The 72,089-nt window shown below is 41.9% G+C and overlaps 1 pseudogene; it reads right to left on the bottom strand.

Annotated features, from left to right (window-relative positions):
* Positions 1 to 39,644: 39,644 nt before the first annotated feature.
* On the bottom strand, positions 39,645 to 50,985 carry LOC112604504 (annotated as a pseudogene).
* Positions 50,986 to 72,089: the final 21,104 nt, after the last annotated feature.

Here is a 72,089-nt window from a genome sequence, read left to right as displayed (position 1 = left end):
TCTGTGTGTGTGTAGCTCTGTGCAATTTTATCACATGGTAGCTTTGTATAACCACCAGTGCAATGAAGATACAGAATTATTGCATCACCACAAGACTCCCTTGTGCTACCCCTTTATATCCATGTCTACTGTACCCCCCCGACCCTACTACATCTCTAATTCTTGGCAACCACTCCATCTCTATAATTATGTTATTTCATAAATGTTTTATAAATGGAATCATGCAGTATGTATCCTTTTGCAAATGGCTTTTTTCCTTGAGCATAATTTCCTTGAGATTTATCCAAGTTGTTGCATGTGTCAATAGCTCTTTCCTTTTTAAGTTGAATTCTATGGTATAATGTACCACAGTTTGTTTTACCAACCACCCATTGAAGGACATTTGTGTGGTTTCCCATTTGGGGCTATTAATAAAGCTGTTGTGAACATTACTGTACAAGTTTCTGAGTGAACATAAGTTTTCTTTCTCTGGGATAAATGCCCAAGGAGAAGAATTGCTGAGTTGCATGGTAGTTGCATGTTTAGTTTCTTAAGCCACTGCCAAACTATTTTCCAGAATGATTGTATAGTCTTACATTTCCATTAACAATATATGAATGATTCAATTTCTCCAAAACTTTGCCAGCATTTGAAGTTATTACTATTTTTTATTTTAGACATCTGAGAGGTATAACTCATTGTCATTTAAAATTGCATTTCTCTAATGCCTAATGATGACGAACATTTTTTCATGTGCTTATCATCTGTACATCCTCTTCAAAAATGTCTGTTCATGTCTTTTTCCCATTTTCTAAATGGATTGTTAGTTTTTTAATGTTCAATTTTGAGAGTTCTTTATATATTCTAGATACAAGTCCTCTGTCAGATACACAATTTGCAAATGTCTTCCCAGTCTGTCATTTGCCTTTTTATCCTCTTAATATGGTCTTTTGCAAAGCAAAAAGTTTTAAATTTCAATGAGGTTCAATTTATCAATATTTTATTTTCTGGACTATGCTTTTGGTGTCAAGTCTCTAAACCTTTTGTCTACTCTAAGTTCACAAGGATTTCCGCTTATTTTTTTCCAGAAATTGTATAGTTCAGTGTTTCACATTTAAGTCCATGATCCATTTTGAGTTAATTTTGCATAAGGTGTGAGATTTTGGTTGACATCCGGTTTTTTGCCTATGGATATCCAATTGCCCCAGCACTATTTACTGAAGGCTATTCCTCCTCCATTGAATTGCTTCGGCTCCTTTGTCAACAATTAACTGGGTATATTTGTGTGGATTTGTTTGAGTTCCCTATTCTGTGGCATTGATTCATGTGTTTAGCCTTCTGTAAACACCACACTGCCTTGATTATTAGAACTATATAATAAACCTTAACATTAAAAGAATAATTTCTCCCACTTTCTTCTTTTTTCTCAAATTTATTCTGGCTATAATAGTGCCTCTCCTTTTTCATGTGAATTTTAGCAGGCTTTAATAGAAATAACATTATACCTATAGATCAATTTAGAGAGAACTGACATCTTTACTATGTTGAGTCTTCTCATCTGTGACATGTCTCTGCAAATATTTAGGTCTTTCATTTCTTTCATCAGCATTTTGTCATTTTCAGTATACAGATCTTACACATATTTTGTGCCTAAGTATTTCTCTTTTTGCAGCATTTGTAAATAGCTTTTTTAAATTTTAGTTCATTGTCAGTATATAGCAATGCAATTGAGTTTTGTGTGTTGATCTTGTATCCTTCAACGTTGTTAAACTCATTTATTTCTAGAAGTTTTTTCATAGATTTGGGTGGATTTTTCTATATACACAATTATGTTATCTGAAAATAGAAGAAATGTACAAGCAGGTCTTGGATACCCTTCACCTAGCCCCGACGCCGCCATTCCAATGTTAACTTCTTGCTGAACTATTGTACTACAGTGCAATATCAAACCCAGGAAACTGACACAACACAAATCATAGAGTTTATTCAGATTTCACCAGTTACACCTGCATTGTGTCTGTGTGTGTGCCTGTGTGTGTGTGTCTGTGTGTGTGTAGAGGCAATTTTCTCTCTTCTTTTCCAGTCTGAATGCCTTTTCTTTCTTTTTCTTGCCTTGTTACAGTGGCTAGAAGTACTAGTACTATGTTAAGTAAGACTAGCGAGTGCAGACATTCTTGCTTTGTTCCCAGTCTCAGGGAAAGCATTTAGTTCTTCACCATTAAATACAATGTTAGCTGCATTTTTTCTAGAAGCTTTTTATGAGCTTGAGGAAGTTCTCATCTATTCATAATGCATTGAGAGTCTTTGTTATAAATAGGAATAAAATTGTGTTAAATTTGTTTTCTGCCCCAAGTGACATTATCAATGATGCTGGAATGGTAAATTATGTTGATTCATTTTTAAATATTGAATCAGCCTTGTATACCTGAAATAAATCCCACTTGGTCATAGTCTATTATTGTTTTTAATCATTGCTGGATTTGATTTGCTAAAATTATATTGAATATTTTTGCATTTAAGTTTCTGAGAGATAATAGTCTATAGTTTTCTTTTTTTCTGTTGTGTTTGCCTGGTTTTGGAACAACAGTAATACTCACCTCATAAAATTAGTTGAATGATATTTCCCCCTCTTCTATTTTCTGTGGGAGACTGTATAAAATTGGTATTAATTTTTCCTTGAACATTTGATAAAAATCCTCTAGTAAAATCCTTCCATCTAGGCCTGGAAATTTTTTTCAGTAGCTATTTAATTACAAATTTAATTTTTAAATAGTTATACAACTATTTGTTACCCATTTAATCTTGGCTGAGTTTCAGTAACTTGTGGTTTTTAAGGAATTGGTCTATTTCTTCTAAGTTTCTCATTTCTGAGCACAAATTTGTTCATAATATTCCCCTATTATCCCTTCAACAGCTACAGGATCTGTTGTGATAGCCTTTGTTTCATGCCTGATATTGGTTATTTGTATATTTTCTTTTTTAATCTCTGTCAATCTTGCTTGAGATTTATCAATTTCATTAATTTCTTTTGAATAACTAGTTTTTTGTTTCATTACTTTTTGTATTGTTTTCCAGTTTTCAGTGTTACTGACTTCTGTTCTTTATTATTTCATTCCTTCGATTTGCTTTGGGCTTGTTTTGCTCTTCTTTTTCCAGTTTCTTGGGATGAGAACTTAGGTTATTGATTTGAAATCTTTTATCTTTTTTACATAAGTAGTTGGTGTTATAAATTTTCCTCTCAACACTGCATCTCACAAATATTGATTATGTTTTTTTTCATTTTTATTTGGTTGTATTTTTGTTTTATTTCCTTTAAGGTTTCTTCTTTGATCTACAGATTCCCATTGTCTTTCCACTATCAATTTCTAGTTTGATTTCATTATGCTCCAAGAATATGTTCTGTACGATTTCAATCCTTTAAAACATTTTAGCTGGTTTTATGATCCAGGATATAGTCTTGGTGACTGTTTTGTGGGTACTTCAAAAGAATGCAGATTCTACTCCTCTTGGGTGAAGTATTCTATAAATGTCAGTTTGATCCTATTGTTTGACGATATTTTTCAATTCTACTGTATCCTTGCTGATCTTCTGTCTACTAGTTCTATCAACTGCTAAAAGCGAAATGTTGAAGTCCCCAACTATTCAATATCCTCTTCCCCATCTATCATCCCAATCCCACTGTCCACCCAAGGATCTAATACTTTGCCTTTTGGAAGCCAACCCCTTTAAAGGGTTTTAAGTAGGGAAGCCACTCCCTTAAGGATTATTGGCACTTTACACCAAGGCCCTGAGCACAGGTGAGATGTGGTAAAACCCAAGGCTGAGACTTGCTGAAGGTAGGTGCCAGAAGAGACACAGCCACACATCAAAGTCAGTCCAGGAGACAGCAGATGAGTCAATCAAGCAAAGCCAAAATTAATTCCAACCAGTAGGCTGGGAGAGGCCAAGAGCCAAATAGAGTAGCCAAAAGCCAGAGTCTCAATCAGCAATGAAGTCAGAAAGCAGCCAAGAAGCTCAAGAAGTGTCAGGATCCAGGACCTGGGAGGACATGTGAGGGTGTTATTTAATTTTATCTGATCCTTGATGGCCTAGCACTCCTATGATAGGGTCAAGGAACACCTTCTGGGCCATACTGTTATTCACCTTAAAGGTGTTCGTAACTTCTAACACAACCCAAAAGATTGCTATTGGGATGATTTCTGTCATAGCAACAAAACAGCGAGGAAGATATTTTTGAGGTATATTTTCTGAATATTCTAAAATCACTCTAAATGAGTCTCATCTGACATCTCATTAGCCCTGGTCAGGAGCAGAAATGCCTGTTGAAGCGTCATTAGGCAAGGTGATGTCTAGGGGCAGTGATTTTAGGAAAAGGGGGTAAGACTTCCACAACTTCAACTGATAAGCAATATGTCTAATAACCCACAAACTACTTATCCCAGATTTCTAAGAGGCAGAAGGTGCCATTTAGATGCACCTTCATGATTAACCCACCCCTACCTTATGGTATTCAATTGGGGATAGCTCTGAAATTATACTGACAATATTCTTTTTTAATTTTTATTTTAGATGCAAGGAATACATATACAGGTTTGTTGCATGGGTATCTTGGATAATGCTGAGGTTTGGGGTATGAATGACCCTGCCACCCAAGTAGTGAGCATAGTAGATAGGTAGTTTTTAACCCTTGCCTCCCCTCTCTCCCTCCCTCCTTTTGGAGTCCCCAGTGACTACTGTTCCCATCATCTATAATGATGCTGACAATGTTCTCATGACAACCCAGTTCAAGGCCCTGCCCCTGTCCTGCAAGCATGAGGTTTGTCCTTAAATCCACAAAGGCACTCTGCCTGCGGTCTGGCCCAGAGCAGTGCCCTCAAAGTGATGTGACAGACCTGGAAGCAGAGGCCCTCAGGAGGTGCCGAGAGCTATACCTCTTTGCTCAGAAATGAGAGACAACAGCTTCATGTACTTCACAATCAACCAAAGTCAATCCCTTGCAGACCTCCACAGGACACCACCCATTGTCCTATCCCAGGCAATGAGAAAGTTGCTGGCCTCACAAGATTTTTCTCTCCAAGGTTTCAGAATTCCCCAAGATCAGGCATGCAGGTGTGCAGCTGTAAAAGAAGTTCCAGGGTACCTTAGCAATCCTTCACATGCCACTGGTGCCAGTCTAATAGGTATCCAGAAAAAGATGAAACAGAATGCACCCTTAGGAGATTACCGATTTATTTTATCACGTATTTTAAATGAGGCACAAAGTCTACACGAAAATAAAGTGGAACCAGGGCAACTGCAGAAAGTCCCGATCTCATGGCAAGTGAAAGTCTAAGTACACTGAGCCGGATCACTGTCTCATCAGACCAAGACACTATGTGGTGGTGATGTGCTGCTACAGTTCAGTACTGGACCCCAACAATAAAGCCGGGACTGTAATTACTATAATGACCTCCCACTGCTATTGTGTCTTTAATTAAGTCTTTATCGGTAGGCATTTGCCACTTAAACCTAACTCACTATAACTACGGCAGCGTATCATCTACATTTTCACAAAGAATTACTGAATCATATTTCTGTCACAAAGATGAAAGGGAATATTTCAGTTCAAGTGCCATTTGCAGACAAGCTGCATAAAGAAAAATCAAGCTGTCTTTTCGCAGCACTTTCTGACAAGCGAAACTCAACCGAGAGATGCTCGGGGGTTTGTGTATGTGTGTTTTGGCTGCGCTGGGTTTCTTTTTACCACAACTCCACTTCCTTTCTACACAAACTACGGGGAAAGAAAGACACCAAATGAATAACACACTTGATTACATAAAATTTATTGAGGTAGAAAGGGGCTGAGACCCTCCTGTGAGGCCCAGAGATGCTGAGGGTGCTGTCCCCTCACACTGAGGGTGACAGGCCAGGCCAGACCCACAGCTTACACCTCGCAGCTACGGGCTCTTCCCGCTCCATGGCAAGGCAGCCCGGGCAGCTGAAAAAGCCTGTTTTACCCAACGAGGCACACTAGAAGTACCCTGGGCCTGGAGAGACCACATTCCAAGTTCAAGTTTCCAGTCATAATCACTTCCTTACGTTAGCATGAAAGCCAGGGCTCAGATGGCTTTTTGGCAGAGCCCAGCTCAGCAAGCCAGACAGCCCTCTGTCAGGAAAAGCCGCCCCAATTCCAGGCCTCCTAAAGGGTGTCAGCCGGGAGCCTCTCCCTGCAGCGCTTGCCCCTTGAGGACGGAAGCATGAGCATCCCGCTCCAGTCCTCACTCCTCTGAGATGACTTGGTCCACCTAGGATCCAGGGAAAGCCCCCACCCCATGCCCAACCCCCAACCCCTGGGGCCAGCGAGTATGAGCCTCACTGGCCTGCACCCAGCGGCCGGGCCGTGGTGCCAGCCTTTGGGCTCTTGCACATCACCAAAAAGCCCTTTTGGCTTTAAAACCTGCTCCTCCAAAACGCATAAATCCCTTCAGAACTGGGGAAGGGCCTGTGCATTGCATGGGTAAGATCTGGGGGTAGAGGGTGCTGTGAGGCCCCCCGAAGGAGAGGAAGGGGTGAGGGAGTCGGGAGAAGAGTCTGGATCTGCTCTGGGGTCAGCACGGCACTGGGTATCCCGTGGTGGGACCCAGTGACTGAGCAGCCTGCAGCTCTGCTTTCCTGCCAACTTTCTGCCTGCTTATTTTAGGGGTGCGAACTCCAGCAGGGAAAACCTGATGCTGCCACCAATTTCCACCTTTTTTCAGTGTCATCTTTGGCCACAACTGCTCCCTGCTTCCTTTCGGTTCTAATTTCATTTTTAACAACATAAAGGTTTTGCCTGGGCACAGAGGAACTGAAAATGAGAGCCAAACGGAGAGTGGAGAAGGAAGTATGCTTCCTGGGGGGCGCCCCAGGGGAAATTTTATTCAATTTTCTCCCACATATTTGCACCCACTGGGGAGCATCTCAGGTTTTCCCACCTTGGCAGGGACACTTGCCTGGAAGGCGCGACCCAGCTTAGGTGTGGCCACTGCTGCTGGCTTGTTTCTACAACTGCACTGCTGAAGTCAAGGAGTCAAGCCTGCAAAATCCAGCAAACAATTTCATGTTCAGAGAAGAAATCGAAGCTGCCCTCATCCCTGAGTTCAGCAATAATTTCAGGATGCTTAATGAATGTTTGTTTCCACCTATTGAACAAAAGTAGCCCTTTAGCCTAGAATCTACACACTTCCGATGACATAGGTGAGACCAGGAAGCTGGATTTGGTGTTTGAATACTTTCAGGCATGGCACCTTGCTGGCCATTTGTCCTTGTTCTATTAAGAGCTCTTCTCAGTAGAGATATGTGTCTTCATATCTTCAGTCCTTTTTGCTTTGCCTCAGTCCTCTTTGCTTTGCTTTTCCCTCCTTGGCTGGCCATTGTGCCAGTGTTGCCACTATCGGTTAGTTCTCTCCGGGGTCTGCGCACAGCCAGGATGCATCTTGGCCAGTGTCAGTGGGAAAATGGGGCTCTGAGCACAGTGAGCCTGTGTTTATGAAGATCACTGCCACTGCTACTGCTGCAAGTGGACTTCTCATGAAAGTCCACACCTGGGCTCCCAGCCCTCCTTGATTGAGTCTGCAGCTCTCACAGAGCGCTTAGCCCATCGACTGTTTCTGCTAATGCTCTCAGCTGCTACCTTTTCCGCTGACGAAGGACCCAGCCGAGTGATGAAAGATATAAGCCAGAATCCACTCTATGCTTCATCAGACAAATGCTTGGCTTTCTGGGGGCCAACACACCTTCTACTGACTGACATGTTTCTAGGTTCTTTACCACGCCCTGCTGCGGTACACATTAGGATGTTTCTCTGGGTAAATGCCAAGGTTCTCCCTGGAGGGGAAAAGAAATGTCAGAAACACCGCTCCTATTAAACAATCTGAAATTATCACATACCTAAAAAACATATTATCTAGAAAGAATCTCTCCTAGCCATGATTTTCAACAGAGAGGTAATTCCCACCCCCCATAACATGCAGCTGAGCCCATAGCATGTCACAAATATTTGTTGAATATAAATGAATGATGCATGCATAGATGAATAAATGATTTTTCCCCTAGTGACATACCTGATTTCCTTCCCTGTTCCCTTGCTTGCTTTATTCTCAAGCATCTGGTTGCCATTGACTTATAAGAAGCCATGTTTTATTTTCTACATGGAAGATGATGGGAACAGTGCAGGAGATAAGAGAACTAATATACATTACTATGAAAGAAAAATAAGAACAGGAAAACTGAGAAAAAGCAGGGGTATGTTTATCTTAGAATACCTGTTCTCAACCTTGTCTGTGCATGAGAATCTCCTGAGGAGCTTTAAAAAGTACTGACGCCGGCCAGGCACAATGGCTCACATGTAATCCCAGCACCTTGGGAGGTCAAGGTGGGAGGATCACATGAGGTCAGGAGTTTGAGACCCGCCTGGTCAACGTGGTGAAACCCTGTCTCTACTGAAAATACAAAAATTAGCCAAGTTTGGTGGCAGGTGCCTGTAATTCCAGCTACTTGGGAGGCTGAGACAGGAGAATCGTTTGAACCCAGGAGGCAGAGGTTGCAGTGAGCCGACATCATGCCATTGCACTCCAGCCTGGGCAACAAGAGCAAAACTCCATCTCAAAAAAAAAAAAAAAGAAGAAGTACTGATGCCTAAGTCCTACCCCCAGAGGTCCTGACTTAATTAATATGGGGTGTGTTCTAGCCATTGGGATTTTTCCAAGTGTCCCAGGTGATTAAGCTGTACAGCCAAGTTTGGGAAACACTGGTTTATAAAATGTCTGCCCTAAAAGACTGGATGCCGGCTAGAGGAGAACAGCAAACTTGGCTCTGAGCCTCTTAGCAGCCAAAGTGAAAAGAAAAAAACATAATCCATTGCATGATCCACAGTGTTCATGGGATAAAATCAAACCCCAGTTGTTTAGAAACAGTCAACCCTGAGACAGACAGTAAGAGATTGGCTGGGGGTCCTCATGAAGAAGACATGGAATGAACCAAGCAGCAGCATCTTCAACAGTGTCCCTATAGTATTCAATCAAGGAATATTTATTAAGCACCCACTATGAGGTCAACTCTGTTCCAGATAAACAGACAGACTTAAAACCTGTGGTGTGTGTCCAACATAGCATGTCTAGTAGGTGGTGGAGCTAAGATTCAAAACACAGGATTATCAGACTCAAGTCCATGCTCACTCCATTATAAAGTAGCATGGTACTACCTGGGAGTAAATATAATAAGTTTTGGATGACTTGTTGTTACAATATGCTTTAATATGAGATAATAGCATCATTTCAGCCACCATTCTTAAAACAAATCTTCAAGAAGTTAGAACCACATGATTCCAGCTCTACTTAAACTACAGATGCATTTATCCTTTCTCCCAGCAGAGGTGTTCCTACAGGCATACCAGTAAACATAGGACATACAACCCAGGATGTTCATTGTAGCATTATGTCTAATAGCAAAAGACTAGAAACCATGCAATGGGGTACTGGTTGAATAAACTATGATATATCCATGCTATAGCATAATATACATCTATGAAACATAAAGAAGACAGTCTGGGCAACATGGCAAGATCTTGTCTCTACAAAAAAAAAATTTTTTTTAATTAGCCAGTCACGGTGGTGTACCCCTGTGGTCCCAGATACTCTGGAGGCTGAGGCAGGAGGATCGCTTGAGCCCAGGAGGTGGTGGCTGCAGACAGCCATGTTCGCTCATTGTCATGGGTGACAGAATGAGACCCTATCTCAAAAAAGAATGATAATTTTTAAATGTTTAAAGATAAGGAACATCTTTGTGTTCTGACACTATGAATGAAAAAAAAAACCAAGACAATGTTCAGGCCAGTGTATATATAATAGGATGCTTTTTGGGTAAGGAAGGAAGAAAAATAATAATATATATAATAAATTTGCTTTTGTTTGCATAAAAAGCACCAGAAGAAACACTAAGAATCTAAGGACAATGGTCAGGGTAGAGGTGAGCACGATGAATAAGGACAGGACAGAACAGATTCCGAGCACACATATCCTTATATTGTTTAAGTCTTCAAACATGTCAAAGTATTCCCCATTCAAGAAGAGAAAATAAATAATGAAAAAGGGAACTGGATGAGGGCTGAAGTCCCTCAACTAGTAAGTGGTAGAGCTGAAATTTGAACCCAAGTCTATCTGTTCCCAAGTCCATAGTCTTGACACCATAGTGGTCACCTCCGCCAAAACTTAGGGAAGAAACTCACCAGGTGTTAGCCAGCTTGGGAGGCTGAATTGGCTGCAGAGGGCCCTGCTCCCACTCTCAGAGTTCCTCCAAAGGAGTTCAGGATCTAGGGGTTTCAAAGCACCATTGCAATCAGGTATGTTTGTTTGTTTGTTTTTTAATCTCCATCAAAGAATAGGGCAGCAGTAACCAACCAGTCCGGGTAGAAAGCCATGTGCTCTGGGTTCACTCTAACAAAGACAAGTTGGGTACATTTAAATTTACAGCCATTTGTAATCCAAGCATTTAGAACTCATCTGTTTAGGGTGAGTTGTGGGCTATAAACCCTCCTGGTAACAAATAACAATACATGCCAAACACATTATACCTGTCGACTTGGTTTATGGCTGTGTCTTGGCTTATATTAAGGAAAGGGCTGCTTCTGTCAATACAAAGATGCTGTTCTACACTGAAGAGAAATTTCAAACAAAATCTAGAACTTTACAGCCTGTCTGCTCTGATTTGGAATGGTATGTAATTTTTTACCCTCAGCTTCTTTTCTCAAGTTTGAAATCATCCCAAAGTTGCCTGAGAAGATACTTAGAAGAATTATTTTTGACATCTCAGGCACAGATGGTAGAGCTGCCCCCGAGATGACACAGCTGATCAGAAAGTGTTTATGCAAAATTTCCCCATTGCCCACCATGTTGGAGAAGCAGGTTCAGAGACAAAGGGTGGCACCACTGACCTGGACAGTGTAGAAACTCTTCCTAAGTTGTTGGTCCCTGCCTGACAGGGGATTTTGCCTAAGCTGAACTGATCTCCTTTTTCTCTTGGAGGGTAGGAAAGACGGATCAATTTCCCTCCTTTCTCTTGAACCCAAGCCAGCCATGCTTGCTTTGCTTCCAAGAAAGTAACACGAACTGCCTGAGGTTTGCGGTTTTTCCAGGTCTGGATGGGGAATAAAGAATTATTCTATAAAAGGGGCCCAGATTGACAATACATTGAATTTTAAATTCAAATGCGTAGAGCCAGAGTCTATTTGATATAAGATGATTAAATGAGAGACTATTGTCGGCAGTCTTAGATTCCTCCCTTTCTGTCTTTATTCCCCCTTCTCTTCTCTTGGTAACCTAGTAATATCTACGTCAGTTTGACTAGCTTGGGCACCTACTAGGTCCTTAGTCCATGGTGCTAGAAATAAGATGGTAGTGGAAATTAGGGGGAAAAAAATCTAAAAAGATCACTCCAACAAAATACGGTGAACACTACAATAGAGGTGTTCAGACTGTGCTTTGAGAGCATAGATAGGGGGCTCTGGGAAGATCAGGGAAGGCTTCCTAGAGGAGGTGACGTTTGAGCCCTATTTTTAAGGTTATATTAGGAGTTAGCCAAACACTGGCTTCAAGTTCAAGACTCTGCACTTCAAAATGCCACCAGAACCAGCAGCTTTAGCCTATTCTCAGTCTCAAGCAAAATGTCCTATCATGTAAATTTACCTGCCATTTTCAGAAACCATTGCTGTTTTCAAAGAACTAACTTTGTTTTAGTATTCTTGTATTCAAACGATTTTAGGTAAAGTGTTTCCAACTGTTGGCAGCTACTATACAGCACTTCATTTTCAACAAGTTCTTAACTCCCTTAACCCACCTAGGCTGAAAGTACTTCTGCTAGGGGAACTTAACTAGCATACCTGCATCCCCCATCCCATTATTTGGCCTATCTACCAAATAATCTGGTGGAATACATTTAAGCAGACCCACGGAAGCCATTAAATATCACTTTTAAAATGGGGTTCTATAAAAGTCAACCTACAGATGTTTGTTTCCTCACCTCACCATGCACCCCCCACCCACCATTCCGAAGCACACACACACACAAGTCTCCCTTTTAACTTCCCTTTTGATGTCTTTTTGTCCTGATCCATGCCTAAAGAAGAGCCAAAGTACAATGCAGAAGGGGGCAGACCCTCATCTGTAAACTGTGTCCTGCTGTCCCAACTGAGAGCAGCTGGAACCCCTCACTCTTCACAGCTCTCTAGGCATCATCTGCAGTAGCCCCAGCCCATATAGTAACAAAAGCTGCTATTTTGTGACTGTCTTTGCCGTGTCAGGTGCTGCATTAAGCACCTGGTCTGCATTAGGCCATTTCATTCTCGCAACATCTCTATAACCTTATCGGAGAAACCTAGTAATAATCTGTTCAAGGGCAAGTTAACAGCAGGTAGGTATGTGATATTTGAATACAGAGTCTGGCTCTTGGACCCATACGGCAGATACATCTTAACCACTTGTCATGATGAAGAATAGAGTCTTCAGGGCCCCAGACCAGAGTGTGAATCTCAGCTCTGCCATTTACTTAGGCGAAATGACACTAGGCAAGTTATTCATTCTCTCCAAGCTTCAGTGCCTTCATCTGCAAAATGGGATGAGTAATAGAACCACTTCATATGATTATGGAGGGATAAATGATGCTGTCTTGCATGTATAGAACTTGGCATGGGGCCTAGTAGTTTGCAGGTATTCAAACATGTTAGCTATTGCTATTACTACATATTTACAAATCTGTCTATCGCCCCACACACCATCTCATTAACCATGTCATCGAGGCCAGGGATCAAGTTTATTAATATCTTTCTCCCCAGGTGCCCAACTGAATGCCTTGGAAATGTTTGTTGAATGGATGGTTCAACAGCACTGGTTTTCTCCACTATTTCAAATGATCAAGCATGGCCCTCCTCTATTTTGACGCACAATATCCTCTTCTTGCTAAATTCTACTCCTTAACATTCAGAAATTAATTATCAAGTACCTAAAGAGATCATTCTCGAATTCTTAAATTAGAAGAGTTGTATGGTATTTTTTTTTTCTTGTCTCTAGAAAATGAGTGAAAGTCGGCCTCCCTTCCCTCTCCCAAATCTTCTTGGACTCTCAGAAGGAGAGACCTGGCATTTCAGGAAGGCCTCACTTTCACAAGTAGAGGGATGGAACTTGCAAAATAAACAATACCCAGGTTGGGACAGGGGTGGATTTTCACTTTACAAAGAGATTTCTACTTTCTTGAAATTTCAGTGGTCTCTTCAAACTTCACTTTCTCCTAGAGAACTTCAGGAAAAATTTAGCTCCCCTGAAATACTTCGGGAGTGCATTCCTTTTGTAAAATGAGGCACACTCCTGTTGAACCCAGTTTGTTTCCCACAGCACTTTCTGGGCTCTCAGAAACTCCTGTAACACTGTCCACCACACAACCTACACGTCTTTGCCCCATCTGAAGAGCGCATTCCTCCTGCTATCCACACCAAGCACAGCCCCAGCCGACATCAACTACCTGCCACCAAAATCTCCCTCCCACCCCTCCCTGTGACTGGACCCACTAGGCCATCAGCAAGCATCCTGCTCAGTCAAGTATGTTAGTTTCCAAGGACTGCTGTAAGAAAGCACCACAAACTAGGTCGGGCACAGTGTCTCATTCCTGTAATCCCAGAACTTTGGGAGACTGAAGTGGGCAGATCATTTGCAGTCAGGAGTTTGAGACCAGCCTGGCCAACATGGCAAAAACCTGTCTCTACTAAAAATACAAAAAATTAGCTGGGCATGGTAGTACGCGCCTGTAATCCCAGCTACTCGGAAGGCTGAGGCAGGAGAATCACTTGAACCCGGGAGGTGGAGGTTGCAGTGAGCCCAGACTACACCACTGCACTCCAGCCTGGGCAACAGAGCAAGACTCTCTCAAAAAAAAAAAAAAAAAAAAGACCACAAACCACAAACTAGGTGGCTTAAAATAGCAGAAGTGTATACTCTCCAAATCCTAAAGGCTAGAAGTTCAAACTCAAGGTGTTGCCCGGGCCATGCCTCCTCTGAAGGCTCTAGGGGAGAATCCTCCCTTGCCTCCTCCAGGTTCTAGTGGTTGCCAGCAAACTTTGTCATTCCTTGGCTTATAGATGCTTCACTCCTAGTGCTGCTGCTGTCTCCAAATAGCCTGATTCCTTCTAAGCCTACGTCTGTGGCCTAATGTCCTTCTTCTTATAAGGATATCAGTCATATTGAAGTTAAGGTTCACCTTAATCCAATATGATCTCATCTTAACTTGATTATATCTGCAGTAGCCCTATTTCCAAATAAGGTCACATTTACAGGTTCCAGCATGAATTTGGGGAGGACACTATTTCAACCCATTGCAAAAAGAGATCAGTATGAGTACAGAGACTCAGCATCGACCTATGGGGTATGACATAGAGGGTTTCAGGAAGAAAATCTTTCTCCCCTTCCATAAAGAAATGTGCTATAGCGCCTAAATCCCACCATTAAAGAGACTTCTCTTTGGCTCTCGATGCCCTTTTTAGTGCCAAATAAAATAAAAGCAAAACCTGTAATAATCCAAATGCTGTCTGGAGGAATGACATTCATAAATCACTATCATATCATGCTTGAGTGGTCATCAGTCCCTTTTTGAGCATGACAGCTAGCAGAAGTGAGGTTCTGTTCGAATGGAGCCTGAAATCTGTGACTAGAATGAAGCAGGTAGCATAGGAAACCTAGGTAATAAGGTACCACAGGTAGACATGCCTTAGTGCCCGCTTTGGTAACCTACCATATCCCAGGGAGCCCAGAGCCAGACTAGGCACTATGAGGGGGCAGGAGGGAGCAGAGTGCATGTGTACTCCAGTTAATATTTACTGAGCACCTACTGTATGCCAGGGACCATGCTTGGTGTTTCCACACACATTATCTCTTTATAGCAACCTCATGATGAAAAACATACCGTCTCCCAATTCACAGATGAGAAAACTAAGCCTCAGGGGAGTTACGTGGCTTGGAAAAGGTTGGGAAATTAGCAGTAATTACCAAGTTCAAGTTCAGATACTGACATATTTTCCCACGTCACAGAGAAGAGGCAACAGAATCCAAGGTTTCCAGTCCCACTTCTGCTGGAAGCCAGTCCAGCCTGAAGCTCTCTTGCTATACATTCGAGTTCGCTCTTCTTAACTTCTGGTTTTAAATCTGCAGCCATTTTCTACTGCATTTCCAATGTGCCTCTGTATGTATCTTGGAGAGAGAAAAAAAGAGAATATATGGGTCAATATAAGCAGACTCTTAAAAGCGTATACTTTATCATTGTAATAATCATAATATATTTTACTTTACAGCCACTCATAACTGAAGCCTCTGGGCACCCTAACAAAAACAGCTAAAAGAGAAAAAGAAATTATATTAAACAAAGGAAATACGACTATAAAACCCCAATAGCCAGGGAACTAAATGAACAACATAAAACCTCCAAACAACAAAACTACAGTGAAACCAAGAGGGGGAAAAAACCTTTTCACGAGCTTTACCCTGAAGAATTCTATGCTGTGAGATCACATCTGTTTAAAGCACCATAATTTATCGATATGACATCAAACCAGGAACCAGCCATTGTAAACCTTTCCCGCAGAAACTCTCAGAAAACTAACCAGGTGGTCGGTGGGGGGGTCTGTAGCACATAGCTGGGGCAACAATGGCTTTAAAATTTTATGTTCAAATACATCTATGTGAAGTTCCAAATCTTGGTACTGAGATGCAAAAATGAGTTCATTCCATGGGTAAACAGAATTTACAAACAGGGCTTTTTTAACAATATTCTTTTTTTCTGAGATAGTCCATCCATGATTACTCGCTGATGACTTCTCAAACTGCTGCTAAATGGACCATTTTCAAGAACGGGTCCTCTTTAGAACTAGCCACTGAGTCTCAAATACTATGAAAGGCTTTGGGGAGGATAAAAGCTCTTTCATTTATAAAGTAGCTGAGTTACTCAGCCTATCCTCCCATTCTGATGTTGCAGCCATTTCACAAACAGAAATTCCTGTTGACCCACGATACCACCATAAACCTTTGTTTAGGAACCACTGTGACTGCCATATTCATGTTTGTGAGGGCAATATTTCCCCTAAGCAATTGCTTCCCACATCCCTCCTACATGCTTTCCTGTTAAATATGGGAAGCAGATCCTGCTGGGGAAAAAAATCTTTAAAAGATTTGCAAGGTTACAATAGCACAAGCGTTTAGAAAACTACCTGGTTAGCAAAATGAAAGAAAATATTTAAAATGCTGAAAGACAACCCCTGCCTGTATGTAAAATGTTGTTCAAAGTGTTCATCCTCAAGTACTTTCTAGGTCAGTATAGATCTGGCCCCAGGAATTAGGACACTCGTGGCAGAAATGTGGACCTCAAGCCCAATGTAGCTTCAAGAGTAAAGCAGGTGAGAAAATAGTGCAGAGAGGAGAAAGAAGGCAGTATGGCAAGGAAAACTGACGATATAGGGGGAGCCAGGCATGCAGGAAAGTCAGCCCAGCCTGGGGTCTCACCCACGCTCTAATGCTTAGTAGCTAGAACACCTTGGATAAGTCACTTAACCTTCCTGGCCCCTGTTTTATCATCTCTGAAATGAAGAGAAAGTGCTAAGCAAACTCTGCTCTTTTTATTTTATGGAAGCCCATGCAGTTCTTCAGAGGAATGACCATCTCTCCATAGAACAACATGGCCAGCTCTCAGACACAGCATTCAGTTAAAAGAGCAAGCCATGGAATGACACACTGGGTAATACCATTCACATTTGGGAAAAAGAACCCACCCTGACAACTCTGGATGATTTCTACAGGCCCCTGGCTGTATGTGTAAGGGTACACAAAACTGTAGACTGAGGCACACAGGCCAAGGCACAAGGGTGGACTCTTCTGGAAGCAGGTTTAAACTAGGTCAGGGCAAGTGAAGAGACTATATTTATATATTGCTTGTGCAAGAGAGAAGAAAACTTTTATGTGGTCAGTGAAAACATCATCTAGCTTGTTTCAGGAATAAATACAGTAATTCTAGAAAAGTCTCCGCAGTCAATAAATGAGAGCTGGGGTTACAATGAGGCCAAAACTTGGAGAACCCCTGGGTTCAGGATGATGTAAATACGCTACCTTACTAAGCTGGGCTCAAAACCTACTTGAAATGGACCTTGTAAAGCATGATATGAAAAATGGAGTTGCAGCTGAGATTGGGGGAGCCCTGGGTGGGAGGAAAGCCTGGGGGTGTCCCCTCTGTCCCAGTATGTCAATCACAGGGCCTCTTGGTGAGCCATGCACTATGCACCTGCCAGGCATGGGACACACACTCTCATCAACACCCCAAACCAGTTACTGGGAGCACTAATATGATTGATGGTACCTCTCCCCCGCCCCCATATTGACCAAGGCAGAGAACTTCTGGTTCTTCTCACTTGGAACTGCCCAGGTGGAGACATGTTGATCTGGAAGAGTTCAGAGCCAGGATCCAGACTTCCCATTGCCCTCTTCATTTTGATGAGCTCTGGAGCATTGCTCGATTTAAGCAAAAAGAGCTTCCATGGGCCTTCCTGGAAATACCACAAAGACATTTCTTTTTTATACACCAGAGGTAAAGGTATCACTAGCACACAAGCAGGAGAAAATGAAATGACCTCTGGGAGCCTGCAATTGTCTAGTGCTCAAAATGTCCCTCCTTACTTTAGATATAGACTGGGAGTCAAAGCAAAATTGTATTTAAATGTACGTTAACTATTTTATTTAGATGGGCCAATCACAGCAGGAAGACTACAGAAGATGACTGGGGACATCACTTGGAATCTGCACCAAAATGATTACGTTTTCTTCAATGAGCAACTGGAAAAATATACATTCAACCACATAAATAAAGTAGACATTAATCCAGAATCCATGTTCCATTTCTAGCAAAGGCTGTCAAACTCTGAAATACAAGAATATCAGGAGGAGAGGCAAATTTCCCCTCCTTTGTTCATTCCATTTTGCATAAGTCAAATCCCAGATAAAGCCTCTTGCTGGGAGGAGGTGCAAATAGGTGGGCAGAGAGGCTGATGGCCTGTGTGGCTACTAGCTTACCTGCTCCAGAAGTCAGACTCCACCCACAAAGCTTATTTTAAAAGAAACAAATGTAGGTTTTAACCAACTTAAGTATCAGTTCGCTTGGAGGGGAGGGGGATTATGTTGCAATTTTTTTCCATTTTGCCTGTGTAATAAAACAGTCCCTGTTCAATCTGGTGCACATCCTTTTAAAAAGTTTGAGTTCAATGTATGGGTATGTGGGTGGCGGGTGGTGGGGGTGTTAAATCAACTTTGGGTTTAGCAAATTAATGCAGGTTTGCCTGATTCTGGTGTATGGATCAGTTCCAGATCTGTTTTTAAGCACTAAGCTACTGAAGGATTATTATTTTTTGAATTTGTATTCCTTCTTAATCCCCTAATCCTTTCCGGAGAAATGTCCAGATTGTCAGGCCAACACATGAAAAAACCTCAGTGAAGCAGCAAGAAAAAAATATAAAACAATAGATAAATAACCATGGGATATATTGTTCAGCTTTTGTTGAGCTTGAAATGTGCCAAGTTGGAAATACGAGAGAGAGGTTTGTGATATTCCACTGGAACATATTGTCACTGTTATAACCAGCCCACGTTCACCGGAGCTGCCAATTATTCCCCAGCCACCATTTTTTTCCTTTAGATTGATCTCCTGCTTGAGGCTGTTTCACACCCATGACTCTGAAGCTTCCCTAGTGGCATGTTGGCTAATTAAGAGCAAAATCCATCTCTTGATGAAATAATGCTGCCACTGAAAAGGAATTCTACATTTTTTTTAATTCTTAATCAGGCTGGAAGGAGTAGTATTCTAACACTTGTATTAAGCATAGGAAAAAAAGGTCTATAGCTAGCAATTAGCAATGATGAAAAGGACAGCGATTTAAAGCATGTTGCAGTGACATTTTTATCAAATTAAATGAGTTTGCTAGGCCCACCAGCTGCATATGCTTATTGTCATTTACTGTTTGGACAGCAACACATCAGCCACTGAGTATCAGGAGGTGCCGAATTTAATAAGTCATTTTGACACTGGTGTGAAACGAACAGATCAGCATTCTGAGGAATGTGTTCACACTCTGAACAGACAGGCAGACATTCTAAGCATGTGAGGTGACACCAATCAACAGGAAGAAATGATGAAAGCCAGGCTAGGGAGCAGGCAATGGTGGTAGTGGTGACAATGGCAGGCGCGGAAACACACCACTGAGAAAAGAAAAAGATACGCACATGCACACATCGAACCTACCATTTCCTGGTTTAGCTACACAGAGCATCTGAAGGGGCAAAGACTTTTCAGAAACACTGGGACGTGTATCCATTCTAGATCCCGGACGTTTTCATGTATAATTTAAAAACCTACCCAGTTTTCTTAAAACCACCACTAAGAGAAGCTGATAAATCTTCAGCTTCTGTTGTTGTTTTTGCTCCCTCATGTTTGAAACATGGCAAAAGAAACCAACAAAAAAAAACTCTCTGCATGCTGGGAAAACAAATTTTCGTTCACCCTTTCTACCTAATATGTTTGCCCTAAACTGATTGCCTAGCTAGGATAAGAGGAGCTGGTATCACTTGGTTTTGATTTACAGTGAGGGAGGGTATATGTTGCTTTCAAAACTCTTGCTTGGAACGTGAGATGTGGAATGACATTCCGATAATCCCAGAAGCTATTTATGTCAAGGGTGAGATCTGATACCAACGTCTTAACCATGTACCTGGCATCAAAGTTAAAACACACCAGATAGTCGATTGCCAATTACCTCTTAAAACCTGCAGGTGTAATTTACAGCCTAACAAAGGTGACTAGTAATTAGTTCATGGCTTCAGAAGTTTCTAATGCCATCTAGTGGAAATGGTAAATCTGATCACTTCTGCATCAAAGGAGAGCCTCAAATTCCAGATAATATGTCATTACGTTGCTTCATATTGAGAAAAACTTTGTGCCAGAGTCCAATCTCAAACGTATCTCAAAAAAAATTGCTACAGTGCTTTCATAACACTAGAATACATTGCCTTGGGAAATAAGACTTGCCCAGAATACCCTTGGATGCCTGCCCACTGCAAATGAAATCATTATTAGCACCAGGCCACCACTGCCATGCCCGTAAGATCATTTTCTTCATCACTCTTCTCTTTCTTGTCTTCCAGACCCTAGAATCCAGAGATGGGTTCTTTGGTCAATTTTTAAAAATCATTTTGCAAGTCTAGTGGGTTCCATAAAACCTGAAATATCTTTTGAAGTAAATTTTGCACTGATTTTAATCTAGAAAGTAGTTAAGGAAAGCTAAATACATGTTGATAGTTTAATACTGGAAGCTACTTAACTTTCAGCAGAATATTCATAGATTTTCCTCCAGTGAAATTCTGTAGTGATATTCTGAGCAAGGACAGCATTGGAGACTTTCTGCCTCCTTTCAAGATGGTCACCAAGCAGCTTTAGCCATGGAGCTATGACATGAGAATCAAATGGTGCCTCACATAATTGCAAACACAAAAATACTCCACATTTTATTTTGCATAGGAAGATGGGCAGGTGAACAGTCTCTGTTCACTTTTGCATATGTCACTCTCCTCTGTATCCACACTCAAAGGCAGTCCTCACTAGGAGTATGGTTATGGGAAGAGAAATTACTGTGCAGGGAATCTGGAACTGAGTTCCAGTGCAAATTAATGTGAAACTCAGAGCTACTCATTTCGCCTCTCCCCACTCAGTTTCCTTATCCATCAAATAAGGAAGTTAAATACAATATCAACTCAGAAGTCTTTTCTTCTCTAAAATCCTGTGGTTTAGAATTTCAAGTCCAAAATTCAGATCTTCTGTTTCATTGTAATACTTGTATTTAAAAGTACTAACTTCATTGTAGTTATTTCACTTAAAATAATAATGTTTATTAAAATGAGCTTTATTATTTCTTTTATTTATATTATCTTTATTTTAATTATTTGTGTTAAAATTATTGTATTAGCCCACTGTTTGGACTGCCATTGATTTTAAAAGCAACTTATTGGCAAGAGGAGAGGGCTACAGTTTTTTGGTAATTTTAGACGGAGTTTTGCTGTTGTCGCCCAGGCTGGAGTGCAATGGCACAATCTCGGCTCACTGCAACCTCTGCCTCCCGGGCTCAAGCGATTCTCCTGCCTCAGCCTCCCTAGTAGCTGAGATTACAGGTGCCTGCCACCACACTCAGCTAATTTTTGCATTTTTAGTAGAGACGGGGTTTCACTATGTTGGCCAGGCTGGTCTCGAACTCCTGACCCCAGGCAATCCACCTGCCTCAGCCTCCCAAAATGCTGGGATTACAGGAGTGAGCCACCGTGCCTGGCTGGAGTTTTAAAGAGTTAAAAATAGAAAATATGGTATACCTTTCCTATATATGCCCATTTAGTGTTGCTATGTTGGATAAAATATATTTTATTTTAGTATATTTGTAAAATAAAGAACTTTTTCAGTTGGAAAGAAATATATAGTCTTGCCACACATAAAGTCTTAAAAAAAAAAAAAAGAAGATAAATCACTTGTAGCTCTAACATCCAAAGACTTGTCTTGTTCATTTAACACGACAGTGTACCCCCTCAATCTTCTCCTCATGTGTAATATTCACATAATTTTATCATATGGCATAGGTAAAATTGTACATGCTGATTTTCATAATAGCGTTCATTTTTGTGACAAGAAATATACAGTTTATTATAAATATACAAATACACAAAGAAATTAAAATCACCCAGAATCTCATGACTCAGATATCCTCATTTACTATTTTATTTCTTTAAACTTTTTTTCATGCATAATTTAACATGGTTAAGATTATATTACGTATTCTGATTTTAAGTACAATTAACCCAAGAAGAGTCATTCACAATTCCTAGTTGGAAGATGTTATAAAGAGGTTTTAATCACAGATTATATCTGCCACTGGTAGGTTGTTCATTTTTCATAATTACAAAAAACCCCATATACTCAGGTCATTCAAAATGAGTTCTAAGAAGCATAAAATTATTACTCAAGTTCTTTGTCAATGCAATTTTTTTGTATTGCTGAATAAAAATCAGTTTCAATGGAGGGATAAAAAGAATACTTTCTGGGTTTAGTAATTCTGCAAACACAATACCCTGTCATTTAAATATTGCAGGCCCTTTTTTTGTACTAGAAAAGAAGTAGGTTGTATTGTTTTAAGTAGAAGGTGATTCCATCTGACCCATGAGGTAAGGAATATTACCCAAAAAAAAGTATCTCCTGATTCTGAAAAAATAGCAAAACCCAACAATAACAACTAATGGAAAATAGCAAAAACCAACAACAACAACTAATGGAAGGGTTATAGACCCTAGCTTTTTTTGCCCCTGGGTTATAAATCCATTTGAAAATACCTAATATAATTAGATTTTTTATTATGGAATCTAAACAGAATAAAAAGCTGTTTGTAAATCTTTTTACATCATGGTTTCCAAGTCCTTAATCCTTCAATTGGCTGGAGTAAAACTTTGAGTAATTTTTCCAGTTGTGTACAGCTTGGCATATTGCAGAATTTTTAATATTGTCTTCACAAATTAACGCAATTCTTGGGTTGTGACGTCCCCAATTTTTTTTTTTTTTTTTTTTTTTTTTTTTTGGTGTTTTCTCTTTTTGCCCAGGCTGCAGTGCAGTGGCCAGATCTCCGCCCACTGAAAGCTCCGCCTCCCGGGTTCGCGCAATTCTCCTGCCTCAGCCTCTCGGGCAGCTGGGACTACAGGCGCCCGCCACCTCGCCCGGCTTATGTTTTTGTATTTTTAGTAGAGACGGGGTTTCACCGTGTGAGCCAGGATAGTCTCGATCTCCTGACCTCGTGATCCGCCCGTCTCGGCCTCCCAAAGTGCTGGGATTACAGGCTTGAGCCACCCAATTCTTGATCTTCAAAACTCTGTAGGTGGGCATCAGCTTCTTTAGTTCTCTAGGGGGAACTCTGAGGCCAGCCTGATTTTTGTTCCTTTGTAGACTAATTTTGAACCCAGATGCTTAAAGAGCTTTCTTTAGCCTCATAATTCAAAAGACACAGGAGGAGTCTAAGGGTAGACCTCTTTTCTTGGACCATATCAGGACCTCTGTGAGTCCTTTCCATCTACATTCAAGACTTTCTTTGCCTCAGGAAACTTTCTGCTTACTACATCTCTGACGGCCCCTTTTGTGCAACATGGAGGGTGAGCTCTTCCTCAACAGCACCAATGGTCATGTTTGCTCTTCTCATTCCTCTGGCCTCCATCTCTACCCTACCCCACATCGTTTTAATCTTTATCTTATTTCCCTCCATATCCAAGAAAAGTTTTATTTTGTAGTATCTGTGCACCACCCTGCATAACTTCATTACAAATTTCTAACCTCCCACTCATTTCTAACTTCCATACACTCCATTATTTCATATTTTTTAATTCATTCTACATTGTTTTGTTTTTACATCAACACTACCGCCTTTTTTTAGGTAGTACAAATGTAAACATCCCTAATTGAAAAGATGTTCTTATTTCCCCCAATTTTTCCTTTATAAGAAGAAAAATTTGATCCAAGCATGGTGGCTCAAACCTGTAATCCCAGCATTTTGGGAGGCAGAGGCAGGAGGATTGCTTGAGTTCAGGAGTTCAAAACCAGCCTGGGTAACAAAGTAAGACCCTGTCTGTATATTAAAAAATAATAAAACAAGAAAAAATAGTATGTAGAAAGAGTCTTCATCCACACATAACAGATGTTAATAGTTTATCATATTTGATTCTGATCTTTCTTAGACACATAAAATATCACAGATGAAGTTCAAGCCTCTATAATCCTCCAGTGTATTTGTTTTCATGCTGCTGACAAAGACATACCCACGGCTGGGCAATTCACAAAAGAAAGAGGTTTATTGGACTTACAGTTCCACATGGCTGGAGAGGCCTCACAATCATGGCAGAAGCTGAAAGGCACATCTCACATGACGGCAGACAAGAGAAGGGAGCTTGTTCAGGGGAACTCCCCTTTATAAAACCATCAGATCTCGTGAGACATATTCAATCTCACGAGAATAATATGGGAAAGTCCCACCCCCATAATTCAATCACCTCCCATTGGGTTCCTCCCACAACACGTGGAAATTGTGGGAGTTACAATTCAAGATGAGATTTGAGTGGGGACATACCCAAACCATATCACCCAGATATAATTATTTTGAGGTTATTGTGTATCTAGTCATAGTTTCATACTTTTACTACTTATACATGGATTTATAAATAAATAACAGTGGGCTGTTTATTAAATTTCTATATGCAGTATCATATTGAAAATGGTATCATTTTACCACATTTGTTTTCTCTCAATATTACGTTCTGTGGAAAGGCCACATTTAGATGTTCCAGCTGACAGCCTCAGCTGAGGCATCACCCTACAGCCAGACTCCACCACCAGACATAAGAGTGCATGAGTCTCTTATACAATCCCACCCCTATTCCTTGAGCTGCTCCAGCTGATGCCAACTAGAGCAGAAACAAGCTGTACACATGGATTTCTGCCCAAATTGCAGATTTGCAGGCAAAGTAAGTGATGCCATAGTTTTAAGCCATTAAGTTTTGTGGTAATTTGTTATACAGCCACAGCAATGTGAATGGCTTCTTCCTGTTCCCTGTCCTGGTTCTTCCCCTTCCTTACCTGTTCTCCTGAGAGCACTGTCTCAATAAATTATTTGCATATGAATTCAAGAGACCCAGGCAGAGTTATGGGATAGTCCACATGAACAGAGAAATTCACAACTTCTCTTAAAAGCTCTGTTTTCATTAAAACTGTATTCTTCTGCAAATCAAAGCCACAATGAGATACCATCTCACATCAGTTAGAATGGCGATCATTAAAAAGTCAGGAAACAACAGGTGCTGAAGAGGATGTGGAGAAATAGGAACACTTTTACACTGTTGGTGGGACTATAAACTAGTTCAACCATTGTGGAAAACTGTGTGGCGATTCCTCAAGGATCTAGAACTAGAAATACCATTTGACCCAGCCATCCCATTACTGGGCATCTACCCAAAGGATTATAAATCATGCTGCTATAAAGACACATGCACACATATGTTTATTGTGGCACTATTCACAATAGCAAAGACTTGGAACCAACCCAAATATCTATCAATGACAGACTGGATTAAGAAAATGTGGTACATATACACATGGAATACTATGCAGCCATAAAAAAGGATGAGTTCATGTCCTTTGTAGGGACAAGAATGAAGCTGGAAATCATCATTCTGAACAAACTATTGCAAGGACAGAAAACCAAACACCGCACGTTCTCACTCATAGGTGGGAACTGAAAAATGAGAACACTTGGACACAGGGTGGGGAACATCACACACCAGGGCCTGTCATGGAGTGGGGAGAGGGAGGAGGGATAGCATTAGGAGATATGCCTAATGTAAATGACGAGTTAATGGGTGCAGCACACCAACATGGCACATGTACACATATGTAACAAACCTGCATGTTGTGCACATGTACCCTAGAACTTAAAGTATAATAATAAATTTTTTAAAGATCTTAATAAAAATAAATAAATAAATAAATAACTATTCTTCTGTGGTATCAGTCATTGGGCAAAATAAGCAACTGAACTAAAACGAAAACGTGGCAAGAAGGAAGAAATATGCTCTCTGAATTCTCCTCTGAGTCAGAGAACCAAGAAGCACCCAGAATCACTGTTAATAACAGAATTATTTTGTAGAGAGTCCCATCTTGTAAAGGCAGTGCTTAAAACTTTCGCCTTAATAATCCTGAAAGAATCCCTAGGAGATTTTTCATCTCCCTCTCTCTGGTAGGAAAAAAAAAGAGCAAATCCCATTGCCCTCCTAATGTTTGCTCTCTAGAGAAATCACTGGGGTTCCTGTGAACAGGTGTCCTGCCAAACAGCTGGATACCAAGAGCAGGGAAGAGAGTGAGTATTAGTTCTGAGTCTCTAGTTCCACCCCTTGGAGGAAGAGCCTCTGCCAACAAATAGTTTATGGGGCAATAGAATTTCATTTGCTGATGAATGTTGCTCCTCATAGTGATCTGAGCATTTCTTAGAAAATGACCTTCTCTTTACCCCCGGTGCTTGACTCTAGTCCAGTGACCTCAAGACAGCAACAAACAGCTGATATGCTTTATGGCAGGTATTTCACATACTAGGTCTTTGGAATGGATATCTCCTTCTGAAGTCTATTCTGCAGCCACTCCAGCATGGTGCATATTTCCAAGTGATTTTGACCTTGGCTAGCTCCAGTTTTAGAGTTCCCCTCAATGGTATCACTATCCAGGACTGCAAGTTCACAGACAAACCAACATCCTACGGCAATAGTCACATAATTACAGGCTTCTTTTAGTCTTCTACCAGGTCCCTTGGAAATAATTCAAAAATAATGAGCATACTTGGAGCACTGTGAAATAAGCCTTAGAGAATTTTCTAGGATGGGATGTATTTAAATTATTCTCCATCTTGGGGCTTTATTTGCATTACAAAATTCCTCCCACCTCCACCATGGAGGGCAGTTTGTCTTTCCCAGGCTTTATGTTTCCCCAACCATCTGGAAAATGAAGCTAACCTAGGAGACACTGGAGCCCTTCACAAAAGGCTGCTCTATTTCCCTCCTAAACTCACCTTGGCCACTGTCTCATGCCCAGGAGAAAGCCTTACGCTGAGTCTGCCAAGAAGCTGAGCCTCTCCTGGTGTTCTTCCAATAGCAGTGTAACAGCACCCGTGGAAAACAAGGTCTCAGGTCATCACCAGGGTTGCAAACTCCTGTGGCTCAGGAAAGTCCATCTGTCCTGTGCCTTCAATGGCCAAGAAAGAGAAGAAAATATTTGTATCCCATGCAGTTGTGAGGCCCTCTGACGCAGATTCCAGAAAGCTGTATGGAAGGTCACTCCCAGAATGGCAATCACTTCATTTGGCCCATCCCCATAAGATACCTTTAAATTCTAGCAAACCTAAAGATGTCTTTAGAGCTTTGGCATTTGGCTTTTCATTTGTTTTTATTTTAACCTTTTTTTTTTTAACCTTTGCCTATGTTTCCCAGGATCAGTTAATTTAATCTGCAATAAACTGAAGTACCATAAAATTCATGGCAGAGTTCAGCCTTAGGGGTCAAGCAACCTAGATTTCAAGCCCCAGCTGGTTCTGTATCTTAATTTCTATTTTTGTGACCTTGGAGAAGTTATGTCAACTCTCTAAGCTTCCATTTTCTTTTCTCAAAAAAAAAAAGTATAATTCTCTATAGAGTAATTGTGAACATTTCAGGAAACACTGCATGTAAAATACTAAGTTTAACACCTGACACCAAGTATGGATTCAGCTAATATTATCTATGTGAAGACAAATCCTATGAAACTCCATTTCATCCACTCATGCTCTATCTGGAATATTCAGGACCAGGACTCTTCTAAAAACAAGGGGGATAATCTTGTAGCATGTGGTGAAACCCCATTTCAAAGGCACTAAAGTAGGTATTACACACACACACACACACACACACACACACACAAATAGAATAATCTGGATGATCTCTTGCAAGCACTAAACCTAAGAGAGAATAGGTTCCAGGCCAACACACATTTTCTGCAAAATTGAAGATCCACCCCACAATATGTACTATGTTGTTTAGACCTGGAAGCTTCTTTATGCTAGAGACCTCATTTGGGGACTCTTATGCAAATGGGATGGACAGGGTTTTGAATTGTATTATTAGTTGTTGGAGATTCTTTCTGCAAAGTTGTCCAGAAATACAGAGATTTTTTTTATTATGAAAAACTTCAAAGATACGCAAAAGTAGACAAAATAGTATAATAAACCCCTATGTTCTCTTTATTCAGATTCTACAACTATGAATTCGTGGACAATTTTGTTTCACCTAGACCCCCAACCACTCTCCCCAATCCTATTATTTCAAAGCCCATCCCCAAAATTATTTCATTTCATCCATCAATATTTTCTATGTGATTCTCAAAGGATTCACATTTGTAAGATCTAACTATATATCACTATCACACTTAAAAGCTTAATATCAATTCTTTAATATCAAATGTCCAGCTAATGTTTAAATTTCTAATTTGTCTAATAAATGTCATACTACTTTAACCGTGTATTTGTTTCAATAAGAATCCAAATAATGCCTATACATTTCAACTGATTTATTTCTTTTCTGTCTTTTTTCCATCTATAGATCTTCCTCAATATTTTCCCTTGCAACTTATTTGTTAAAGAAACCAAACTGTTCTGAGTATCCCAGAGTCTGGATTTTCCAAAAAGCCTGCTAAAGGGTTCTTAACTTTTCATAGTTAACCTCTAAACAGGAGGAGGGATAGAGAAGCTGAAGAAGCTATTAATCTGCTGGTGAGAACATTTTTATACTTTTCCTAAAGGCTGCTGATGCAATCGACAAGATCACTGTCATGTCAGTTTCAGGCTGCAGTCAGGAAGCCCAAGATTTGTTATGCCCCCAGGTCTTCCCCTATGTTCCTTCTAATGAAGACATCACAGGCACAAGCGCTCTGTGTACCTCATTATCACACACTGTTTTTCTTGAGACCCTGCTCCCTTCTCTCTCCCTGACATAGGCATGGGTCTGTGCAGTGGAACTAAGGGGATGACGATGTGGGTTTAGCAGCAAAAGGCAACAGGTGGGAGAATGAAAGGGTGAAGAAATAGGTAGATGAAGCCAAAAGCAGGGGAGTCCAGGATTATGGATGGATAGGATGAGCAGACAGGGTATAACAGGGGTGTCACAGCAAAGGTGGTGGCTCTGCCGTGATCACTGAGTCTCATGCCTGGTGATAAGGAATTAGGCCACTTGGGCTGGGAATACATATGACCTTTTCCTCTGCCGTGAACACAACCTCTGCTACCTCAAACTAAAATCCTGTAAACAACTCATCCATTGTAGGAGATGCATTATGACTTGAGTTGTTATGACAGATTAGATCTGGTTATGCAGTTATGGCAGTCCGTGCTAGGAAAGCTGTTAGCCTGATGGCTACTTTATTCTTCCCACACAGAACCCTGCAGTGAGAACTGTTCCCCTTTTATATACAATAGTAAGATTCTAGAGCCTTCCCCTATGCTATAAAGGATCACATAAAAACAGCAATACCTTGCTGACAGAGAAATAATATAAAGCAGAGGTATATTTTCATAAAATAAAATGTTGATGCAATTCATGGACATTGAAGGTATACAGTCAGCCCTCCATATTCATGAGTTCTGCATCTGTGCATTCAACCAATCAAGGCTCAAAAAAAATTCAAGAAAAATAATTGTTTAAAATATAAACTGTAAAATAATATAGTATAATAGCTATATATACAGCATTTACATTGTACTAGGTATTCTAAATAACCTAGAGATGATTTAAAGTAAACAGGAAGATGTTTGTACATAGGCTACATGCAAATACTATGCCATTTTATGTTGGGGAGTTAAGCACATACAGATTTTGGTATCTGCAGGGATCCTGGGACCAATTGCCCAAGGATACCGAGGAACAATCATCCTGTATCTTCTCCTTTTTATTCTCTTTTGTTCTCATAATAAGCTTTGAAAATTAACAAATTTTTTTTCTCATGTAAAAATCCCTCATGAGAAAATAAAATTCCCTTCATGACACTAAACCCCTTCATGAGAAAAAAAAAAAAACAAAAAAACTGATGATCTCCACTTCTGGCAATGGTGGCAATGCTTGTTAAATGCTTACCTTCCCACTGAAAACAACTAGAACACCCGGACTAGATACTTTTTAAAATGTATTTGTTGGCTTCAGAGACCTACCAAGCTGAGGAAGACCTGAGGAGCCACATTCCTGGAGAGAAAACTGCAGAGAATTGAGTCCAATATTCATCACTGCTTTTGCCCTGTTGGTGTTCACAGGTTTCAAAGCAATAGCTAAAAGGTTGAAAGCCTGAGCAGAAAGTGGCAGCTGAAAGACTAGACAGAGCATTGACAGTCTCAGGTGGGGAGGGAAGCAAAAATTGGAGTTCCGAGATCACCAAAGAGAAGGTGCCCTGGTAACCACATTATGCTTTCAGTTGGGACTCCCACTGGCTATACCCTAGGCATAATGTTGAACAAAAATTAATCCGACCTCACAAAATCTGAAGCCTACCTTCAAATCATCTCAATCCCAGGTCTGATCAAGGTGATCTGTCCCTGGGTTAACTTCATGCCAGACACAAAACAGGTCCTCTGGAAAAATGTAACATCATACGTAACTTCAAATTAGCTCTACAGTTCTTATATGCATGTCTAAGCATGCTAGGAGATGAGATCAAATAACCAAAAACCAACAGAAAAGAATAGACAGTAGAAACAGACTAACACAAAATCAAGACATTTGAGTTTCACAGATTATAAAGTAATTGAGATTAATTTGTTCAAGATATTATATGATGAAATGGAAAATATCAAACTGTAAACTTTTTAAAAAGGATCAAGTATAAATGCTAGAACAGAAAAATACAACAATTGGAATTAAAAATTCAAGAGTGGGGCTTAGCAGCAGTTAAAAAGATAATGGTTATATGGAAGATAGGCCAGAAGAAAATAGCCAGGCTGTGGGAAATCCAAATCTTAATAAACACAGTAAAATTTTGAAGGTCAAAGAAAAAGAGAAAATCCTAAAAGCAGATGGGACAGCGGTGGAGGGACACATTACCTTTAATAGAGTGACAATAAGACTGACAGCTGAATTCCCAACAGAAATAACTGAAGCTTGCTGGACATGTCCCCAGATGACATCAGTGACCAATTCTTACTTTCTTTTTTCGCTTACAATTCTCTAGAATAACTATAGAATATGCTGGGAATGCAATGGCCTGAGATAAGGAAGAACTAGCCAGAACAGCCTGGGCTCTGTTCCAGTCCCTCCTGGAACAAGATCTCCTGCAACACTGTAGCACAGTGAGTCCAGTTTCCTCTGGTATAAAACCCAAAGTGGAACACATTTTCAGGGACCCTCAGCTGTGGTGAAAAGTGGGATAAATCCATCCTCCCTGGGCAGATTTCCTGAGCCTTAGGGAACCAGCTCATCATGAATCCTAGGTTTCTATTGTCCTCTGCTGCCTATCTATGAGTTAAAAAGTTGCTTCACTTAATTTCTTGTGTTACCAGACTCATGCAAGTGAATTGCAACTAGTGCAGTGTTTAGAGTCCTTCCTTGAGATTGAAACCAGTACATAGTGAACATGCTTCACAAAGCCAGGAGACAATGGAATGATGCTTGCAAACTGCTGAAAAAAAGAACAGCTGAGCTTCCACTTCCAATATGGTAAAGTAGCTGCTACCATACCCAGATTTCCCACATATCACAACTATAAACTCTGGACAAAATTAGAAAAAATAAAAGCCTGATGACATTGGAAAGTGAACAAACACAGGTAAATTGTGAAAGAAAGTAGACACTTGGAAAAAAGGAACAGCACAGGGTGAGTTGCCCATTTTTACAGCATTTTGCCTGAGTGTAGGCCAAAGTCAGTGCTGTACACTGTGGTTCTGATAGAACTCCAACAGCAAACCTCTACCGCACTGGCTTGAAAAAAGCAGAAGACAGAGTTCACGATAATCAGCCACTGGAAGGGAGAGGGAAGTCTCAGAAAGGATACAGTCAGAAAGAATGACCACAATTTATGTGTTTAAACAGCCCAAATCTCTGGCTAACACCCAAAGCACAAAACCACAAGGCAGATTCTAGCTAAGAATATGAGCTTTGAATACCTGTGGGACGATATCAAAATGTCCAACATACATATAACTGGATCCCAGAAGAAGAAGAAGAGACAATAGGACATAAAAAATGAAGAAATAATTTCCAATTTTTTCCAAATTTAGTGACACACATAAATTTACAGACTCAAAAAACTCAGTGATTCATGAGCAGAACATACACACATAAAATGACATCAATATCATCGGACTCAAACTGCTGAATACCAAAGATAAAGAGAAAATCTTGATAACAACCAGAGAAAAGAATACAAAACGCACGGCTAAACAATGATTCAAAATATCACGACCTTCTCACTTGAAACTAAGATACCAGAGACATTGGTAAAACACTGAAAGTGCTGGAATACAAAGCTATCAACCAAGAATTCTACATCCAGAGAAAATAAACTTCAAGAATCAAGGCAATATAATGTCATTTTCAGAGGAAAGGAAATAATTGCCAGCCTGGAAGTCTATACTGGTGAAAATATCACTAAAGAGTGAAATAAAGATGTTTTAAGATAAAGAAACATTGAAATAATGTATTGCCAGTAGATCTGTACCAAAGGAAATTCTAAAGCGGGTTCTTTGAGAAGATGAAAAGGATCTCAAATGGAGCTTAGAAATGCAGAAAGAATTAAGAGCCACAGAAAAGGTATGTGGGTAAACATAAAAGAATTTATAATGTAAAAACTATAATAATCATGTCAAGGGAGTTAAAATATACACAGAAAAAATATAAATGACAATAGTAATACAAATCAGAAGTCAAATGAAGTTAAAGTGTTCTAAGGTCTTTGAATTGCTTGGGTGGAGGTAAAAGTACTGTTTTACATGTAGCGTAATCTAACCCGTGCCAGTCAGACCTCCCCTTCAAGACTTAGGGACTTATTCCCTCAGCTGTCACCTCTCCTTATGAGTTGCCATCAGCTGAAAAGGGCCATCTTGCCCAGTGACATGCCTCCTTCCCGAGGCAGCCTACATCCAATAACTGCTTAATGTGTGGATATAAAAGCCTGGCCCCTCACCCAAACTCAAGACAATGCTGAAAAGCCATCCCCACTTCCAAGGTTCCCTGGAGAGCGCTTTAGTCTTTCATTCTAATTGCAGCAAAACCCAACTTCTCCCTTTAACAAACCTGCTTCCTTTCCTTCCCTTCCATTGGTGTTAAGCCAAGAACATTTCCCCAGTAAACCTTCTGAACAATAACTACACCTCAAAGTCTGTCTCCTGGGAGACCCAACCTGTAACATTACATTCGACTTTCAAAAGTCTAGGAGCTATGTTTAAATTCTAGGATAACCTCTAAAAGAGTACAAAAACAAAATGTAAGATTAGCAAACTAAAAGAGGGGAAAATCGAATAATAAAAAATAATCCAGGCTGGGTGTGGTGGTTCACGCCTGTAATCCCAGCACTTTGGGAGACTGAGGTGGGTGGATCACTTGAGGCCAGGAGTTCAAGACCAGCCTGGCCAACATGGCAAAACCCCGTCTCTACTAAAAATATAAAAATTAGCAAGGCATGGGTGGTACATGCCTGTAATTCCAGCTACTTGGGAGGCCAAGGCACAAGAATTGCTTAAATCTGAGAAGACAAGGTTTCACTGAGCTGAGATCATTCCACTGCACTCCAGCCTGGGCAACAGAACAGAGACTCTGTCTCAAAAATAACAATCATCACCATCATCATCATCCAAAAGAAGGCAAGAAAGGAGACAAAAGGGAACATAGAACAGGTAGGAAAGAAATGAATTAACCAGATGACTGTTAAACTTATGAAAAGACAACCAGTAATAATCAAGAAAATGCAAATTAAAGCAATACAATTATTCATCCAATAGATTTGGAAAGATTTAAAGAATGATACCATCCAGCACTGGCAAGGATTCCAGATTACGGACTCTTTCACATATTGCTAGTGGGAATGTAAACTGTTACCACCATTTGCAAAAGCAACTTGGTAATAGATATTTAAATTAAATATTCATTGACCCTTTGTAGCAGAAACTAACTATTCAAAAAAATTGTTTCCTCTTGTTCTGGGCACACCTACACTACATTTTCCAGATTCTTCTGTAGGAGACAACTGAGTCCTAGCTCAGTTATGACACTACATTCACTTGTCAAAGGTAGCAAGCTCCTGTGGCCTGAACCCCGGAGTGATTATGTGTAGCAGAGACCTCTGAGTACCTGGAACTAATGTGGACTATTTTACTTTTATTATGTTTGAAAGATGATATATTCTAGGGTCTATTTGTTACAGCAGTTAGCTTACTGTAACCTATATATCCTTTGACCCAACAATATTACTTGTAGGCATCTGTCTTTAGAGGCAAAATTATGGAATACATAAGACCCTTTGTGTAAGGAAACATATGACCAGAGCAACCTGAATGTTCATTAGTAAGAGAAAAGAGTTGCATCAGTTATAATACATCCATACTAAGGAATATTATGCAGCTATTAGGAGTTATCTCTGTGCCTACTGACCTGGAGAGACTACCATAATGGTTAAGGGGGAAAAAAACCAACCTGATACAAATGCTTAATATAATTTATTTTGTAAGAAAAGAGAAACTGACCCCAAAAAAATGGCATATACATGTGTGCATATATTTGCATGAGGATGGAGAAAGGTATGCAAAAATGTGAATCAAGTTTTTAACATTAATTATCTCAGTGATGTAAGAATGAGCAAATACAGGCTATGGGGAAGAAAAAAAGAATAACAGAATGGAAGCCTATCTCAGTGTAATATTGAAGACAAATGTAGAATATAAAATTGAATCATTAAATATTAAATCAAATATGTAAAAATTAAATATATATGTATGTAGAGAAGGATGAGAAGGTAATACCAACTTATATAAAATTCACTTTTGTCTTAAATGTTAATATTTTAATGTTACTTTTATAATTTTAAAAAAATTGAAAAAAAAAAAAGGAACAGGCTTAACCCCTACCTGGATTGGGCTTTTTATGCCACATAGTGACCATTTTTCTAAACTGACCAGCCTGGATTTGAGACTATGTAGTGGCGTTGGGGTTGTGTCAGTGTCTTGTCGAGCCCAAAAGTCCACAAGCACTATGAGGGTGGAGTTTTCCCCGAAAAAAAAAAAAAAAGTCCCCATAGTCAGTCCTCCCAGGTAGAGTTCAAATCTGGAATAGGAAATGAAGGTGCAAGAGGCAAGTCTTAGACTAGAATAACTTATTAAACTTTAATGTTCTTACAAATTGCCTAGAAGCCTTATTAAAATACAGATTATATTTCAGTGGGTCTAGGACAGGGCCTATGATTCTGCATTTCTCATAACTTTCTAGGTGATGCTGATACTGCCAGTCCTTTGACCACACTTTGCACAGCCCAAGGACTAGTGTGAGGGAAATCTTTCTACTCTCTCTGGGGGCAGAAGCAGAATACAGGGAGCAGGGGGCGAGGTGTTAGCTAAGTTGCCCCAGACAAAGCAGGAATAAGACCGGGAGCTGGGCTACCAAGACACTCTGAAGATGGCCTGAGCCATGCATGCCTCAGTTGCGAGCTACTGTGCATATGCACTCCCCCTCTATCAACCTCAAACCTTCTGTGAAGTCTTGTTAAAAGTTATATCCCAGGCCCTGCTGCATTGTCAGGAATTACAAGTGATAATTCCTGGAAAGACTGATCCCATGCTTATGATGAAGTGTCAACAGTAACAGCTGGGTCTGTTTCCCCTGAGGTCAATGCAGTGGTTGCAAAGGGCTCCCCAGCAGGAGGAGCCCTGGTAGCCTCTGTCCAGGTGGTATGAGGAGCAGAAGCTGCCAAATAGCACCCTTGATGGGAGAAGAACTGAGGCCGTTTCTGAACAGGGAGCAGCACTCTGGCATATCCACCAAATAAAAATGAACCAAGCTAAAATGGCTTGAGCAACAAAAAGGGGTTATTTTCTCATGTAACAAAGAGTCTGGAAGTCAAGCAATTTCAGGGTTGGGTGGTTCTCAACGACACCATTAAAGACCCAGGGACTTTCTGTCTTTCTGCTCTGCCCTCCCAGGCATGTTGGCTTTTGTCTCAGGCTGTCCCTTCATGGTGGCCAGATGACTGTGGATGGTTTAGGCATCACAAGGTCACACAACACGTAAGACAGAACACCCCTTCCTTGTATCCCTGGCAAAGATAACTTTCCCAGAAGCAGCACCCTTTTTCTCCAGTCCTCCTTGCAACTCAAGAGCCAGAATTGCACTACATGCCAAGTTCCTCTACCAATCACGGAACAGGGGAACAAGATTCCCTTGCTTGGCTTACAGGAATAAGATGATCTCTCTTTATGTGAGTGGGGTCTAAGCTTCCTTAACAATGCAGCTGCCTGATTCCCGAACAAAACTGTGGTCTGTGAGCAGGGAAATACCTGGACTGGGGACATGTACTGGTGTTGGGGTTGGATGGGAGAATGAATTTGGGAAAAGCAGACAGTGGTGTCTTCCATTCCTGAAAACACCCATAAATACATGGAAGGTTCTTTGAGGGGTGTTACTTTCCGTCAATAAAGGTAGTAGGTGGTCAAGACACCATCCTGCAGTCATAAATCAACCCTGGAAGACAAAGGAAAAGAAAAATTAAGGAAGTGGATAGAGATCAAGTTTCACCAAGAACTATAAAGATCCAAACAAAGGGCCCCATGTGAACTATGCACATTCCTACTTCAGTGCTTTTACTTGTGCGGTCTGAACTGCCTCACCCCTACACACACACCTACCTGGCACACTCTCTTGTCTTTTATCACAGACCTTCATTCCCTCCATTTCAAGTCTGTCACACTTCAGAAACTTCTCTAATGAATCCAGCCTACAATAATTTATCCATTCTCTGTATTCCTTGAGCATTTGTAGTCTATAACACACTCTGTCATTTAACTATAGTGTGCATTTTCTGAAACTATTAGTTTTTATACATGATTATAACAGGATGTTAAAATGGAACTCTTTCTGAGTCCTCTAGAGCACCTAGAAAATAGGTGTCAGCTATCCTCACTTTCCAAAGCAAGATGTCAAACCATCTATGCAAGAATTCCAAGGAAAAGGTCTCACAATTTTGAATGTTCTCACCACAAAGAAATGACATGTTTGAGGTGATGGATAGGGTAATTCTCCTGATTTGATCATTACACAATGTATACATGTATCAAAACATCACACTGTGTCCCATAAATATGTACAATTATTGTGTCAATTAAAAACAAAATAAAACTTTTAAAAAATGGGGGAAAAAATGGTCTGAGAAACAGTTTTGTGACCATTGTCCTTAATGGTATAAAATGTTGAAATTGAGCAACCTGGGAAGTAGACGTTTTCATTCTCCTATTAGTGTGCTTTCTGTCTTAACGTCCCGTTACAGGATTGGATTCAACTGCAAGTGAAAGAAAACACAAAGCAAATGACTTCTAAAAGAAAGAACTGTATTCCTCTCTCATGTAAATACTAAAGTAATGGCTCAAGGCTGATATGGTGAATCTATCCACATTCCCACCAGTAAGAAAGGAGAAAGGTCTAAGTCCTTTTAAGGAGACTTCCTGAACACAGCACACACACAGTCTTTATAGCCCATTGGCCAGAACTGAGTGACATAACTAACCCTAGTTACAAGGAAGACTGGGAAATGTAATCTTTATTCTGAAAAGCCCTATGCCCAGTCAAAAGTCTAAGGCTACATCACTGCGGAAGACACAGTGAGGAAACTAGGTGTTTCTTCCATAATCCACCTCTTTTTTTTTGTTTTCCTTGAGATAAGATCTCGCTCTGTTACCCAGGCTGAAGTGCAGTGGCACAATCATTGCTCACCTCAGCCTCAACCTCTCAGACTCAAACAATCCTCCCACCTCAGACTCCCAAGTAGCTGGAACTACAGGTGCACATCACCATGCTCGGCTAATTTTTTAATTTTTTGTAGAGAGGGGATCTCACTATGTTGCCCAAGCTGGTCTCAAACTCCTGGACTCAAGCAATCCTCTCTCCTTGGCCTTCCAAAGTTCTGAGATTACAGATATGAGCCACTGTGCCTAGCCCCACAATCCACCTCTTTAACCCTAAAAATACCCATGTGCACCCATCTTGAAATACATAGAACATACCCATCCTTTCCATAAAAGAAGGCAATAACCCAATCAGTAACTGCATTCAGCTTAAATCCAGAGTGTATGACTGGTGCCCAGTCCTCTCCATCAGGCCCAGATGCAACTCTCAGTGGTCAGGTGATCTATATGCTAATAGTGAGTTATCTTCCCATCTCATACCTAAATTTAAAATGATAGAGAAGAAACAAGATAACAACAATTTCTAAAGACTCCCATTTGGAAATGGGGAGAAGGGGAAATGCCCAGAAGTCACTGACCCATAACTATTATCATAACCCACTGGGCAGGAATAGCAAAGGCTCCTGCCCTTCATAGTGAAGTCATTTCCTTGGTTGGACACTCTGGCAGCTTCTCACTCTCCTTTCTGAGAATAATTCCCTTGTCCACTGGCCCTGGCTTTTCCTTCTGGAAGTTTCTCCTTTATCCATCATCCTCTTGACCACATCTGAAATGGGCCTTGGAGGGCACACACAATCTCCTTTCACACACTCTTCCTGCTAATGCAGTCTCTGGAACACAGGCATTACTCTACAGAATGCTGCTCACAGGTTTTTTTGTTTCCAATATGATTCCCTCAAAATTTTAGTAGGCTTCCAGTTTATCTGTTTCCATGTGTGAAAAACCACAGATAACAATGTCATCTAGACACAGCTTTTAAGCCTAAAGTCTCAGGCTTTTTACTTACTGGCCAGTGTTTGGCCACACCTGTCTCTCTCTCTTAACATAGTAGCTACTGAAACAAAAGGTTTGGTAAGATTTGATTTTTGCAACCAGCTAAGCTGATTCCCATGATGGCAGAGAACTCGTAAAGTAAGTTGCTTGAAGAGGGTTTGGGGCCACAGTGCTACATGTTAGCGAGGCTGTCATTTTGCAGCCACCTCTTGGGGCAGGTTCAAGTTGGGGTACAGACACAGTCAGCTTAATTAACACTTCAAACACCTCCAAATTGCTAGACTCCCAGTCAAGTTAGAGTGCAGGCTGCATCCCAGAGTGCCTCCCTTAGCAAAGTGACATTTCCTTCCACATCCACTTGTAGACTAGCTCTCAGCTGAATTCAACTCTCTCCTGTAGGACTTTGCTAAAAGCAGCAAAAAGCTGCCTGACCACCAATATTCTGGGCTTTTTCTACCATTTTCACTAACACATGGTCTGCCTTTTGAGGTGTAGCAGATGCAATTTTACCCAATGTTTTTTGCTACCATCTAATGGGGATGACCTTCTTCCTATTCTGCAACATCTATGTTTCTGCAGCCTATCACCTTCCCAAGCTAATGCTTAGCACTCCATTTCAAGACAAAATTCTGAATTACTTAGTATTAGGTTCAGTTGTGTCAGACAACCCATAACAATAGTGGATTTGCTTGTGGGTTGTTTGTTTGTTTGTTTGTTTGTTTTGAGATGGAGTCTCGGTCTGTGGCCCAGGTTGGAGTGCAGTGGTGCAATCCCAGCTCACTGCAACCTCTGCCTCCCGGGTTCAAGCAATTCTCCTGCCTCAGCCTCCCAAGTAGCTGGGACTACAGGAGCACTATGCTGCCACACCCACCTAATTTTTTTGTATTTTTAGTAGAGACGGGGTTTCACTGTGTTAGCCAGGATGGTCTCAATCCCCTGACCTCATGATCCACCCGCCTCAGCCTCCCAAAGTGCTGGGATTACAGGCATCAGCCACTGTGCCTGGCTTTTTTTTTTTTTTTTTACCTCTGAACTTTTCATTGGCCTCCTGCTGCCCAAAGGGTCCCCTGGTTCTGCTGACTTAATGTCTCAGAACTTTGGTGTTGTTGGTCTCAGACCCCACTTTGCCATCCACCATCCAGCAGGTGGTGGTCTTTTGGATGGTTTGCATGGAGTTGCTACTGTCCAGGGCATCACCAAGATTGAAGTCCTTGCCATCTTCCAGCAGGTGGTGGTAGATGGCAATCACAGCCTCCAGCTTGACCTTGATGCTCAGCAGGGCCTCGTACTTCTAGGCGTGGCACTGTTGCCCCGGCCCAGGTCTGTGCCAGCTCTGACTCCAGGTGCAGCAGGATCCTGTTGAACTGCTCCATCTGCAGGGAGTAGCAGGCCTCCACCTTCCTCAGGCCGTTCTCCAAGCTGGCCTTCAGATTTCTCATGGAGACCAGGTTGATCTCCAAGCAGCTCCGTGAGTGTCATCTCAGAAGCTCCAACCTTGGTGGACTGCATGGTGACTACTGTGATGCTCTCCTCAATCTGCTGAGACCAGTACTTGTCCAGCTCCTCTTGGCTCTTCTGAGCCAGCTCACCATATTGGGCCTGGATGTCTGCCATGATCTTGGCGAGGTCCTGAGATTTGGGGACATCTACCTCCACAGTCAACCCAGAGTTGGCAATCTGGGCTTGTAGGCCTTTTATTTCCCCTTCTTGGTTCTTCTTCATGAAGAGCAGCTCCTCCTTGAGAGCCTCGATCTCTGTCTCCAGCTGTAGCCGAGTGACACTGGTGTCATCAATGACCTTGCAGAGCCCATGGATGTTGCTCTCCACAGACTGGCGCATGGCCAGTCTCTGACCTGGTCTCCCTTCTTCTCCAGGTGCTCCCAGATTTTGCTCTCCAGCTTCTTATTCTTGGTCTCCAGGCTCCTCACTCTGTCTAGGTAGGAGGCCAGGCGGTTATTCAGGCTTTGCATGGTCTCCTTCTTGTTCTGGATGTCTCCCATCCTGCCAGACCCCCGGCCATCCCCACAGCCAGGGCCCCAGACCCCATGCCACCCCGGAAACTGGTGGAGGGGGACACAGAGATCTGGGAACCAGAGCCCCCAACACCTGCATAGACGCTGGCCACGCTGCTGACGGGCCGGGTGTCTTAGCTGGGTGCCTGGACAGAGCCCAGGGACCAGTAGTTGGTGGAGAAGGTGAAGCGAGTGGTGAAGCTCATGCTGTCCGGTGGGGGGAGAGAGAGAGGGGACAGGACTCAGGCTTTACCAATGATGAACAGTGGGTTTTAAAAGATGGAAGTTTTTTTCTCTCACACATGCACGTTTCAGTAGTCAGTGTGTGTATGACTCATCAGGGGCCCAGGCTGCTTCCTGCCTACTGCCCGACCTCCTCAACATGCTGCTCCCACTTCTGCAAGCAAGATCTCAGCCAACTGCCTTCCATCCAGTGGAAAAGCGGGTTGAGGAGAAGGCCATGCCATCTCCTTTTGAAGATATTTCCTGGAAGTTGCCTACACTGCATGTACCCAATATGCCATTGATCAGAATTTAGTACCATGACAATGGGACTCCACACGCCATTGATCAGAGTTTAGTCCCATGGTGGTTAGCTGCTAGGGAAACTGAGAAATGTTGTCTTTATTCTGAAAAGCCATGTTTGCAGATGAAACTCACTCTATCATTGTAGGAAAACAAATGGAAAAAACATTGGGGGACAACTAGTGTTTTCTGCCAAAGTGGTATTTCCCCTCACCTCAAACCTGGTGGAATGAGCTTCTGGGAGACAAAATCAAGCTTGTTCAAGGTCCCCTGAAGTCTGTGGGGTACCGGAGGGTGGTGCCAGAACGCTGGATGAATGAGCCTAAAGGGAAAGGGTGGGTACCAGGGCTGAAAGCAGAGAGAGGAGAGGAGGGCCTGCATGACTGAGGGAGAGCTGGCCTGGCACCCTCTTAAGGGACTTTGTCTAAGATGGCCTCCTGGGGGCCACTGGGACACAGCAGAGTCTCCCTGTGTGAGTCGTCAGATCACTGGAAAACCAAAGAAACTGCAGAGAAGAGACTCCCAGAGAGGAAAGGCAATCTCCGAAGAATACACAAATTTTTGCTTCTGTCCCCAAAGCAAATCAACTTCAAACTTCTCCCACAGCCAGAATAAGCCATGTCAGGTGGCACTGATGCCAGTCACATGAGACTCTCCCAGCCATTAGCTGTCCTCCCCTCCCGCCCACCCCAACCTCAGAGCAGTCAGCAACATCGGTGAGCAAGCTGGCTAGGAGGAAAACACTCGTAAGGTCAGGTGAGAAGTCAAGGCTTCTCAAGCCTTCCTCCCTAACTCAGAATTGTAGGCCAGAGAAAGAGACCAGGAGAGCTTTTCATTTTAAATAAAATTGGAATTTTTCATGATTTATCTAGAATTGCACATTTCATTTCTGTGGTTCTCAACCCTGGCTATCCATCTGGAATTCCTGGGAAGGTTTAAAAATACTGCCGGGCACGGTGGCTCAAGCCTGTAATCCCAGCACTTTGGGAGGCCGAGACGGGCGGATCAGGAGATCGAGACCATCCTGGCTCACACAGTGAAACCCCGTCTCTACTAAAAAAATACAAAAAACTAGCCGGGCGAGGTGGTGGGCACCTGTAGTCCCAGCTACTCAGGAGGCTGAGGCAGGAGAATGGCGTAAACCCAGGAGGCGGAGCTTGCAGTGAGCTGAGATCCGGCCACAGCACTCCAGCCTGGGTGACAGAGCAAGACTCCATCTCAAAAAAAAAAAAAAAAAAAATACTGATGTCTGGGCTTCATCCTCGAAGATTCTTTTTTTTTTTTTTTTTCATCACCGAAGATTCTTATTTCACTAGTCTTGGGAGTAGCCTGGGCATCAATATTTTTTAAGAGCTGCCCGGGCAATTCTGATGGGCCGGGTTGAAAACCACTGTGATAATATTGAATTAAGAACATTTTTGCAAACAAAAGATCCTGGAGTAGCCAGAAAAGTGATGGAACTTTCTCTAGATCTGACCCAAGGAATGGAGAGCTAACCCCACAATCCAGGCTTAGACGGAAAGGATGACAACATTTTACAACTGCATCTGCAGGAGTCCTCACTTTCAATCTAACAGTTATATAAATCCTACTTCTTCAAAATCAGAAGCCTCTTCAGGGCAAAGGCCATGACAGGATTCTATGGACTTGCTACATTCATGGCAAGAGTTTAGTATATGCTTGTTGTCCTGTTGTTAATCTCTGACCTCCATGCTGGGATAAATCAAAGTGTCCTTTCTGATGCACTAAAGGCAAACTAAGGTGACTCCAAGAGAACCTTACATTGTCCCACATTTAAGCAAATTGTTGTCGCACTAACATAAGGAAAGGTCTTCCAGAAGGCTAAAATTACCAACATTGCATTGCAGATTTAAGGAGTAGGCTTAGTGTCTGGGAATGCTTGAAACCTACCCAGTTTAGTGAAGCTGATCCGGTTGATTAAGTCAGAGCTTACCCCTCCATCTCTGTCTCATTCCCACATCTCCTAACCTGATGCAGAGGACAGTCTTACTGTTCACACCATCACCACGACCACCATCCTCAGTCATGGGGAATCCTGCCCCACTAAAACAGTCAAGGCACAATGACAGAATGCAGGAAAAAGCCAAAACCTTGAAAAACCACCAGCTGACCTCCAGGAATAGCTTAGTCAGCCAACCCAAAAATGTCACATCCCAAAGTAGACGCCTCCAGCAACAGGATTCCACCAGAGATGCTTCTCGAAATGTTCCTGATTCCCCCAAGCTCATGTTTATTGTACAACTCCATCAAACAGACAGGGGCTGATTGCCTAATGCATCGTGCGCCAAGACTCGACACTTGAGAAATCACCTTTTCCTGTGGGTGGATCCTGAAGCTTGGTATCAAGACAGCCTCCTTTCCATAACCTAAAAAGGAAAAGCAAATACTTTGAAGTATGTGCTAGTATGAGAACTGGCCTTCTCCATCACTACCTGCTGTCTTTTGTCTGATTCAAGGACTTTTTTTTACCTAGAAATAAAATGGACTCCACCATGAGCCCAAACCCAGACAGAAGTCTGCTTAAACTGCATTTGGTGAAAAGAGGCTTCTAATCCCAACATATTTTTCTAGACTTTTTCTAGCAGAGAGAAGCCCCCACATGAAAGGTAAGTTCAACCAGAGATGAAGTCCCTTGTTCATTCAGACACAAAAAGCATCACCCTGTTGCCCTCCCCCTGCAACACTATGTCATCCTCAGGAAAGTCAGTTAACTTCTAGAGGGATCCATTTTAAAAGCTCCCCGTGATACTTGCAGTGCTGTCTGCAATGTCCATATTTTACCCTTTAGAAGCCCCACCTGCCGTGCGTTCTATCCTGGGTAGTTCCAACAGCACCAAGCCATGAGCCCCTGTCTTTGGTTTTAATCAGGTATTAAACACTGGAACGTTAGATAAGCGAAGCATTTGATGATGACGATAACGAGTGGCCCATTAAAGGTAATTTTTTTTAAGTTAATGAGTTCTCCCCAAAGAACAGAGCCACGTACTGTACTGAAAAATGTCCGTAGGACGTACTGCACTTTCTTGTTATTTATTTAACTTTATGTGGATGCCATAAAACTTCTTTATTTGCTTTCAGTTAGCCCATAGGTTTTGACAAGATAAATTTTTATTTAGGTCTTTGCCCAGCTACAATCAGAAACAGGAGACTCACTTTCCAAAGCCAGGCTGATAGATGGATTAATCAAAGTACTCCCCACCCTCCTTTCCTTCCAGCAACCACAGGGATCCACAGACGGAGTTTTTCCTTAATTAAAGAAACTCAGCAACAAGGTGATTTATCGATGATGAATCTGGCAGGCCTTTTCATTGTGCGGTTACTTTTGGCCACTGTTTGAAATTTACCAACATAAATAAAGCCTCTCCATGACTAAACAAAGTTAAAGTAGCAATAAATTGAGCCTGCCATGTACTCTGGGCTAGATCTGAAGTCAACATAAATACCAGAATGCTTTGGCTGTGACACACTTGACACGATGACATCATGCACTTCCCAACAGATACAGCCCAGCCCAAGCCAAAGCGAAAGCCTAATACAATTCCCCTAAATGAATCAAATTGCAGCGGTCTAGACTCGGCTGCGCTGAGTATTCAACTTCCTTGTTCTCCGCTGTCGAGCGGTCACATTAAAAAATAATCTATATGCTGATCTAAATTTTGCTTTTTCTGCATGATTAAATTTTGGCAGGAGTAAATCTCTGTTATTCTCACTCCCCAGGAATGTTTGGAAAGTTACTAAAAATTCAGGATTTATCAGCTTAAGGTCCACCTGCTGTGATGGGATCCTGTAGCCGGCCTGCTGCTACCCTCAGCGGGAGACAGGACACTGAGTGTTCATACAGGAAGGGGGGGTGAAACTCTGCTCACTTCACAGAATGGCTCAACACTGGCTTCCCTCCCAAGGGACTTGCTCTGCCCACATCTAGCAACAGGCTGTCATGCAAGCCTTCATGAAACAAGAAAGTCAGCTAAACAGGGGCTCAACGCCCCCCAGCCCTGTTACTACTAAGAGATGAAAGGGGGGAAGAAACCTTTCAGAACACACATGCAGGACAGCGAATTAAAAATGGAGAAAATCTAATAACTAATTGGTGAAACCATAAAAGCTGCCATAAAAGACATTTTCCTTAAACTACTTTACACAGGGCTGTATAATTTTATGTCACTTTTTATTTATGTTGCCGTAATGAAAGCTGCTCTGGGAGCTGAGGAGCTTGGGAAGAAAGAAATTGAACTACTTTTAAAAAGGAGGGGAGAAGTCCATTTACAGGGCTTCGAACAAGATTCCTTTTGAAATATAGTGGGATTGGGGAGGAGAACCTATTTACTTCTAAAAGCCTCCAAGCAAAAATGTTTGCAACGAATAACTTTCTTCCACCAATATTCTCTCTACCCCGAAGGACTTAATTACTTACCATTCATAAAGTGGGTTTGATAGTATTTCACAAAACAAGGGCTGGGCATGGTGGCCCATGCCTGTAATCCCAGCACTTTGGGAGGCCAAAGCAGGCAGATCACTTGAGGTCAGGAATTTGAAACCAGCCTGGCCAACATGGCCAAACCCCGAATTCACTAAAAATACAAAAATTAGCCAGGCGTGGTGGTGCACGCCTGTAGTCCCAGATATTCAGGAAGCTGAGGCATAAGAATTGCTTAAAACCGGGAGGTGGAGCCTGCAGTGAGCCAAGATTGCACCACTGCACTCCAGCCTGGGTGACAGAGTAAGACCCTGTCTCAAAAAAATAAAATAAAATAAATTAAATAAAGATAGTATTTCACAAAACTAGGATGTGAGCTAGATAGACCAATGCTACTTAGACTCATCTGTGAAACCAGGCTTTTCTTGTGTACAACAGATAAAGAAGCAAGCTCTGAGCATCTAAAAGGATTCCTATAAAAATGAACCCCACTTTGGCAAGGTATGGATGCATTTACAAAGCTCCATAGGACTTTACAATGCCATATTCAAGGATTCTAGATAGGTGCTGTTTATTATGACCCAGCAGATCAGACAAGTTCTTTTCCCTTATTTGTATATGATGATTCAGGGAATGTTACACCATTGAGAAAAACAGAATAAGGTGTAATATAGAAAACCTTGAATAAATTATAAATAAGAGAAATTTAGAATAGTGTATGTTCCCATGGAGAGGCATGAGGGGGCTTTTGGGGTGCTGATGATGTTCTGTTTCTTAATCTGGGGCCAGTTGCTACAATGTATTGGGTTTGTTAAAACTCACTGTATGCTTATTATATGTGCTGTCTTATCTATGCACATTATACTTTAATACAAAGCTTTTTAAAGTGACATATGTTCAGATGAATCCCTTTAAAAAGCTGCAAAGAGTGAGTAACACACATACAAAAACACAGAAGTGTGCTATGATTTTCCCAGAGAAAACGTAGATCACCCCTTAAAATGCAGGGGCCCTCTGAACTCTGGCTAACTTTCAAAGCAAGATGAGGTTGTTTTTAGAAACAATTCCCTTCTATTAACAATGAAATCCAATTCAGCCTCGAATATTAGAAAGTGAAACATATATACAACTCCGAGGGACTGCTGAAGTATCAAACAGATAGGGCATTATTTAGGGAGGCTCAACAGTCAAGGCCACTTTACACCATTACGGACCAGACTAAACAAACCTGACCCGCAGGGTGACCCTCCCAGGATCCCAAAAGATTGGAAACTCCGAAAAGGCAGCCCTGACCAGACTTTACAGCCTGGTAATGGCATGCAAACGACACTCCGTCTCTGTCGCGCAGCCAAAGGTTGGTGTTGTATATGAGAGCAATTTCCTCAAGAATTCAGAGGAAAATGTGATACTTTCCCTTTTATGTATGGGACTCATACCAGCAAGTGGATTTACTCGTCGGGGACACCCAAACCTCCTGATGAATGCCCCATCATATCATTCCGCCCAATCAGTGGGTGGTGGCAGGGATGTCAGATGCAGGAGAAGGGGAGAGCCCACTCGTGCAGAACAGGAAAAGCCTCATTTGCAGGATGTTTTAAATGCTGAAACCATGTGTAGGGAAACACCATTGAGATTCACAGTCTTCCCTGGGAGGCAGGTTTCTCTCTGTGTGTGTGTGTGTGTGTGTGTGTGTGTGTGTGTATGTGTGTGTGTGTGTGTTTCTGTGTCCCCCTCGCTGTCCTCAACACAGGCAATTCTTGCTGGCTTGGCTCCGAGCACCGAGATCCAGCCTGCGTTTGTAATTCATTCTTGTTCACCTAGAAAATGTTGGCAGTGGGTGGCCCTGAGTCCAGCTTCATCAAGGGCCTGTTTTCACATGTTCCTCTGTCTTGTGGGGAACTAGTTCCCCCACACAGCCCTCAACAAGCAGTTGGCTGGGGAAAAGAATGTGTTTGCTAGGGGGTTGGGGGGAGGCTGCAGAGGGGGTGGGTGGTGAGCTGGGAGGGAAAAAAGGCGGGGGAAGAAAAGGAAAATACAGAAAAAACAGAAGCTATGACCATATGCTCTGATGAGGAGGATAAACTTTGGGGACAACTTCAAATTCAAGGATCACCATGATTTATCCAGAAACTTACTTTCCTCACTTTTTTTCCCCACAGAACAGGTCCGGAGCCTGGATCCTCATTACACATCTCGAACTGCTCCTTAGAGCCCTCTCGAGCCTGTAGAGAAGGCAGTGTGTCCCAGCCTCCGGACTTTCAGAACATCTTCTCTGACCTACTCAAACGCAGATCCCTTTCAGGACCATCAATGACATATCCCAGGCCCTCATTCCTCTTCAAGAGCAAACTGTCTGGGGATCACAAGAAAGGTACATTAACCCCATACTGGGAATTTAAAGGCCATTCACAACCTCTTTTAGAAATCCTCTTTACCCCTCTATGATAGAACACAGCATTTGGCTTTGATCCATCATATTTTTCAGATGACTGTTGGCCCCATGTAAGTTCCAATGAGACATTCCTTTCAGCGTGGACCACAGCACGTTGCTGGCATTCCACAGGACAAGCCCTCGTTTTCAGGTGGTTCACAAGCTCTGTGCTGGAGGTGGCAAATGCATATTATGTGTGTTGGGAAGCATGTGCATCTTGACTTTTTCCTTCCTTAAAACAATGATCCTGCTTTCAAAAGATAAAAAGAAAGTCAATGTGGCTACCGGATGAAGTGTAGACCTAGCCTGGCAGTGAAGAGGAAGCAGCCATCAGAAACACCTGCAGAACAGTGGTGTCCTCTCTGCCCTGGACAGAGAGGAGGGCACTGGCTCAAAGTAGCCCAGGCATTAAACACACAGCCTAGGCTCAAGATAACCAAGGCCTCCCACGGGGCAGAGCCACCAGGAAGCTGGGAGCTTCATTCACCTCCCAAAACGGAGAGCAAGTTCCTTCCCCCTAAGCACCAACAAGCTTGAGCAGTTCCCCGCACCAGTTTCTGTATCCATCCCACCAGAAACCAGACACGAGGCAGGGAGGCCCAACCACCAGCCCAGGGGCCCCGTATCCTGCCGCCAGTCATCTCCCCTTTCATCTCTGTGAGAGTCACCTCCCAGGTGACCCCTGGCCCCACTCAAGTTTAAACGAGGCGAGGTGTTACTTTCAGCCCATACCCACAGCACATTTCGGTCCTCCCGTTCAAGGGGCCTCAGCCTCCACCCCCTACCTTCCTCTGCCCTTTAATCCCCTCTTGGGGAATTCAGTTATGCATATAGCTTGAAATGGGGACCACAGGCTGGGCCTCTACAAGCTGCTAATTGAAAACCTTGTCAGAAGTGGGAGGAAGAGGCAGAGGGGGAAAAACAACAACCCTTGACAGGACCCCACTCTCGTATTATGAACAGCAGCACGCCCTCCCAGAAGGGCGGTCCCTGCTCCACCTCGGCTGCATGGGAGGCCTTCCTCCCGGGCTGGAGGACTGAGTCTGTGGTAGACGCTGCCTACCACATGGGAAAGGATGCAGCTAAGGGGCCTCCAGCCCCTGCCTGACCCTGGGGCTGCCTTGCTTTCTGAGCATGCTGTTCCTGCTGCTTCTGGGGACAGGCTGCCTGGGTCAAGGCCTGGCTCCACTACTCTCAGCTGTGTGATCTTGGGCAAGCGACTCAACCTTTCTGAGCCTCAGTTTCTTCCCCTATGAAATGTGGATGAGAATTGTACCTATTTCAGAGGGTCACTGTGAGGATTAAATGCAATTATACATATAAACACTTCATACAGTGCCTGATACAGTATTCATAACTTTTAATGTTTTATTCTTGTTTATAACAATGAGAATTCTTGATCTTACCAAATTGGAGAACAGCTGGGGAGAGGGAGCTGAGGTTGTCATTCTATTTCCATTTCATAAGTAAATCTGGTAGCAGATTTACCTGGTACCGTAACTAAATCTGGAAGCCTTTAAATGAAAACAGATAAGGATGCATGTTTGTGTGAAGGTGGGGAGAGGAGGGTGGTAAGACTTCAGTGGAGGGAAGAATACAAAGAGAATAGGGGAAGGAAAGCAATGAATCAGCCAAGGTTTTTCAATCATCTATTGTATAACAGGCACATTTTCAGTGCTTTCATGACATGTCTGCACAATGCTATAAGGTAGTTATGATCACTCCTATTTTCCACTAAAAATTTGAGGCTCAGAAAATGCTTGGCTCCTAAATGTGGCACTGAATTGGCTTTGAATCCCAAAACCCCTATCCAGGCTCCACCTCCCACATGCTGTGCAATGGGGGCTCCTTCCTGCCTTTTAAAAGGGGCAAGAAATCCTCAGATGGTGGCATTTATCCAGTTTTCAGGAATTAGACACGTTTTTCTAATACTACATTTACAGAAGGTTCAGATTGGAATATGGGCACCTCTGGTGTGAAAGGTCTTGATCACCTTTTTTTTTTTTTTTTTTTTTTTTGAGACAGGGTCTCCCTCTGTTGCCCAGGCTGAAGTGGGCTCACTGCAACCTCCGTCTCCTGGGTTCAAGTGATTATCCTACCTCAGCCTCCCCAGTAGCTGGGATTACAGGCACGCACCACCACAGCCCAGCTAATTTTTGTATTTTTAGTAGAGACAGGGTTTCATCATATTGGTCAGGCTGGTTTCGAACTTCTCACCTCAGGTGATCCACCCACCTCAGCCTCCCAAAGTGCTGGGATTACAGGCTTGAACCACCATGCCTGGCCTTGATCACCTTCTTTATTCAGAACAGAAGTTTCTAGTGCAGACTTTCATGCCAACGGTAGGTGGGAATGTGTCTGAAGCAATAAGTGGGAATACTTTAATACTTCCCTGTGAAGAGCTCTGGCTGAGATGTTAACATCCAGGTTAAGAATATAAAAATCAAGCTAAATGAAAACACCATGATTACAATGGCGGTGACTTTATCCAAGGACCTCCAAAATCACTAGCAATTATGTGGTACGAAGCACCTACATTAGGAAAACGGCAATGATTTTGTATCTACTGATGAGGATAATGACTAATATATTCTGTCAACAGACATGACAGCTGTCTGTACATATTTGGAGGCATGTATTTTTAGAGGCTGTTACTGTATCTCCAGCTATTTTAACTACTAAATTTTGTTGACACCATGCAATCCAGTAACAAGGAGGTTTACGGGGAAAGGTTAAAATTCCTATTTCCAGCCGTTTCTCTTCCTTACATCATTTTTGTTTCATTATTCAATAGGACCCATAAATCTGCCACTCAGATCCCAGACTAAGTGACATGCTACAGGGAAATTGCTAATGTCACTAGGAAACAAAATAAAACTGAACACTGGGTTTACAGCATTCAGCCCTCAAAAGCGTCATTCCTGGCCTGAGATTCATTCTAACACTCACACGCTGACCGGAGAACTTCCGTCCGATGAAGAACCTGGGCTTCATTTCCTCTGCCCCCACTCCCCATTTTCCTAATTGGGGGCTGGGAAGAGAAGGGAGGTGGAGAGATTTGCAAGATGGGCTCTAATTTTAAGACAAAAGCCATCCCATTAAATCTTAACAGATGTTTCCCAAGTTTAGAAGATTAAGAAAGATTTCAGCATCAAAAATCAAAGAAAATACTCCATGACCTTAAAAAAGGATAAAACACAAAGCTCTAACAAACCCAAAGTCCACTTTGACAGCTGTCTCTGACGGAATTGACAAGGTGCTATTGATGTTTGGATTAAACCATGCCTCTGTGATCAAGTACTCAAACATGGGATAAAAGACGAATATATTCTTTAATCCTACCCACTAATTTTGTCTAGGCCCAGAAAAGCAATGAGTACTGAACAAATGTTGAAAGTGGTTTCGCTTCTGTTTATTGACAAAGCTATTTTTATTTCATTAATTTGCCAAGTATCTTATCAGCATTTAAACTAACACAAGGAAATCTATACGAGGTACTGAACTCTCCGTAAACAGATAGCTGCAACTTCCAAAGCCACTAAAGGTAAAATCAATAGAAAATGATTCTAGAAAGTGAGGAAGATGTTACAGGAAAATGTAATAGAAAAATTGTGTTCTGATTTATTTTTCATTTGTCTTTAAAAAAAAAAAAAAAACTATAAGATAGCATTGGGAATTCTAGTTTTCAGCCTGGTGAGTTTTAAAGGAAAAGAAGAAAACCTTTTTTTTTTTAAAGGAAAGGGTGAAGAGGCAATTAAGTCATTAATTACTGTCTTTGTCTAGCGATGTCCAACCCATCAAACTTGGCCTCTTCTGTCTTCATCAAAGGTGCAGCTCACTCTACTTTACAGTAAGTACCTCTTAATAAGACAATCTTATGTTTCAAAAGCTGCACTACGAGGAATTTAGATGAAGATAAATTAAAATAATACTTAGCAGCAGACACCAGAGTTTGACAGCCACACAGAGCCCACAATCACCCAAGGTTATCAAATGAGTAGTGAGAGGTTCAGGATACCAAGACACCACAGGGAAACAGGATGCTCTATGCCAAGGTCAAGGGGGATTGGGATTAGTTGGAGGAGAGACGAAACTGACACTAATTCTAAGAATTGAGGACTGTGATCCACACCTCACTCTAAAGGAGACAAGGAGGGACACAAGTTCTTTGTAGAAGCACCCAGCAAAAACACCAGAATATCCTAAGAAAGTAACTGAGGAGACGGGGTTCCAGGAGAAGAGTTAGATTAGCCTTAAGACCTCTTCAGTGGGAACACTATGGGCTGGCAGGTCGTGGCCCTGCCCTCCTAACTCTTCTGGGTAGCCACTTGGCTACTCTCCCCTGTATGCTCTGAGTTGCCCAGGCCCTGCACTGGCTCCTGCCTTGGAGAATCAGGCACAGTCTGGCTTCCTACAAGAGCAACACCTGACACCAGCACTGACACCTGGTGTCTGCTGCACTGCCTCCCCGTACCCAACCCCAATCCTGCTCCATCCCTTCGACAGCGATGCTCTTCTCCCTTTGTCCTCACTTTGACTCTGACATCCTGGCACCCATCTGCTCTGCCCCCACCTGTGTTAATAGCACGGCAGGTGTTAAGAATGGGGTCCTAGGTCTGCACCACCACAGCTGGGAGGTTTTGCCTTGATAAGGAGGAGGAGGAACGACATGCAAGCTGCAAGAGAAAGATCCAACATGTATGCTCATGAACTTCAAAAGAGCACGATGTAATTACTTTTGCGGTTTCCAAAATGAAAGTTAAATTTCAAAAAAGAAAAAGAAAAAGGCCTGTCCAGTGGATGGGAATGACCTGAGGGAGATTTGCTCAGAGGGGGTCTCCATGTCTACCCCTGCAGCATACCTTCAGCCTCTTGAAGACCCCCTATCCTAGACATATCTTCCAGGCATTGAGTGGCACCCCCATGAAAGGGCCCCTCTATTATATATATGATGAAGTACACTATTTTAGGGAGCTTAATGAGCTTCCTTGAAAGAAAACAAAATTCTTTTAAAAAATTGACTAAGTGCCGGGCGCAGTGGCTCAAGTCTGTAATCCCAGCACTTTGGGAGGCTGAGGCGGGCAGATCACAAGGTCAGGAGATCGAGACCATCCTGGCTAACACGTTGAAACCCCGTCTCTACTAAAAAAAATACAAAAAACTAGCCAGGCAACGTGGCGGGCGCCTGTAGTCCCAGCTACTCGGGAGGCTGAGGCAGGAGAATGGCGTAAGCCCGGGAAGCGGAGCTTGCAGTGAGCTGAGATCGGGCCACTGCACTGCAGCCTGGGCGACAGAGCCAGACTCCGTCTCAAAATAAAAAAAAAAATAAAAATAAAAAATTGACTAAGTATGGCATGCCCACGGTGTGTTTTCTCACGTCAAGTTTCCTGTTGCTGATTCGGATGGAAGCATTCATTTCACAAGACCTTGAACCAATTCCCCCCCATGGCAAAGAAACAAAGCCACACCATATAAGGCAGATGCACATACACGCAAAGGATGAGCAGGAGCATACATTTTACAGCTATTTTGGAAGACTGGACCACGCTTACAAAAGATTCTCCCCTTTCGTACCAATTTCCAAACATCCAACCACATTACATTCTAAGAAATGAGAAGATTCCACTAAGAATTTGTTGACTTCGCCCCCAGGTACTCTTCCTACAAGATACTGGAATTACATAAGTACTGGTATATTCACAACAGCTTTATTTTTGTGTGTTGCTATGGAATTTCAAAAACAAGAAAACCACTGATCAGTAGTTGTGATAAAACTTTTTAGCCACAGCATTGAGAATAAGGCCTAACTATTCTATAGACACGCTTTGTTTGCTCCAACGTCAAATTAACTTCAAATACGTAACAGCACACGCTGATTTGATACGGTATGCAGTGCTGCTCAGACTGTGTTCCACGTACCTGGCATAAATCTCTTTCTAAAGACATTCATTTGTACAGGTGTCTCCATGGTATACGCCACCCACAAAACTAGGAACCAGAGGTGCATTCTATTGAAAAAAAAGTTGTTTCCAAGGTGGGGGGTGTGTGTTTGTGATCGGATGGGTGGCTCACTCTCATTTGTCTCTTTACACAATAGAAACAGGGACATATTTTTAGGAAAATTAGCAGCTCGTGACTACGGAGATAGTTAAAGATACAACGTGAGCCAAGGAAAATTAAGAACTACGAAGAAACTTTTTAAATGGTTGGCAAAAATTGCCACATGCTGAGTGAGACAGGGCTGAACGCAGAGTGAGGCCTACACCTGTCATTTATCAACAAGCATGGATTAAATGCTTTTTCCATTATCATTCCTTTATTTAACTCTTATATAGAGCTTAGTTCTCTAAGCAGCTTATGAATATTAGCCCATGTATTCTTCCTAATAATGCTATGTGGTAGGTACTATTAATATCCTCATTTTACAGAAGAGGAAAAGGAGGCACAGAGAGGTTAGTAATTTGTCCAAGGTCACATAGCTAGTAAGTAGCAGAGTCTGGGATTCAAATCTCAGCCCTCTGTCTCCCTAGTCCATACTACGCTACACTGCTTCTGACAATCATATATTCTGACCCTAATCTGGGCTCTGGTGTTACAAAACATGCTCCTTCTCTCAGGAAGCTTCTAGCCTAGAAGACAGTTATAACACAGTGTGGTAGAGCTGTGAAAGCAGTAAGCACAGGATAGTCCTGGGAGGCCCCAGGAGAGACACCCAACCAGTCTTAGAATAGCATACGGATCTATGTGGTTATAGCATACGTAGTGTGTGTGTGTATACATAGTAGGGAGTGGATGGAAGGGTTGGTAAAGACCATTAAGATCTAGACCAGGGTCCTTCAAACTCACACTCTTGACATTTGGGGCCAGATAATTCTTTGTTGTGGAGGGCTGTCCTGGGGGCTGAGGAACAGCCAGCACCATCCCTGGCCTCTACCAGCTGTTGGTAGCATAACTCCCCTCCAGCATGATGACCAAAAATGTCTCTAGACATTGCCAAATGCCCCCTGGGAACAAAAATCATCCCTGGTTGAGAACCACTGGTTTAAAGGAAGTGGTATCCAATCCAGACCTGAATTATGAGTAGTCATTATAAGAACGAAGAATTGGAAGAGAGTTCCAGGCAGAGGATACAGCACATGCTAAAGTCCCCAAAGAGAGAGCTTGGCACTTCCTGAAAACTAAAAGTAATTCAGTATGAATGGCTCTTAGAATTAGATACAGGGGATTAGAAAACCGAGTCTGAAGAGTCAAGCAGGATCATCATAAAAGCTCCATACTCTCCTTTTGGGAGTTGCTCCTAAATGCAACTGGGAGCTATTAAAGGGAGAATGGCTTAATCAGACTTGCATTTTTTTCTTCCACACAGACAGGGAGTTAGAGAAGAACAAGACTAGAGACCAGCCAAGACACTGTTGTTTGTACTTTCTTTGCATGTTAATCATGTTTCCTTTTAAATATAAACTTATTTAAAATTAAGTATGTGTTCTTCATATATAAAAAGTTCTTATGTGTCAATAAGAAAAAGATGATCACACTAATAGCAAAAGAACAAACTTCATGGAGGCAATTCACAAAGAAGTACACGAGGTCAATACACTGTGAAAAACATGCTGCTTTTCTGATGCTCAAAGAAATGCTGTTTAAATTATGAAATCTCATTTTCCACCTATCATATTGGCAGTCAATTCTTAAAAATTGTAATTGCAGAGAAGCTGCGTTCTCCTAGACTGCTGGTGGGAGTTGACACTGATGCTGCTTCCCTAAAAGCAACTGAGGAAAAATAGTAATAAAACTAAGTTTTGTGAAGGACTAAATGACAAACTGTTGAAATGATCTAAACATCTGATGAGAGAGTGGTTGACCACATTTTACAATAGTGTGTTTCCATTAGAAATACTTTTGTGGACTTCTGCTAGTTGAGATGGGAAAATAGTTAGTAAAAGGCAAAAAGCAAAAACATGGACAACATCCAGTGTCAGCAGACTGGATAAGTGGCCATGTAGTGCTGCCCACAGTGTAGGAAGGCTGGCTACAACCCTGGGGTAAGTTTTTATTTTCTCATTTGTACAATGGCTAGAATAATTGTATCTAATCATAGAGTGGTGGTAAGGATTAAATAAAAGAATGCAAAATGCTTAGCACAAAACCCAACATGTGGAAAGGTCTCTATAAGTACTAGCCAACATTATTATTATCAAAGACAAAAAAACTGTAGTAATAATCATCTTTATCATAATATATAATAAAAAACAAAGGGATTTCAGTTTTCAGCTACAGGAGTATAATTAATTAAACAATAACATAGCCATTAAATGACACAGTATGTAACATTTAACTTTAGTGATTGTGTTTACACAATGGAACTTTAACATATATATGTGTGTGTGTGTGTGTATATATGTATTTTTTTCATGAAAAGTGTATAATGACATGGAAAAATGCCTCCGTGACCAACATGACCTGTTTTAGAAGCTTCAGATATAAAATAAGGTCACATCACTTCCAATAGGAAATTAAGATGATTCGAGCCTCCATCTCTCTGAGAAAATCTATTTCTTCTTTCTCTGGGCTCTTTCCTCCTATAGAAGGCCCTCCAATACCCAAGGGGTCAGCCTGGGTTGCTCTCATCCTGTGGTCAGATCAGAGCTCAGATAGAGGACTCTGAACCCACTCAAAGGTGAAGAACTCTATACTGAATGTCCCAAAATAATAGCATCAGACACTAAAATGATTTGGGAAAAAACAAAAATTGAGTGAAAAATATGGTCCGTATTTCCATCATCCAAAGACGAACACAATTAACAGTTAGGGTATTTCATTCCAGAGTTCCCTTCTATGTATAAGCTCTTTTTGTCAAGTTGTTATTGTACTGTTTTTAAAACTGTGTCTTCCAATACCAGAAATGAGAGAAAACCCCATCTTGGCAAGGTAGGATTTGCTCAATTGACCGTCCCATCCTGAGCCTCCATGAATTCACATGAGTCCCACAATATCTGTAGCAATCATTTTCCCCTTGATCCTAACAGGCCCCATGTGGCAAAATGTGCTAAAATTAAAAATTAAAAAATTTTAAAAAGTTGAAGAGTCTCCCCCGTGGTCCTGGATTGATAGTAGCGCCGCCATGGTTACCGTCTTTTTGCACACTGCCTGGTGATCCCGCCTCTCTGGAAAGAAAGGTGCTTGTCACATGGACATCCATTTTGTCTGTGGCCCTACTGCATTTTAAAAACTAAATTTAGGAGGTATGATAAGAGTAAGCGAAGACATTATTAAAGGTATTATGCTCTTATTGTTGTTTGCTTAGAAGATACTTTATTAGCCCCCATTGCAAAATTGAGAAGACTGATCCTTGAATATCATAAAAATGGAACTAAAGTAATCTAACGGGTCAAAGCCCACTCTAAAAGAGGGAACTCAGTTACTCCATAATCTTCAGTTGTGATTGTACCTAAGCCAATTTGGTGCATAATAACTGTTAGCAATTATTATGTTCTTCCTAGTAAACATGGATGGCATCTAAGAGTTAAAAGTGGTTGGAGTCTACAGATCCCTCCCCTCACCATTTGATAACAATGTAATTAAGTCAAGGCTTAATTCTGCCACATACACATTTATTCATTTAGCAAGCAGGCCCCCAAACAATCATACAATCTAGTCTGCAAGTTTGAAGAAGTTCCAGCTTTCTGCCCTTGTAGGAAGTCTGAAGTTCACCAAAGGCAAACATAACAATCATCTAGCAGCAGGTTTCAACTGACCTTACAATTAGATTTAGGAGACCAAAATTATCTGATCAATAACTGGGCATAAGGTCATTTCAGAATGAAGCCTCAGGCACCATACCTGAAAGGTATAGACTACTAGACTAGATTTCTATGGCCCATATATACAAGGGTAGAGGACCTCTGCAATATTTCTGGCCAATCAATAGATTTGAACACCACTTTTTTCACCTGTGAAAAATAACAAAGCCTCTGGTATTGGTTAGATATAAAGATAGCTAAAGTCTGTCTCTGGAGTGTGAGTTTCTGATTAGAAGCTTTCAAAACACTAAATACCTAATACCCCAAAAGTGTATGTTCCCTTTCAGGGCAACAGACTTCCCCTAGGATATACAGCAAAATAAATCTACACACAAACACACACACATCACATATGCCAACATGAGTTGCATTTGTACATGCACAGAATTGTGTATGTGTGTGTGTATATATATAAAAAATATATGTGTGTATATATATGCATATAATATATATGCATATAAAAATATACTCTATATATATATCAGGCTGTCTGTGGCAAAGTATTTTAAAGTAAATTACAGGCAATACAACATTTTCATATTAAAAACAAAAAGGTTTTAAAATCCAGATAAAAGAAGTAGGTAGGTAGGAACAACTTAAAGATCTCATTTCATTTTTAGGGATGGGTTTTAAACTCAATTCATTTGAAATAAGTCTGAATACATTAGACACATTGGGAAATAATCCCATTATTAGTATAATCACTTACATCTGTCAAATGTGCCCTGATGTATAATATGCTTTCTTTTACTCCAGAGGACCCCAAGGAAACAAAACTTTAGATGAAATTGCGAAGGAAAGAGAAAGAATATTATTACTCAGTGTTGAATCCTGTCACAAAAAGAAATGATACCCTGAAACCACTCATAGGCCAAACAATTACGATCCCATAGGATGCATGCAATTGAGGAGAGACAAAGACGTTCAAAAGAAGAATGAAGGAGGAGCTGCCATCACTGTGGGGAAAATCAGGAGAGAGAATCTTAAGGAGTCACATTTGAGCTTGGTCTTGCAGGAGAGAAAGTTCGCCTGATTAAGACAGGGATGTCTACTTGACTCCCTTGTCTGTCGAGTGGGAAAGATAGAGCACCTCTCTCTCCAAGAAGTGAGAATTAGAGAGTATGTATTTAAAGCCTGGCACATGGTATGTATGTGCAGGAACCCACGTTATAAAATCTGAAACAGGCTGCAAAAATCTCTGGACCAAGAGTCAGAAGCCTGAATCCCAACCTGAGCTCTGTCCCCAGCTACCGGGATGACTTTATGTTCATCTCCTCCCCTCCTTGTGTCATCATTCCTATGTGTCTACAACGAGGTCAGCAGAACTGCCCTGCCACCTCTCATGACAGGCAAGTGAAATCAAAGATCAGGAAGCACATTGAAGAGTTAAGTCCTTAGCAATGCAAGGCATTAGTTTTGTCACAAATACAGTACACTTTCCTGAGTCCAAATATGATAGGAAATCCATAAGGGTAGGGCAGGAAGGAAAGGAATCAAAAATCTGTTCTACTGCAGAGAGTAAAGAAGCCTTCCAAGGATGTCTGAGCCAAGCCTCCACCTTCAAGTCCTCTCTTCCCTGCCTCCATTTGGGATGGTGCTTTAGGCTCTTTTAACTGGACCATGAATATGTCCCTTCAAATCCAAAGCTGAACGGAAGGTTTCTCTCTGCTGAAGTTCTGGCATGAGGGTCACTCATCTCCCTTTCCCAGATAAAAGGAAAAAAAAAAAAAAAAAAACCCAGTTCTGGGGCTGGAGTGGCTTCCCCATTCTTCTCACAGAGTCAAGGGTCCTGATGAGGGCTCTCCACAGTACAGAGGCAAAGGTGGTGCCCCATGCCACTTAGTCCCTTAATCCTCACTTTAAGCCAAATTTAAAAGTCTTCAAAGTGGATCTCTGATCAGAAGGAAAATGTTTAATTGAAAAAGCTGCTTTTCAGGCACAGTTAGTTGGTGCATGCCCCATTTTAAAGCATTCCCAGACATGAGAGTCTCTTGGTCTTAAGCATCAGCATCACCAGTACTAGTTCGGGGCTCTGGCAGGTACCAAGGGCCTGACTGGCCTTGCAGCTCACTTAGAAGTAAAAAGATGCTTGAAAAGAGGAAGTTAAACCAAGTCTCAACAAAGGATCTAAAACAGGTTCCTCCTTAAGCTGGTCATTGATGGTGCAAGAGTAACAGACCACTGTTATTCTGATTGTTCACATGGACAAGAAGCATTTATTGAGCACCTTCTGTATGCTAGCAATAGACTAGTCATTGAGTCACCAAAGTTCAATTACTGATTGTTCCATGGGCAACAGACATTTATTGAGCACCTACTGTATGCTAACTAGTATAGTCACTGAGTCACCAAAGTCAGTTACTGATTGTTCACATGGGCAACAGGCATTTATTGAGCACCTACTGTATGCTAACTAGTATAGTCACTGAGTCACCAAAGTCAGTTACTGATTGTTCACATGGGCAACAGGCATTTATTGAGCACCTACTGTATGCTAGCACTAGAATAGTCACTGAGTCATCAAAGATGAATAAAATGTGGTCACAGCCCTCAGAATTCAGGACCTAGTAAGGAAGACAGGGAAGTAAACAGAAGATAACAATGCCTTCCACTAAGGTTTCAAGAGAGTACATGGGCTCAACTATCTGACCTTGTGGGTGGTGCAGAGGGATAGACCAGGCTGCCCACAGCAGGGCTTCCGGATCATCATCTAAATCTCCTGGAGTTCTTGTTAAATGAAGATTCCTGGCTCAGTAAGTCTGAGGTAGGCCTGGAATTCTGCACATCCAACAAGCTTCCAGGAGATGCTAAGATGCTGCTGATACACAGGCCACCCTTCGAGTAGGAAAGGTCTTAGAGGACGTGATACCTGAGCTGACTCTTGAAGGATGACTAGAAGTCAGGGTAAGAGGAAGTTGGGGTTGGGGAGCAGCCTCCTTACCCAGGTACAAAGGGGAGTATGTAGAGAGTTCAGGGAAGCACGGGTGCTTCCATTGGTTAGAGTGGGAAGCTGTGGGCAATGCTGGGGAGGAGGACAAGGACAAAGGCACACAGGGCCTTGTATGTCCTGTGATGGCATTTAGATTCATTCAAAAGACAGCAGGGACCATCAAAAGACTTTTGAGCTGGGAACTGATATATTATGTTCAGGCAGCATTTTTTAAAGCTCGGTCAGCCAAAAGTATAGGAAATAGATGAGCAGCAATTAAGATGGGAGAGAAGGAGGCCAGTAAGGAGGCTATTGTTGCAGTACAAACAGATAAGTAAATGGAATCAGGAGGTATCAAGTAGACGCCATCAACGGGTGTCCTTTCCCCATAGCTTCAAATTTGCCTTCCCAAAAGTTCATTCACTTTGGTTAAGGGCTCTTCAGTGCCCTCCATACAATTTTGAAAGCTTTTAATATGGTTTTCAAAACATGCTCCAACCAGTTTTAGCCCATCTCTCTACTGGATCCCCACTGTAACCCAACGTGACCACCTGGCTGCTGCCCTCCTGCTGATGTTACCTTCCAGGCCAGGCTCCACCTCCACGCTTAACTGTCACTGTTCAAGTCACCCAAGTGTCCCCAGTGCCTCTCTGCCTGCCCACGTTTCACTGTGCTGCTCGGCTCCGCAGTTGACAACCACATTGGCAAAGCTTCCCCAGACCATCCCAGCCCCATTGATCTGTGTAATGTACTGTCTGCTTCATTCTATTTGCACTTGGTCCCAGAGGGCCCCATGCTTTTAAATGCCTTTTTTATTTCCTTTTGCTTTTCATAAAATACTTCATCTTTCAGAAGTGTACCTATGGCATATATGTGTAAATTAGATATGAATAATAAAAGGAAGCCAGGTGCAGTGGCTCACCCCTGTAATCCCAGTACCTCGGGAGGCTGAGGCGGGACCATCGCTTAAGCCTAGGAGTTTGATACCAGCCTGGGCAACTAGCAAAACCCCATCTCTACAAAAAATACAAAAAAAAAAAAAAATAGCTGGGTGTGGTGACACACACCTATAATCCCAGCTACTCGGGAGGCTGAGGCAGGAGGATCACTTGAACTCAAGAAGTCAAGGCTGCAGTGAGCTGAGATCATACCACTGAATTCCAGCCTGGGTGACAGAGCAAGACCCTGTCTCAAAAAATAAAAATAAAGAATAAAAGAAAACCTGAGCACCTTCCTTTTGGGTTCAGAAACAGGCGTTACCAAGATATTTGAGGCTCCTGTGTGCCCCTTCTTGGGGGCCTCTCCTAACAACATAACCTAAAATAAGACCTGAGAAACAAGAGCAGTCTTCTACATCTTTTGTTTCTTCCAAAGCTCTTGTCACAACACTTTTTTTTTTTTTTTGGAAGAGACAGAGTCTCACTCTGTCACCCAGGCTGGAGTGCAGTGGCATGATCTCGGCTCACTGCAACCTCCGCCTCCCAGGTTCAAGACATTCTCCTGCCTCAGCCTCCTGAGTAGCTGGGATTACAGGCATGAGCCACCACACCCAGCTAATTTTTGTTTTTTCAGTAGAGACAGGTTTCACCACGTTGACCAGGCTGGTCTCAAACTCCTGACCTCATGTGATCTGCCTGCCTTGGCCTCCCAAAGTGCTGAGATTACAGGCATGAGGCACCATGCCTGGCCAGCACTTTCTATACTAAAAATCTGGGCATGCAACCAACCAGTATGAGTGTATTTGTGGGAAAGTGAGAGAGAGTATTTTAAATCAGATCTGCCTAGAATAATCCAGAGCATGGTATCACTATCACCCTCAGCATTTAGCAGACTATCCACCACCAGGCAGGCCCTCAGTGAATATTTCAACTGAATCCTGCTTTCTCTCCATCTAGCAGATGTAATGTAGATTCTAGCCAGATATAAAACCACTGCCCTCAGCAAGTGCTTTCCAAAGTAATGCCCAACTCGCACCCAGGTGTGCATTTATATCCATTGGGGTGTGGGAAAAAATATTAGAACTTGTTTACACTTAATTTTCTCATTCTTTTAGATGTTCTAATTTTTTGTATAGATCTCATGGTGGTTACAGCATTTGTATGTATATTTGTAATATATACTCCACAGTATAACATACTACATAGTGTAGCAGGTCCAGTATGGAGCCTAGCAGCATGGCAGTGATGGTACCAAGGCATCATACTGATGGCTAACTAGCGTGGACAGCAAAAAAGAAAAAGGGAAGATCCAAAGTGGGGTCTTACCTGTGAGCTCCTAGAACTCATTCATTCATTCATTCATTCATCCATCCATTCATTGACCCATCCAAAAAAAATTGTTATTGATCTCCTTGTGTATACCAGGCTCTATTGCCCAAACTACATCAGGCAGACGTGGTGTAGAAAGCATCTTGCAGAGGTTTGCCATGCTTGTCCTGTCTCACTACCCACAGGACTCAGGCAGCCAGAGTATAACACCAGGTGCTTCTCCCATGCCCAGAGTGAGCAACATACATCCAAATACACACCCCCTCCTAAGAGGACAAAGACGAAAGAAGTCAGCCAGACCCGGGCTGCTAATCCTGGTCACAAATGTGTGTTTGTTCACTGTGAGTTCAGAGCAACTACTTAACATGGCTCTTTTATTCACACCTGGCTTTTTCCACCAGCAAAGAAGGGAACTGCCTTCCAGATGTGATGCATAGGAAAAATCTCCTGCCCCTGAAAGACGCCTCTCCACCTGCTCCTAAATGTTTGGAACTGCTCTCAGAAGGAGGAAGTCCTGAAGATAAGTCATGTGATTTTAAGTGTCCTTGCCATGGGGCCAGGGAACCTATTAAGGAATTTGCACTACATTGTAAATGACTCCTATCCAACACTCTCTGGAGGACCAATTTTGATAGAGGAGAGAGATGGAAAAGAAGAGCAAACCAGAGTATCAGCCTACAATACCTACAGGTGAAGTTAGTGGGTCTCCTAGATGCAGAAACAGCCTTGGAAAGGAGTTATCAGGCCATGGGCCAGGGTGGGAATGTTGAACTCTGCAGTTTTGTCAAGTACAGCACTATTTCCAGCCCTGCACTTACTCACTGGCCTCAAAAACTTAGTTACTATAGAGAAAGTTAGTGCTATAAGGAAACTCAGAGAGGTGCCTACACGTTACGGGAAGATGCTGAGATTCCAGAAGGTTACCATGACTCTGTCTGGGCTAGACCTGAGCCTCCCTGGTCACGTCCCACTCCAGAGGTGAACCTGGAAACAACAAACTGTTGTTTTGTTGGGTAAAATAAGACAAACAAAGAGACTTCACTTACTATACAAGACTTGGGGTTAAATGTCCTGTGACAATTTTGGGGAATGATAGAAAAGAACAACATCTAAAAAGGTGCCTTCCTACTTCCAAAGGATGAGAAATTGAAACAGCCATGTAATTGTGTTGAATCCAGACACACATACTAAGTTCACTGGCAACTTACAGGGGGGTGATCAGTTCAATCATATGAGTCTCTTTAAATGTTTTATTTTGGGGCGGTTCCAAGATGGCCAAATAGGAACAGCTCCAGGTTACAGCTCCCAGCGTGAGCGGCACAGAAGAAGGGTGATTTCTGCATTTCCAACTGAGGTACCAGGTTCATCTCACTGGGTCTTGTTGGACAGTGGGTGCAGGACAGTGGGTGCAGCCCACCGAGGGAGAGCCGAAGCAGGGAGAGGCATCACGTCACCCAGGAAGCACAAGGGGTGAGGGAATTCCCTTTCCTAGCCGGGGGAAACCCTGACACACAGCACCTGGAAAATCGGGTCACTCCCACCCTAATATTGCGCTTTTCCAAGGGTCTTAGCAAACAGCACACCAGGAGATTATATCCGGCACCTGGCTCAGAGGGTCCCATGCCCACGGAGCCTCCCTCATTGCTAGCACAGCAGTCTGAGATCTAACTGCAAGGCAGCAATGAGGCTGGGGGAGGGGCGCCCGCCATTGCTGAGGCTTGAGTAGGTAAACAAAGCAGCTGGGAAGCTCAAACTGGGTGGAGCCCACCGCAGCTCAAAGAGGCCCGCCTGCCGCTGTAGACTCCACCTCTGGGGACAGGGCACAGCCAAACAAAAGGCAGCAGAAACCTCTGCAGATTTAAATGTCCGTGTCTGACAGCTTTGAAGAGAGTAGTGGTTCTCCCAGCACAGCGTTTGAGATCTGAGAACGGACAGACTGCCTCCTCAAGTGGGTCACTGACCCCTGAGTAGCCTAACTGGGAGGCACCCCCCAGTAGGGGCAGACTGACACCTCACACAGCTGGGTACCCCTCTGAGATGAAGCTTACAGAGGAACGATCAGGCAGCAGCATTTGCTGTTCAGCAATATTCACTCCTCTGCAGCCTCCGCTGCTGATACCCAGGCAAAAAGGTTATGGAGTGGACCTCAAGCAAACTCCAACAGACCTGCAGCTGAGGGTCCTGACTGTTAGAAGGAAAACTAACAAACAGAAAGGACATCCACACCAAAACCCCATCTGTACATCACCATCATCAAAGACCAAAGGTAGATAAAACCACAAAGATGGGGAAAAAACAGAGAAGAAAAGCTGAAAATTCTAAAAATCAGAGCACCTCCCCCTTCTCCAAAGGAACACAGCTCCTTGCCAGCAATGGAACAAAGCTGGATAGAGAATGACTTTGACAAGTTGAGAGAAGAAGGCTTCAGATGATCGAACTTCTCCGAGCTAAAGGAAGAAGTTTGAACCCATCACAAAGAAGCTAAAAACCTTGAAAAAAGATTAGACAAATGGTTAACTAGAATAAACAGTGTAGAGAAGTCCTTAAATGACCCAGTGGAGCTGAAAACCATGGCACAAGAACTACTTGACGCATGCACAAGCCTCAGTAACCGATTCGATCAACTGGAAGAAAGAGTATCAGTGATTGAAGGTCAAATGAATGAAATGAAGTGAGAAGAGAAGTTTAGAGAAAAAAGAGTAAAAAGAAATGTACGAAGCCTCCAAGAAATATGGGACTTATGTGAAAAGACCAAATCTATGTCTTACTGGTGTAAAAGTGATGGGGAGAATGGAACCAAGTTGGAAAACACTCTGCAGGATATTATCCAGGAGAACTTCCCCAACCTAGCAAGGAAGGCCAACATTAAAATTCAGGAAATACAGAGAATGCCACAAAGGTATGCCTCAACAAGAGCATCTCCAAGACACATAATTGTCAGATTCACTAAAGTTGAAATGAAGCAAAAAATGTTAAGGGCATCCAGAGAGAAAGGTCAGATTACCCACAAAGGAAAGCCCATCAGATCTTTCGAACCCATCACAAGGAAGCTAAAAATCTTGAAAAAAAAGATTAGACGAATGGCTAACTAGAATAACCAATGTAGAGAAGTCCTTAAATGACCTGATGGAGCTGAAAACCATGGTGGTTTCTCAGCGGATCTCTCAGCAGAAACTCTACAAGCCAGAAGAGAGTGGGGGCCAATATTCAACATTCTTAAAGAAAAGAATTTTCAACCCAGAATTTCATATCCAGCCAAACTAAGTTTCATAAGTGAAGGAGAAATAAAATCCTTTACAGATAAGCAAATGCTGAGAGATTTTGTCACCACCAGGCCTGCCCTACAAGAGCTCCTGAAGGAAGCACTAAACATGGAAAGGAACAACTGGTACCAGCCACTGCAAAAACATGCCAAATTGTAAAGACCATCGATACTAGGAAGAAACTGCATCAACTAACAAGCAAAATAACCAGCTAACATCATAATGACAGGATCAAATTCACACAAAACAATATTAACCTTAAATGTAAATGGGCTAAATGCTCCAATTAAAAGACACAGACTGGCAAATTGGATAAAGAGTCAAGATCCATCAGTGTGCTGTATTCAGGAGACCCATCTCACGTTCAGAGACACACATAGCCTCAAAAAAAAAAGGGATAGAGGAAGATCTACCAAGCAATGGAAAACAAAAAAAGGCAGGGGTTGCAATCCTGTTCTCTGATAAAACAGATTTTAATCCAACAAAGATCAAAAGAGACAAAGAAGGCCATTATATAATGGTAAAGGGATCAATTCAACAAGAAGAGCTAACTATCCTAAATATATATGCACCCAATACAGGAGCACCCAGATTCATAAAGCAAGTCCTTAGAGACTTAAAAAGAGACTTAGACTCCTACACAATAATCATGGGAGACTTTAACACTCCATTGTCAACATTAGACAGATCAACGAGACAGAAAGTTAACAAGGATATCCAGGAACTGAACTCAGCTCTGCAGCAAGCAGACCTAATAGACATCTACAGAACTCTCCACCCCAAATCAACAGAATATACATTCTTCTCAGCACCACATCGCACTTATTCCAAAATTGACCACATAGTTGGAAGTAAAGCACTCCTCAGCAAATGTAAAAGAACAGAAATTATAACAAACTGTCTCTCAGACCACAGTGCAATCAAACTAGAACTCAGGATTAAGAAACTCACTCAAAACCACTCAACTACATGGAAACTGAACAACCTGTTCCTGAATAACTACTGGGTACATAACAAAATGAAGGCAGAAATAAAGATGTTCTTTGAAACCAATGAGAACAAAGATACAACATACCAGAATCTCTGGCACACATTTAAAGCAGTGAGTAGAGGGAAATTTATAGCATTAAATGCCCACAAGAGAAAGCAGGAAAGATCTAAAATTGACACCCTAACATCACAGTTAAAAGCATTAGAGCAGCAAGAGCAAACACATTCAAAAGCTAGCAGAAGGTGAGAAATAACTAAGATCAGAGCAGAACTGAAGTAGATAGAGACACAAAAAACCCTTCAAAAAATCAATGAATCCAGGAGCTGGTTTTTTGAAAAGATCAACAAAATTGACAGACTACTAGCAAGACTAATAAAGAAGAAAAGAGAGAAGAATCAAATAGACACAATAAAAAATGATTAAGGGGATATCACCACTGACCCCACAGAAATACAAACTACCATCAGAGAATACTATAAACACTTCTACGCAAATAAACTAGAAAACCTAGAAGACATGGATAAATTCCTGGACACATACACTCCCCCAAGACTAAACCAGGAATAAGTTGAATCCCTGAATAGACCAATAACAGGCTCTGAAATTGAGGCAATAATTAATAGCCAATAACAGTCTCTGAAATTGAGGTAATAATTAATTAATAATTAATAGCCAACCAAAAAAGTCCAGGACCAGATGGATTCACAGCTGAATTCTACCAGAAGTACAAAGAGAAGCTGATATCATTCCTTCTGAAACTATTCCAATCAATAGAAAAAGGAAATCCTCCCTAACTCATTTTATAAGACCAACATCATCCTGATACCAAAGCCTGGCAGAGACACAACAAAAAAAGAAAATTTTAGACCAATATCCCTCATGAACATCAATGCAAAAGTCCTCAATAAAATACTGGCAAACCCAATCCAGCAGCACATCAAAAAGCTTATCCACCATGATCAAGTGGGCTTCATTCCTGGGATGCAAGGCTGGTTCGACACATGCAAACCAATAAACGCAATCCAGCATATAAACAGAACCAAAGACAAAAACCACATGATTATCTCAATAGATACAGAAAAGGCCTTTTTGACAAAATTCAACAGTCCTTCATGCTAAAAACTCTCAATAAATTCGGTATTGATGGAACGTATCTCAAAATAATAAGAGCTATTTATGACAAACCCACAGCCAATATCATACTGAATGGGCAAAAACTGGAAGCATTCCCTTTGAAAACTGGCACAAGACAGGGATGCCCTCTCTCACCACTCCTATTCAACATAATGTTGGAAGTTCTGGCCAGGGCAATCAGGCAAGAGAAAGAAATAAAGGGTATTCAATTAAGAAAAGAGGAAGTCAAATTGTCCCTGTTTGCAGATGACATGATTGTATATTTAGAAAACCCCATCATCTCGGCCCAAAATCTCCTTCAGCTGATAAGCAACTTCAGCAAAGTCTCGGGATACAAAATCAATGTGCAAAAATCACAAGCATTCTTATACACCAATAACAGACAAACAGAGAACCAAATCATGAGTGAACTCCCATTCACAATTGCTTCAAATGGAATAAAATACCTAGGAATCCAATTTACAAGGGATGCGAAGGACCTCTTCAAGGAGAACAACAAACCATGCTCAACGAAATAAAAGAGGACACAAACAAATGGAAGAACATTCCATGCTCATGGATAGGAAGAATCAATATCATGAAAATGGCCATACTGCCCAAGGTAATTTATAGATTCAATGCCATCCCCACTAAGCTACCAATGACTTTCTTCACAGAATTGGAAAAAACTACTTTAAAGTTCATATGGCACCAAAAAGAGCCCACATTGCCAAGACAATCCTAAGCCAAAAGAACAAAGCTGGAGACATCACACTACCTGACTTCAAACTATACTACAAGGCTACAGTAACCAAAGCAGCATGGTACTGGTACCAAAACAGAGAGATAGACCAATGGAACAGAACAGAGCCCTCAGAAATGATACTACATATCTACGGCCATCTGATCTTTGACAAACCTGACAAAAACAAGAAATGGGGAAAGGATTCCCTATTTAATAAATGGTGCTGGGATAACTGGCTAGCCATAAGTAGAAAGCTGAAACTGAAACACTTCCTTACACCTTACACAAAAATTTATTCAAGATGGATTAGAGGCTTAAATGTTAGACCTAAAACCATAAAAACCCTAGAAGAAAAGCTAGGCAATACCATTCAGGACATAGGCATGGGCAAGGACTTCATGTCTAAAACACCAAAAGCAATGGCAACAAAAGCCAAAATAGACAAATGGGATCTAATTAAACTAAAGAGCTTCTGCACAGCAAAAGAAACTACCATCAGAGTGAACAGGCAACCTACAGAATGGGAGAAAATTTTTGCAATCTACTCATCTGACAAAGGGCTAATATCCAGAACCCATAAAAAACTCAAACAAATTTACAAGAAGAAAACAAACAACCCCATCAAAAAGTGGGCAAAGGATATGAACAGACAATTCTCAAAAGAAGACATTTATGCAGCCAACAGACACATGAAAAAATGCTCATCATCACTCGCCAACAGAGAAATGCAAATCAAAAGCACAATGAGATACCAGCTCACACCAGTTAGAATGGTGATCATTAAAAAATCAGGAAACAACAGGTGCTAGAGAGGATGTGGAGAAACAGGAACACTTTTACACTGTTGGCAGGACTGTAAACTGTTCAACCATTGTGGAAAACAGTGTGGCAATTCCTCAAAGATCTAGAACTAGAAATATCATTTGACCCAGCCATCCCATTACTGGGTATATACCCAAAGGATTATAAATCATGCTGCTATAAAGACACATGCACATTATGTTTATTGTGGCACTATTCACATTAGCAAAGACTTGGAACCAACTCAAATGGCCATCAATGACAGACTGGATTAAGAAAATGCAGTCATAAAAAAGGATGAGTTAATGCCCTTTGTAGGGACATGGATGCAGCTGGAAACCATCATTCTCAGCAAACTGTCGCAAGAACAGAAAACCAAACACCACATGTTCTCACTCATAGGTGGGAATTGAACAATGAGGACACTTGGACACAGGAAGGGGAACATCACACACTGGGGCCTGTCGTGGGGCAGCGGAAGGGGGGAGGGATAGCATTAGGAGATATACCTAATGTAAATGACAAGTTAATGGGTGCAGCACACCAACATGGCACATGTATACATATATAACAAACCTGCACGTTGTGCACATGTACCCTAGAACTTCAAGTATAATAAAAAATAAATAAATAAATAAATAAATAAACAATAAATATTTTATTTCATTTTCAACAATTCTACTTAAAAATTACTGATATTAGGCCAGGCGCAGTGGCTCATGCCTGTAATCCCAGCACTTTAGGAGGCCGAGGTGGGTGGATCACTTGAGGCCAGGAGTTTGAGACCAGCCTGGCCAATATGGTGACGCCCTAAAAATACAAAAAATTAGCTGGGTGCGGTAGCACGTGACTGTAGTCCCAGCTACTCATGAGGCTGAGGCACAAGAATCACTCGAACCCGGGAGGTAGAGGTTGAAGTGAGCCAGGATGGCACCACTGCGCTCCAGCATGGGTGACAGAATGAGACCCTGTCTCAAAAAAAAAAAAAAATTGATATTAAAATTGTTACAACCAAATCACAAGCTCTATTTCAAACATGCCAATATATCATTTTCACACATTGAGTTTTGAAAACAATGTTGTATTTGCTATTCTGAAAACAATTTCACATCAAACAGCTCTGGAGGCTGGAAGTCCACGATGTCAGCAGGGTTGGTTCCTTCTGAGGCTTTGTTTTTGGGCTTGTAATTGTATAAGGCTGCCTGGTCCCTGTATCTCCATATGGTCTTCCCTCTGTGTATGTCTGGGGCATCATTTCCTTTCAGGAGGACACCAGTTACACTGGATTAGGGCCCACCCTAATGACCTCATTTTACCATCTTTTTTTTTTTTTTTTTTTTTTTTTTTCCTGAGATGGAGTCTTGCTCTGTCACCCAGGCTGGGGTGCAATGGCACAAACTCGACTCACTGCAAGCTGCACCTCCCAGGTTCACACCATTCTCCTGTCTCAGCCTCCCGAGTAGCTGGGACTACAGGTGCCTGCCACCACGCCCAGCTAATTTTTTGGTTGTTGTTGTATTTTTTAGTAGAGACGGGGTTTCACCATGTTAGCCAGGATGATCTCAATCTCTGACATCATGATCCACCCACCTTGGCCTCCCAAAGTGCTGGGATTACAGGCATAAGCCACCGTGCCCAGTCAGCCACTTTTTAAGCAAAAAAAAATTTTTTTTTAATTTATTTATTTGAGATGGAGTCTCACCCTGTCGCCCAGGCTGGAGTGCAGTGGTGCAATCACAGCTTACCATAGCATCAACCTCTGGGCTCAAGCAATCCTCCCACCTCAGCTCCCAAATAACTGGGACTACAGGCATACCACCACACTGAGCTAATTTTTTTTTAGAGAGATAGGGTCTTGCTATGTTACTCAGGCTGGTCTCAAACTCCAGGGCTCAAGCAGTCCTCCCTCCTTGGCCTCCCAAAGTGCTGGGATTGCAGGGATAAGCCACTAATTTTCACCTCTTTAAAGAGGCTCTAATCCCAGCCTCACTTTTGCCCCTTTAAAGACGCTACATCCAATTACAGTCATATTCTGAGATACTGAGGGTTAGGGCCTCAACCTATGAATCCTGGGGAGGCTCACAATTCAATCCATGACTATATATATATATAAAGGTAGGCCTGCATATAGTATACTGTGCACAGATAACTGAGCATCTTGGCCCTAATTGTCACAAGATTTTTTTTTATAAAACCTGGGTATGATACGTG

This window comes from Theropithecus gelada, chromosome 13 (genome assembly GCF_003255815.1).
Source record: "Theropithecus gelada isolate Dixy chromosome 13, Tgel_1.0, whole genome shotgun sequence".
NCBI classification, from domain to species: domain Eukaryota; kingdom Metazoa; phylum Chordata; class Mammalia; order Primates; family Cercopithecidae; genus Theropithecus; species Theropithecus gelada.
This window is presented reverse-complemented; position numbering and strand designations above follow the sequence as displayed.